General features: G+C 43.9%; 3 protein-coding genes and 1 long non-coding RNA gene across 5 annotated transcripts in view; 1 reads left to right on the top strand and 3 right to left on the bottom strand.

Annotated features, from left to right (window-relative positions):
- si:ch211-158d24.2 (multiple epidermal growth factor-like domains protein 9) overlaps positions 1–1,204 on the bottom strand; it is a 45,362-nt gene extending 44,158 nt beyond the window's left edge. Inside the window, exon 1 of the mRNA XM_062543979.1 lies at positions 597–1,204. Within this exon, the coding sequence (XP_062399963.1) occupies positions 597–1,098 (502 nt within the window). The 5' untranslated portion in view covers positions 1,099–1,204. The remainder of the gene's footprint in view (positions 1–596) is intronic.
- A 1,606-nt stretch (positions 1,205–2,810) lies between these two features.
- On the top strand, positions 2,811–34,495 carry golga1 (golgin A1). Of its 2 annotated transcripts, XM_062542689.1 has the most exons (24): positions 2,811–2,997; positions 3,984–4,264; positions 5,971–6,061; positions 8,088–8,162; positions 9,316–9,413; positions 9,494–9,526; positions 9,923–10,051; positions 13,293–13,462; positions 14,385–14,496; positions 14,714–14,809; positions 15,537–15,662; positions 16,000–16,095; positions 16,290–16,385; positions 17,077–17,172; positions 20,539–20,691; positions 21,322–21,417; positions 28,318–28,407; positions 29,241–29,343; positions 29,737–29,876; positions 30,462–30,620; positions 30,749–30,808; positions 30,934–31,200; positions 31,373–31,459; positions 32,308–34,495. In XM_062542689.1, the coding sequence occupies exons 2-24, from the start codon at positions 4,136–4,138 to the stop codon at positions 32,386–32,388; spliced, it is 2,583 nt and encodes an 860-aa protein (XP_062398673.1). In that variant the 5' UTR covers positions 2,811–2,997; positions 3,984–4,135; the 3' UTR covers positions 32,389–34,495. The 2 variants fall into 2 exon arrangements, with proteins under 2 accessions (XP_062398673.1, XP_062398674.1); XM_062542690.1 differs by lacking the exon at positions 9,494–9,526.
- A 1,172-nt stretch (positions 34,496–35,667) lies between these two features.
- LOC134089532 (actin-related protein 2/3 complex subunit 5-like protein) lies at positions 35,668–40,118 on the bottom strand. The gene is made up of 4 exons (XM_062543978.1): positions 39,719–40,118; positions 38,004–38,076; positions 37,176–37,352; positions 35,668–36,596 (listed from the first exon to the last, which is right to left on the bottom strand). The coding sequence occupies exons 1-4, from the start codon at positions 39,856–39,858 to the stop codon at positions 36,534–36,536; spliced, it is 453 nt and encodes a 150-aa protein (XP_062399962.1). The 5' UTR covers positions 39,859–40,118; the 3' UTR covers positions 35,668–36,533.
- A 13,573-nt stretch (positions 40,119–53,691) lies between these two features.
- Positions 53,692–57,217, bottom strand: LOC134089531 (uncharacterized). Its single transcript, XR_009940069.1, has 5 exons — positions 56,906–57,217; positions 55,881–55,943; positions 55,518–55,663; positions 54,920–55,006; positions 53,692–53,809 (listed from the first exon to the last, which is right to left on the bottom strand). It is a non-coding gene; the product is annotated as an uncharacterized LOC134089531 (long non-coding RNA).
- Positions 57,218–63,514: the final 6,297 nt, after the last annotated feature.

Below are 63,514 nucleotides of genomic sequence, written 5' to 3'. Positions count from 1 at the left end.
AATGAACATCGTCATAAAACACTCTCCAAGCAAGAACATCTCCATTCTCCACTACTCCAAAAGGCTTTAAGGAGAGCAGAGGTGGCCAAATAGATGTCTCATAGCCTTCTCAGTTCAAAATGTCATGGGCCACAGAAGTGTACATGTGGATATATGACTGGAAATGGATATTATGCTCTGGCCTATTATCCCACTGGTTGTCTGGTTTTCTCAGGGAGATGATCCAAATTTCACACAGCATTAATGAATAGAGCTAAGTAGCCTATCCCATGCCAACGGAGACAATGTGAGGGGATGCTAGAGTACGTCAGCGTTAAGTCAAATTTGCCATCAATCCATAGCAGATTGAATGATCAACGAATCGACCGATCAGCCCTGCCAATAACAGCGTAGTTATATCCATATTACAAGAGGATGTTGAACAGCGTCACAATACCAAAGGCGTCTGGAAACAAAGGCACATGGTGAAACAGACATCCAAATTAAACATTTAGGCACTACATATAGGTGTGGTTGAATGACAGGTGTGGTTTCGTTTGTCTACAGTAGAAATGCCGTTTTTGTTGACAGTGGAGACCTGAGACAACGGCACTCACCTTGAGAAATTTCCGATGCAGGTAGAAGTGGAGACCTGTCACTGTTTTCCTGCGACTTCTGCAGTGTTTTTGACTGTGGTGCAAGAGAGGGCACCGAGTCAGCTGATCTCCGGTCAGATATTTGTCGGTCAAAGACGGCAGGTAGATCAGCTACCGTCGAGGTAACTGAGACTGATGGGGTGGTGGGGTCTGTGGTTGGGGGCTCAACGGTAGTAACTGTTGTCCTGGCGACATGTGACGACGATGAATCAGTAGATAATATGGTAGGGGCTGGGGTGAGCCCAGAAAATCTAAAACGTCCTGAATTCGCATCAGATAGATAGTTCCGATCGCTAAGGTTCAGTCGCCCCAAAACGGTGTCGGAGACTTCACGATTATTTCGTGTGATAGAGAACGCATCGTTGGAAATTATGCGTGGTGCCGCCTCAGATAACCCGATACATACAAATAAGATGAATGGAAACGTCGGAGATGTAAACATAATTAAGGGAAACCACCACATGTTAGTATCAGCTCTCCATGAAGTAAACTCCGTCCTTCGATGTTCCAATCCACTATCTTATTTTAAACCAGATGTTATTCAGGCATAGTCCTTCAGTGATGCAGCCTACTCCACCATGTCTGCGCCGACAGCCTCTTTTCTGAATGGACAAGAAGCTACTGCAAGGTGTTTGGTCCAATTCCATCTCCCGTAAGAAGAGCACTGGCTAGAATGACATTGCCCGTAACCAATTGAAATGGTGGGAGGGCTCAACGCACTTGCATGTGTGTAGATTTTCTCTTCGCATTTAGTGCGCGCTGTCAGATAATTGGTTAACATGAAGGACTCTGCATGACACAAAGCATCAGTCTCCAGTGCGCATTATTTTTGGTGAGGCTACGCAATGTAACATTATCATATGCCGAAAAACCTGAGAAATACCACTTAATGATAGAAAAAGTAAAAAAATAAAATAATAAAAGATACATACCATGATATTAACGTGTTCACTGAACTGAAAGTCATAGACGTCTATTTCAGGTCATCATGATGGGAAGATAAATTGTATAACCAAGACAAGCTCATTGCACCAAATCGGTTTGGTGAATTAAAACACGCACTCGTGTGGCAAGACGTGGGACTGCACCATCAGAAGACAAAGCTGGTCAACGTTTGACATAATTTTCCTTGAGATAGAGGATTGCCTATGGGGTTACCCATGCCAAGCTAATAGTCGTGCGCAATAGGCTTATGAGTGTCTTAGAGTCAAGCTACGTGTTAGCTGGAAAATCCCAAAATCATTCACTATTTGGTAATCGACTAGCCTAATATAAAATGTGTCGTCCCTGAGCACACACAGAAGATGTGTCAAAATGACACATCTCTTCTTAGAGTGTATGAATGGAACATTTTGTGAATAAGGGGAGACAGTCTGCTGACGAGCTGGCAACTATAATTACAAGATGATAAGAGAAGATAATACAAGATTATAACAGGTATCCATATGAAGAATTCATTCATATCTGTAGCGAATGCATATCTTAAACTGTATTTTGTTGTCTTTGTACCCTCGCCTAGGCCTGCACAATGCCAATAACGTTGAATTTAATTGGATTACGCACCAACTGTGGAACTGTCAAAATGTTAGTAAACTGAATGTCCATACAACGGTTATTATGTGTATTGTATTGAATATCGTTCCGTGCTGGTAGGTTACAAAAATAATGGAAGGCAATTCAATTTGCTTGAACAGAGCGATAGGCCAAAATAAGACAAGGCGTATAGGCCTATCATTTATTTTTTATTTTTTATTTTTTTATTTTTTGCAAGCCTATAGCCTACTTCATATAATAATTGGCTACGATACAGTAATATAGCATCTTTCAAGAAAATGTAAGCAGAGCTTTAAGAAGCGCTTTACATAAATCAATGTAGTGCTTTAATAACTACTTTAGGCTACAATATTTTTTTCCATGTCCACTATGTTGTAGACCTATGTTTGATAAAACTGAAAATAGTGTTTAGGCAAATTTGCTTTTTGTTATAATATGCCTTAAAAACAGATTACTTTCAGTTTAAAATGTCTTGATATGAGGAGGTTCTTTAAGCTCTGAACTGCAATTTTACTCATGTAGATGGATACAAAGTTGCACTTCTCATATTCACACGCGTCAGGTGAAAAGGCTTCCGGATACGCTGATGTTTGTGCAACGTCATCAGTCATGTGTGGACAGGGAGATTACGTGGTGCTGAAGTTAGGTCGCTAGCTGACTAGCTGGAAAGCTAATTCGCTGTAAACATTTCAAAGTGGAGCTATCCAGTGGCAGTTTGGAGTCTCATTTCAGAGGAATTTGTTGACACCGAACATGGATGATAATAGAATGGATAGCGACGTTCTGACAGTGTGTTGTGGGTCAAATGGTAAGTGATGGCTAAATGGTCGTTCGATGAAGGTAGCCTACCCAAGCTATCATACCTAGCTTGAATTGTTAACGTAATTTCCAGCTGCTTGATACTGTGAATGCTCAATTGGATGTTTGGTTACGACCATATGCTGCCACATAAGCGAAACATGACTATCTTCCTCGTCGATAATTTGAAGAGGATTTTTGGTGCTAATTTCAGATACGATCAGCTGATGTCCTGTTTGCCAATTGTTATGTAGGTTGCTAGCTTGCGGGCTAACATTTTGTCAGTGTAGCTATTACTGCTAGCCAGGTAACATTAGCTGTCTTCTTGTCATGTCTTCAGATCAAACAGTCACTTATGTTTCACCTCGGGTTAGAACGGATGGTGCAAGCTAAAGAAGTAAACAAAGTCACACAGAGTAAGCTTGTCAGTTGTGTCTTAACGATGTTATTACCTCTTCATCACCGTAGGTAATCACACACACCACTCATTATCGGCTATTATAAAAGCTCGAGACGCATTGTTGATATAGACTTGTTTGTCATTATATGCTTATCGGCTAGTCACCGTGATGCTAAAGTGATGTGTTCGTGGCTACGAGAGATTTCATATCGTCAGTGCTAGCTAAATATAATATGATATTATTTATCATAACGCTCCTAATGCCATTTGAATGGTTACTGGAATGACTTAAGGCAGGGACATGAGTTTGTAATTTCATAGCCTTAGAATAATCCAAGGTGTCCGATTTGACAACTGTCATCTGTCTTAAAAGCTTTTTTACTTGATATGGTCATCGTAAAGTAAGTCGTTTAGAGACCCCCTTCTCCCTCTGCCATTCATCGTTAAACATTGATTTGTGTTGGTAATACACTCACAATCAGCTACCTCTTATCCAGATAAAGCAGCCTAAGCTTTGATACCACCTAGAAGCAGAATTCCTGGCTATCAAATTAGGCTTTTCACGAAACCTATCGGGTCAATGTGTTATTTTGCAGCTCAATAATACACTGGACGAAGATGAATCAACCGTTTGCTGTGAGTAAAGTCTGCCCTGAAGGACTCGGGAGCCCGAAGGTACATTAATGTCAGAGGATTAGACACTGACACTTCAATATATCAACCCACCAAGAGGAATTACCCCGAAGAGATGTTCGCTAAACTCAAGAAGAAGATAGCCGAGGAGGCGGCCACAGCCCCGAGGACAGGTGGCAGGATTCCTCGCTCTATGAGCAAAGAGTCCATAACTTCTGTGGGAGCAGACTCCGGCGATGACTTTGTGAGTTTGCTTCTTTGCTGTTTCTCTGCTGGATACTGTGGATATAGGCCTTTCCCCAGTATAGGACCCATGTCCATAACTCTCTCTTTGTTTCACTCTTTGTTCTTGGTCTTTGTAATGTTCAGGTCATGTTACTAGTTCTCATAGGCTTGCTTCTTTCATATCTTTTTTTCCAAGTTTTTAATCTGATTTCAATCTTAAAGCGAGATTCAACTTTTCTCTATTTTAGCTGATTAAGCATGGCTGCGGTCTTGTTGTCAGTTCTGCTTTCAGTCTTGCAAGAACGATCAATTAGTATACCCTGTATTATGTCATATGTAAGATTTGCTCAGCTTGGATGGTTGTTGAAAAGAGATCATATTTATTGGAGGCATGTTATCTATGTCATCATCCTGTTCAGACCAATATGAGAATGGAAGGAGTGGTCATGAAACCTGTGTAACCAGAACCTCCCAACTCCCTCTGTTTGAGGCACACATGAAGAAAGGCACACCTCACCCACATGGCAGTCACATGCTGCTCATTGTAAGGTGTTAAGAAACATGTATCCACATATATTGGCATACACACATGCACTATCAAACACGTAGAGACAATTTAGTGAAATGCAGTCCCTTTAGAATTATGCTTGTATTAAAATATCAGTGACATTTAACATAACATGCACAGACTTGACATTGTCATTCAGTGCCATTCACTTACTCAAGCAGAAGATGCAGACATTCAAGACCCCCTCTAACACACACACACACACACACACACACACACACACATTTTCACTTTCACAAAGACCTATTTGTGATGCCACAAAGTGAAAGAAAGATAATTTTTGTCAGGTTCTGACTTAAACCAAGCAGAGATGAATGTCTGTTTCAGTACAGCCAGACAAACACAGACACACAAGCTGCTTTGATCTACAGGTTTCAGATTTCGCTCTGGGCTATCTTGAATTATTTAAGATGTTGATCAGATGGAGACTCAGACCAGCAGTGCTGTACTTGGTTTGCAATCAGGCACAGATTAAGACACATCAAACCAAAACAGCTTTACAGCTCCTTATAGGAGTTGGGCATGATGGACTTTAATCTCAGTTTTTGATGGACTCCTTAAAAATGAAATATCTCTGTTAATGCCAAATAGGTTGCACAGTATCAGACCAAAACAAACATGATCTCTCTATTGTAGAACTTAATTAGTCTGGTATACTTAAAAGTTAGACTACTTTTTTGTATTATATTGTTTGGGGCTTTTTATGCCTTGAATGAAAGGAGAGAATGACAGGAAGTGAATGGGAGATAGAGTAGGGATGGGTTCGGGAAAAGACCACAGGGCGGTAATCGAACCCAGGTTGTAGTGTACGGTGCAGGTGCCCCAGCCAGTTGCGCCACAGCTGGGGCTGGGGCCAACCACTTTGAACTGTGTTTGAATCGGTCCTTTTAGTAGCAACAATCTGCCTGTCTGTCTCTCTCTCTCTCCCAGTCTCTCTGACCAGGGCTCAAAATTAGCATCAGCCACCAGCCAAATGCTGGTCAATTTTGAAGTTGGCTGGTAGATTTCAGACAGAAAATAGGTATTTCCTTTTGAATGGCTGGTGAATTTCACCAGTTTATCTGTCTCTGGCTGGTAAATATTCACATTTCAAAAAGTTCATTTTGACCCCTGTCTCTGACCCTCTGTGTGTCTCTGCTCTCACGCATTTCCTCCAGGCCTCTGATGGCAGCAGCTCCAGAGACGACCTTCCATCACAGATCTTACGCAAGAATTATCACATTCGCAAGCTGGAAGCCAAACTTGCAGGTAATGCATAATCATGTTAAACACAGATGTAGGTTAAAATGCACGCACGCACATACACACACACACACACACACACACACACACACACACACACACATACACACACACCCACACACACCCACACACCCACATGCGTGCGTGTGCTCACTCAGTCACGCGACCAAACGTGACTGAGTGAGCACAGGGTTGATCAGTCTCACAGCATATGAAATCGTAGAAAAGGCAAGACAAAGAAAAATGTTTAATGGCCTATGCAGATTGCTCAATTTCAGCCCTATTTCGTAGCCGACAAATTTCCAGTGACACCAAAGGAGGAACACGTCTTGTAATGTGAAATATTCAACAACATGGTATTTATCTTGTGCGATGTTCCACGACTCCACCACCAAAAGTCTAGCACGTCTGAATTTTTGGGTAGTCTCCTGTGACTCCCGTGTTGACACTGACATTATGACGACACAATATACAATTATGACTACAATAGATAGGCTACATGATCTTGTAATGAGGCCAATCTTCTGACCAAGACTACAAGAATTTGTGGTTCTCTAATCGCCTAGCCTGACACGTTCAATCATAAAAGACCATCGTGGAGGACAATTCTTTTTTTATTATTGTGTTCTGCATAGGCCATAAGGCCAGTGCTGCTCTAGTTCCTCTTGATGACTATGAGGTTTCCTACAATGCCACAAATAACCCGCTCACACATTCCGGCCGAAAATCTTTATTCTCCGGAGTCCTGCATGATGTGGTTTGTTTTGGCAGTCTCCACTTCTCTTCTGAGAATATCTACTTCCTGGGGTGTTTTTAAGCTCGAGCTCCTCTACATAAACCTGACTCAGCATAGTCCATATGTCCACAAGCACGGTTTGGTTTAAGGAGCATTCTTTAAGCTCGTCCCACTCATACCCTGAAACCCCTAAAGTCTGGAATGTGATATAAGCCATAACTTTTCACAGCACCACTGGAGTCAGCGATGTATCACCATGTATTAACATCTTTTTTTTTCTTTTCTTTTTTTTTATTTTTTTTAAAAAAAGGATGTTAATACTACAGGCAAACATGATTTTATTCAATTCTGTCAGTTTATACTGTGAATAAATGCTCCAGTTTCACTATTCTAGAAATGCAATATACACTAATCCAGCGCGAACTTTATGGGCGCTGCCATCTTGAATATCGCCATTACTGCGTGCCTGCGAGTGTGACGAGTGACACTTGTCTGTGCTTTTCAATGAAAGCATCCTGTCAGAGAATGTCTAACGAGAGGACTGGTAATGGATGAAAATGTCAGGTGAAAGGGAACATTGGATCAATGATGTCAGACTGTACCAAAACTTACCAATGAAGGTAATTTATTAACAACATAAGGTATTAAAACGTGTATTAATGACAGCTAACTTCTGCAACAGCCGCCTATGGAACCAACGGGCTAATTTCTTAGCAGCCAGGCACGCAGTAATGGCGGTTTTGTGTTACTTCCGTGTTTCGCTGGATTAGTGTATAACACAAGTAAGAGCATAATGTATGAGTAAGCTATATGATGGTATTGCGCTGACAGCATCATTGCATCTGAGAGGTTCTGACAAGATTGCATTGTTGTATGTTTGAGAGGTTTTGCTGGGGGTCATCCATCAGGTCAATGAAAAGTTACAGGGTGCTCGGTGGTCTTTCATTTTGCAAAGCCATTGTTTTCCCTTCATTATTTATCTGCTCAATCACGTTTATCCTTTTGTTTTCTCCTCCTGTGTTTGTTCCCCTGCCCTGTCCTCTTTTGCACCCCCATCCTCCTGCTATCCCCCTGTGTGCGTGCGTGCGCGTGTGTGTGTGTGTGTGTGTGTGTGTGTGTGTGTGTGTGTGTGTGTGTGTGTGTGTGTGTGTGTGTGTGTGTGTGTGTGTGTGTGTGTGTGTGCGTGTGTGTGCGTGCGTGTGCACATGCTTATGTGTCTGTTTGTGAATGTGTGTGTGTGTGTGTGTGTGTGTGTGTATGTGTATGTGTGTCCACCCCCTTCCCTCCCATCCATAGACTATGCAGAGCAGCTTCGGCTGTTGCAGAAGACCAAGGACAAGCTTGAGAATGCATTAGAAAACCACCAGGATTGTACGTACCTCCCATCCTCCTCCTCCTCCTCCTCCTTACCTGTTTGTCTGCTATCCATATTTTTTACCCTGCCTACCCAGTCCACCGCCCCAACAACTTCCTATAGAGGCCACTGAATCCCCCAGTCACTCAGGGACGGAGACTGAGAGGTAGAGAGTGTGAAAGAGAGAGAGAGAGAGAGAAAGCTTCATTGTAGCCGAGTCCATTCATGCATTCACTGAGCAGTGAGATGAAGACCTGCTATGACTCCCCAACCCCCTTCCTCAGGCCAGTTCACAGTTCATCTAGCAAAACGAGGAAATGAGACAAAGTAGTGGACTCGTAAAGTGTAGTACAAGGTACAAGGGAGGGAGCTCTCTGAACGCTAACATGCTTTTTGTCATACTGCAACAATAGAGAGAGAGTGGCCTCTGTTTCTTTACTGACATTCATGAACGCTGCTCTCTGCTTGTTAATGTGTTGAAACAAAGTTATAAAGTAGTCAGCATTCTTTGTGCCGGGAGCTAAAAATGGCACACATGTTTTAACCCTTTAAGGTCCCATGCAACCATACCCAGTGTTCTAAAATGGAATCAAGCATATGTATTTAAACGTTTTTAAACATATTGGTCTCATCTCAGTGGATGCATGTTTACTAGCATAAGGGATTTTCTTTCCACTCTCACTCTCTACTTAAGATATTTCAGTGAACCCTGATGATGTTGTCTTGGTTGAACTCTTTTGTGGTAGTTCTGAAAATATGTGTTTGCTGGATATCCCTGAAATGATCTTAGATAATTAGCTTTGCTAGCTCACAGTAGATGTGACGGAAGCTGTGAAGATGTGTGTCGTTGAGTTTTTGCTCTGGACACATCACAGAAGTGAAATGAAACTAGATATTGTCCTCTATAACTAGCCTACTGATGTAGAACCCTTACATGTTTCTCTCTGTGCTTGGAGTCCATCCTTTAGGGAACTAGGCATTTGAGGAAGCCAGCTGTAGCATTGCGTGTTTGGTCCAAGAGCACTTTCAGTTAAATTCAAAACGGTTGCTTCCTGACTAAATGAAAATGTTTGATGGGACTCCAACTCCACAGCTGTTAGGTTTCATGATGGGGCCCCAAAGTCAAAACCTATTAGATTCCAACTGGCCCGTCTCCTTTTGTCTACACAGCCTCTATGAGGAAACTGCAGGACCAGAATGAGTCATATCAGTCTAGCAGAGCCAAGATGGCCGAAGGCATGGCTCTGGCCCTGGAGAAGAAGGACCAGGTGAGTCGAGTGTGCATTGTGAGGTCTTCGAATGGCATTCTGGGAGACGTAGTCCATTCACTTAGGCTTTTTTCTTGTAGGAGTGGATGGAAAAGATGGCAGTGCTAGACCAGGTAAGTGTTGTTGTCTGTCTGCCATGGGGAGGCTAATGGGTAGTGGATAATGAACAGCACAATAATCTTAATTCAAATCTTAATTCAGATTTGGTGTGAACGGTGATGGAGCAGAGTAATCCTCATAAAGAAAGCACATCAAATTAAAACATTATTTTGTGTAGTGGGGACAGATATGGCGACAGGACAGGATGAGGGATAGATGGGAAATTCTTTGAGCCTCACCCTCTGCTTTCTATGTGTTTTTTTCCCTCTCTCTCCTTTCTTTCCTCCTTTCTTTCTCCATCTTTCTATCTATTGGCATTCTCTTTCTCTCACTCTCTGTCTTTGTCTCTGTCTTTCTCTTTCTCTCTCTCTCTTCCTCTCTCTCTCCCTCTCGGCTGACTCCCGTTGCAGGAGAAGGCGACCCTGTCTGCGCGTCTGGCGGAGATGACCGAGCAGAGCCTGAACCTGTTCCAGAAGAGGGACGATCTGGACGAGCTGGAGGGCTTCCAGCAGCAGGAGCTGGCCAAAGTCAAACACATGGTACGATGGTGCTACAGCAGTGGCCAGCCCAGCATGGACCAGACTAGCCCCACAGGCTCACATGGCTCTCCCCTGCAGATCGAGAAGGGGACGGACTGCGCACTGTATACAGGCTCCAAAAAATACTTTATTTATTCTTAAAAGGCAACGTTTCGATCTCAACAGATACAGTGTGCAGACCGTCACCTTCTCTCTGACACGTTTGTCTGGCACCTGTTACAACATACTTTGGATGTGCGCCCCCGTCCCTACAAATATGTCTCCCCTACAGATCGCCAGCCTGTCACATGTGCTGACCACAGAGCGCATAGAGCCTCTATGCAGCATTTGTAGTGCTGTGTACATGGAAGTTACAGCATGTAACTGCAGTCTTTTACTGCTAAAGTCTCGTGCTTTGTGTGGTCTGCATGTCAAGTCAGGTGGACATCAGCCGCACGACAGTGTTTTATGCAAGTTAAAAGAAACAAATCCATATTAATACCATATTATTAACTGCCCCTGTGTATTAACCTCATACCTGAAGAAACAAAAGTCAATGTATAAGCCACGGCTAATAGTTGAGAAATGACGGCGTCACTGCCAGACACTCGGTCGGCCTGAGTGTCCCTGAGATGATCAAACCCAGTCACCTTTACCTTTTTAAAGGGCACACTGTTGCGCATGCACACACAGTAAACGTGGAAGAAAATGCAGGTAGTTCCTTGAAGAACCTGTTTCAGAAGGCAACAGCATATCCACAGAGCATGCTTTGTAGACTACTCTCTCTGTCATGCCCAAATAAGCACTGTGCCGGGAACTCGGGGCAGAATTCCCTTTCGGCTTTCGGCCTGATGTAAGTGGTTTCGTCTGGGGATTTCCCTCTGTGTCATGTGGGTCCCAGAGAACCAACACTTTAATTGCATACTCATTACAGTGACAGCAGTCAGCGTGTGGCATGCGTTATGTGTCAGGCACGACTGGTATGCCCCTATCTGTCTAAAGGAAGGAGATGGAAGGTGGTGATATTGAAAGCAAGGCTTTGAGCAATATCGCTGGGCAGTATCACTGATCGATGTTTAGGGACTTTCCTGCTGATGCAGGGCAGCACAATTGTGTCTGGTGAATCACTTCGTCGTGGTCATCTAATCAGAACCTTTGGAGCCTGACGTGTTCTTATTGGCCACAAACTTGGCCCATGTATCACACAAGGACTCTGATGAAGATGTTGCTACATCGAAACGTTAGTCAGTGATGTTTTTGCGGGACGTAGAATTTAAAGAAGACGTCTGAGTTGCACCGGTGTCCCTCTCCCTCCCTTTGCCCGTGTATGGTCAGCTTGAGACTAGCGCTGGCTCTGGTGTTGGTGTTGGCGGGTCCTCAGTGGGGTAGACAGGGGCCAGTAGTGTGTTTGGGGAGCAGGTGGTGTGTCTGGCCAACACATAACAGCACAGCAGGAATGGATGCCCAAGCGCTAGAAGGCAAGGCACATTTATTTTTTATGTAGTGCATTTCATACATGGGAGTAATTCAACGTGCTTTACATAAACAAAAGCAAAGAGTAATCGTAAAAATTGCCCTACAGCAAGTTGCGGTTGGCATTTCTTTGTTTCAGCTTGTGCAGAGTGTTTAAGCCGAGTTGTTGATGTCTTGTTCTGTCTATACGGCTACTGTGTGAGTGCTCAGCAGAGAATCGGCTGCAGGTCGGCAGAAGAATAATGTTGGGTGATTGAGAGAAAGGTGAAGATCTTGGCCCCAAGCCAACTGAGTTCTGTGCCACTTGGTCTGAAATATTCTCTGTGAATCCAGAAAAGGTCAAAATTGTCAATAAAGTTCATCCCACCTGAAAAGTATGTTTTTGCAAGCCAGGTGGTTAAACTGAATAGTCTGGTTAAAAACAAATTAATGAAAATTTGCATTCCAAGCTCATGTAGGGCAGAAAATACTTTTTCCTATTTGCCTTTTTGAGACGAGTATGTGGAAGGGTAGACATTTGATGGATGTTGGGATGTTGTCTTTAGGTGTTTTTGCATCCAGCTTTGAAGTACAGGGTGTGTTTCCCCTCCCAGACGGTAGTCTAGTCTTTGTCCCAGACACACTCAGGGTCTCCTGTGCTGCCCGCCTGCGTCCTTTACTGTCAGAGGCTGCAAGCTCTTTCTCGCTCTCTTTGTGTCTCTTTTGCTCTCTCTCTCTCTCTCTCTCTCTCTCTCTCTCTCTCTCTCTCTCTCTCTCTCTCTCTCTCTCTCTCTCTCTCTTTTGCTCTCTCTCTCTCTCCCTCTCTCTCCCCTCCCTGCCCCTTTCTCTCACGAAGCTGGTGCATCTGAGATCACATAGCTCTTATCATCTATTATTTATCTGTCTCGATTCTCTTTGTCTCTCTTTCTTTGTGTGTCTTATCTCTCCTCTCTCTCTCTCTCTCTCTCCCCTTCTCTCTCTCTCTCTCTCTCTCTCTCGCTCTCTCTCTCTCTCTCTCTCTCTCTCTCTCTCTCTCTCTCTCTCTCTCTCTCTCTCTCTCTCACGCACACATACACACACACGCACACACACACACACACATGCAGACTCTCAGTCTCTCTTATCTGATCTGTAGGACATACGTTCTTTCCCTTTCCTCTGTGTAGTTTACTCAAGCCTCTCTATTTCTCTATAACCCCCCAGTCCCCCACATCACACACACACACACACACACACACACACACACACACACACACACACACACACACACATGCAGACTGTCAGTCTCTCTTATCTGATCTGTAGGACATTCGTTCTTTCCCTTTCCTCTGTGTAGTTTACTCAAGCCTCTCTATTTCTCTATAACCCCCCCAGTCCCCCACATCACACACACACACACACACACACACACACACACACACACACACACACCCTTTATCATCAGATCTCCATGAACACACCCTCTTATTCCTCTCTTTCCGTTAACATCCCTGTTAAGTGTTTAATGCCTCTATCTTCCCTCTCTCTCTTTCTCAAATTCAAATTTAAAGGTGATTTATTAGCATGACCGAGTACAGTGTTGCCAAAGCTGGTGTTACAAATAACAGTAGTATCACAAAAGAAAGACAATAGAAATGCAGCAATGCGGGTATAAACTCTCTCTCTTTCTCTCTCCCACTCTCCCTTGTTCTCCCTATCTCTCTCAATCTCTCTCTCTCTCTCTCTCTCTCTCTCTCTCTCTCTCTCTCTCTCTCTCTCTCTCTCTCTCTCTCTCTCTCTCTCCATATCTCTCTTCATCCGTTTCCTGCAGTTGCTAAAGCGTGAGGAGCAGCTGGGCCAGCAGGAGCGGAAGTTCCAGCAGAAGGAAGCGGAGCTCCAGACGGCCAGGCAGGCCTTGGCCGAAGCCCAGGACAGGCTGGGCGAGCTGGGCCAGGAGAGCCAGGCGAGCGGCCGGCTCAACGCGGAGCTGAAGGCCGAGAGGTAGAGAGACAGGATGGTGCCCGTGAGCATATGGCCCACACGGTGAACGAACCGTGTGCTGGAGAGGGAATGGAAGTCCAGCAAGTCGTTGTCCTTGTAGCTTACTCGAACCACGTGCACGAGTCAGAATGTGGCGTAGCTCTCTGTCCACACTGACTCTTTTAAAACATGCTGTTCTATTGCATCATATTTCTTGTTTTAAAAAAAAGCAGAACAACACAAGCAACAGAAGGATTAAGATTGAGAAGGAAGAGATTAGAAACGGGGCATCCTGCAAAAGTTCTGCTCAAAATATCCAGCCGCGTGGCATTGCGCTGCACAGCCCTGTGTCGCATCGCATCATTCCAGTGTAATCAAACTGATTTTGTCACTATCGCTCATGTCACATGCAGTGAGGACAATCCAAGCACAAAAGGTGAGGTGCAGTGAACTACATAGTTGGCAGCAGGCCTGTCTCTTTTGTTTACTTACTGAAGCGTACTTACTGGAGTATACTTACTGAAGTGTGCTTACTGAAGCGTACTTACGCTATGTGTTTGGGTGTGCACTGCCGCCACTGCAGTAGGATAAATGTGCAAAGCTTACGTGCATACTTACTTTAAATATCACTTAAGAACCATGGCACGAGTGAGGGTGAGGTTAGTAAAGATATTGCCACCGCTGTGGCTCGCCTGTAGACATGTCACGTGAGACCGGATGCTGAAACTGAACATTCACCCGACTGCATTTACTCAATATTCTCACTCAATAGCTGTCAAATCTGTGATGTTCTGAAATGGAAATGAAAAGTGATTACTAGGGGTGAAATATCCCCACTCTGGAGTGCCTCTCGTCCAGTCACAAATGACCTAACCTGATATTGCCCTGTGTGTGGGTATACAGTATGTGTTCATTTTTGGTTTGTGTGTGTGTGTGTGTGTAGGGAAGAGCTGCTCCTGGTGCGAGAGGAGATGGAGCTAAAGATCTCTGAGCTGGAGAGCAAAGAGCAGCAGCTGCAGCAGCTCATCCAGCAAGTCTCTGAGGACTTCCAACAGGTGAGACGCACGCATGCACACACACACAAATATTATACTAGTTCATACTACAGTTCAGTTCAAATCAGCTACCAGAGAATTTGTTGTACTTACATATCTCTCTCTCTCTCTATCTCTCTGTCTCTCTCTCTCTCTCTCTCTCTCTCTCTCTCTCTCTCTCTCTCTCTCTCTCTCTCTCTCTCTCTCTCTCTCTCTCTCTCTCTCTCTCTCTCTCTAGTCTCAGCAGACTGCCCAGTCCTTGGAGAAGTCCCTGGCTGCCCTGCAGATGGAGCAGGATGAGCTGAAGCTGCAACACGAGCAGCACAAGCAGAAGGTGTGTGTGTGCGTGTGTGTGTGTGTGTGTGTGTGTCTGTCTGTCCACAGCAAGCCTACCATTAACCATTGCTTACTGTCACCAATCACCATCTATCACATAGAGTTAGAGATGAAATGAAATATTTCAGAAAGTACTGAAACATTGAACTGTTGAACATCCGCATTCAAAAGTTTAGAGGTCACCTTAAGTTCACCGGTTAAGGTTATAGTGGATTTTAGGTCCAGAAATTTCACACAAAAGCCGAACTTCCCTGACTTTTTGTGAGTACTACAGTATGATGTCCTATGAAACTATGACACTCTATGAAAAAGAGCACAGTGCACTTAGCTGCTTATGAAGATGAATTTCCCCTTGGGGATCAATAAAGTATCTATCTAACTATCTAAGACTGGTTCTCAAAGTGGGGTCCGGGGACCCCTTGGGGTCCGAGACCCATAGCCAAGGGGTCCGTGAAATAATTTGCTTGAAATTATAATGTTAACATTTTAAAAAGATGATGCTCTTTTCACCCATAAAACAAGCAAATTGTGTCTATTTGGTCCTACCCACATTAACTTGGGATAGTGGACCCGGCCACAACTTCAGAGAATACGAATGGTTAACTGTTACGGTTACAAGGGGGTCCTCGGAAAACGTTATCCCCTAAAAGGGGTCCTTGGAACCAAAAACATTGAGAACCCTTGATCTAAGATACGCTTCATGTGGCTCTCTTGCTGTGGTCCAGGCCCAGGTGGAGGAGGAGGAGAGGGAGCGCACGCTGGCGGGCCTGCAGGAGAAGGCCAGCTCTCTGGAGAGACGCCTGGAGAGCGACCTGTCTCAGGACGAGCACCTGCAGGAGCTGCTCAAAGAGGTGAGGGAGCACGTCTTGGACACACACTTGAATTTCCCCTCGGGGATCAATAAAGTATCTATCTATCTATCTATCTATCTATCTATCACACACACACACACACACACACACACACACACACACACACACACACACACACACATACACATGCATACACACACACACACACACACACACACACACACACACACACACACACACACACACACACACACACACACACATACACACACACATATATATATACACACATACACACATCCATAGGCACGCCGTGCTGAGCTGACGTTTGTTAATGTGTGTGTGTGTGTGTGTGTGTGTGTGTGGTGTGTGTCAGAAATCCGTGCTGGAGCAGAGGCTGGAAGAGGCACGGGCGGAGCTTCTACAGGAGAGGACCTCCCACTCCAGCACATTCAGCTCGCAGGAGGCCCAGGTAATGTATACACACACACAGACACACCCTTGCACACACATCCACGTGCACACACCTGCACTCGCCCATAGTAATGCTTGGGCCATGGCATTGTATGATTTGAATGACGTATTGAGGAGTACTCATAGTTTTGGTGATAAGAGTGTGATTGCTGGAGACGTGTTTTGATAGTAGAGCCGCCTCTGCCTCCTCAGATCTCCAGGTTGAACGGTAGCGTGGCCGAGCTGCAGACGCTTCTCCGACACAAGGACGACTCAAACAAAGCCTACCGGGAGAGGACAGACGCACAGGTGTGTGTGTGTGTGTGTGTGTGTGTGTGTGTGTGTGTGTGTGTGTGTGTGTGTGTGTGTGTGTGTGTGTGTGTGTGTGTGTGTGTGTGTGTGTGTGTGTGTGTGTGTGTGTGTGTGTGTGTGTGTGTGTGTGTGTGTGTGTGTGTGTGTGTGTGTGTGTGTGTGTGTGTGCGCGCTCTCGCGCGCTCTCTCCCTTTTGTCTCCATATTTGTGTGTGTTTTGGTGTCTCCATGTGTGTGTGACTCTGTCAGCACTGTGGGTGGCTGATCTTAAGGAATGTATGTGTCACCACCAGTGTGTGTTGGAGTGTTCTACAAATGATTCATTAAGAGTGCGTTGTATGTTTGTGATGCCGCTATCATAACCTTGATGCATGTGATTGGTGGGTGTGTGTGAGAGAGAGCGAGTGAGATGCATGTCTCATACAGCCTTGATGTGTGTCGTGTGTGTGTGTGTGTGTGTGTGTGTGTGTGTGTGTGTGTGTGTGTGTGTGTGTGTGTGTGTGTGTGTGTGTGTGTGTGTGTGTGTGTGTGTGTGTGTGTGTGTGTGTGTGTGTGTGTGTGTGTGTGTGTGTGTGTGTGTGTGTGTGTGTGTGTGTGTGTGTGTGTGTGTGTGTGTGTGTGTGTGTGTGTGTGTGTGGGAGTAAGTTTGATGTCTCACACAGCCCTACTTCTCTCCCGGTCTCCCTCAGATTGGGGCTCTGGAGCAGCAGGTAGAGGAGTTCACCCAGAAGCTGAAGAACGCTGAACAGCAGCTGGCCGACAGTGAAGCACACAAACACACTCTGGTAAGACATTAAGCACCAACCAAACACACACACACACTTGCACATGCGCACACACACACACACACACACACACACACAAACACACACACACACACACACACATAGTACTACCCCAACCCATCCTCCACAGCCTTGCACTGTACACCCCCCCTGCACCCCCCCCCCCCTTCCCCAATCACACCATCATACCACACACAGACATGGCAGTCAGTGTTTGCCTAAGAGACGTGGGTAAACATTACCTCTCTCTCACTGCTGTACTGGTGGTCTCGCTACTGAAAACCCTCTTGGCCGTGAACTGCAAAATACACAGAGATATGACTCTGACATTTCTGTATCTTAGCAAAGTAAACACTCTGGTGTGTTTGCACGTTTGCCAATGCACTGACTAAACATAATTTTTTTTACGAAGACACATCTGTATGAGAATGCGGCACCTTTTATCTCTCTCGCCAGAGTTCTACCTCAGATGTCATATTTCGATGTGCTTGATTAGACACCATGGGTGTGAATCCAGAGAAGGATTTCAAAACCGCAAGAAATTTCCCCCCCTCTGCCTTTTCTCTCTGATTGAAGTCACTCGATTGAAGTCATTTGCTCCGTTTCCTTCTCATTCCCCCAACACTTCACTCACTTCTCTTTCGTTCTCTCGACGACAGCCTCTGAAAAGTTCAGTGCTATGACAGTGATTGAACAAATTGAAGCTATGCCAAAAGAAAAGGAAAGCAAAAATGTGTTATCTGCTACTTTCAACCTTTGGCTTGTGGGGTAATCTTGTTAATCTCTCTTTATATAAAGCTTAATCATAAAGTCATTCTAAAGGCCAAGCAGTACTGGCTTTAATGATGAACTGAGTTTATGTGGCAACGTTAGCATTGACTTCTGACTGACCTGCACCCTGGACTAGTTAGGCATGCGTATTATTGTTGTGTTGTCATGACACCAAAATGATAACTTATTATGATGCGATATCATGCCATTAACAGTCAGGTGTCCTGAATACAGAATAGTTACAGCGCCCCCTACTAATGGCCTGTACGGACTACACGACTTTTTTGTCTTTCACGATTATCTTTTACGATTGACCATGTCAGACTAGGCGATCAGAGAACCATGCAGTGTCGTGGCCGCAAGAGTGGCCACATTACAAGATCACTTATCGTAGCCTTCTCGTCGTGTGTCGTCACAGTATCAGTGTCAACACGGGAGTCGTAGGAGATTACCCAAAAAATCTAACATGCTAGACTTTTGGTCGTAACGTCTTAGAATGTCGCAGACAATAAATCGCGGGTCGTTGAACATGTCAGATTACAAGACGCTTCCTCCTTCGAACGTCGTTCCCGACTTTGAATATTCGGACCCGACAATGGAAATTTGTCGGCCACGACACAATAGTGGCAAAATCGGGCTGAAATCGTGTAGTCTGCACAGGCCATAATGTATTACATTACAAATGCATCGGCACCTTATCATGAACTGCAGTGTAGGAATGCACACACATCTACAACTTCGACAGGTGCTGGATATGGACACAAACGTAGTCAAAAGAAACAATATCTGCACACTGTCTTGTATGCTCCCAGTTTAATGGCAGGGTACATTAAACTGGGAGCATACTGGACAATACAGTGTGTGGATATATTTTCTTTTGACTACCTTATCATGAACTACCATATGCTACATACCTCTCTGACTTCATGACGCAGCCAATGCAAAGCACTCCAGGTACAAGTAACGTGACACAGAGTGTAACTTTCATTTGACACCAAGATCATTCTAGAATCTAGATAAAGGGGTTCTTTCATAGTAAGAGTTTTGCTGTCCGTATTTGTTTTGGCTGATCGAAGGTCCTTTTTGGAATCTCCAAATGGACACTGAGTAAAATGCATGTGTATACTTACCCACTCAAATATGGGTCCCAAACAGTCATACTTCATCCTATGGGGATCTACTTTGAGATACAGATTCACACGATCTGGTAGTGGGCCTCAGTTGTGTTTCCAAGACAAAATGACCAAGAAAGTAGAATGTGGTCATTCCCAGAGATGTAATAACTAATAACCGCCTATAATTCTACCCTTTATTGTTAGCATTAGTTTATCAGTCTTGTTATCAGACCCATGGCCCTCTGTGGGCTTCTTTAGAGCTAGCCTCTAATCTCTGCCTGGAGCATACAGAACAGATTAGTGCTGGCCTTTAAGTGTAGAGCTCCATTAGCGCTAGGTGTTAGACACCAGCCCATATTTAAGTCTTGTTAGCATACCTGCCCTCTGGTGCCCCTTTCAGCAGGTGGGCTGGAGCAAATGCCTGTGGTTGGTCTTTCAGCATTAGCGTTAGCTACTGTCAGACCTAGATGGCCATATTTAACTGTAGAAGTCAGTTGTCGTTAGCTAGTATCAGACCCTTGGCCATGTTTAAATGTAGAGCTTAGTTAGCATTAGCATAGTGTCAGACCCTTGGCAATGTTAAAGTTAAGAACTCAAATAACATTAGTCAGTCAGTAAGTAAGTTAGTAAGTAAGTCTTAGCGCATTAGCTAGCATCAGTCCCTTGGCCATGTTTAAGTACAGAGCTGTGATCTTAGCCTGACGAGCCAGACCTACATACATCAAGATAGGGTCTGGGAATTCATCATAGGCAGGGCTCAATCGGAAGGGTGGGATGAACGATTGTCTTTCAAATTCCCTCTCCACGCAGTAGGATAGTGCTACAACCAATCATTCTTGTTTTCAAGTAGCAGGATTGGAATTCACGATTCTTAACGGTCGCGTTGTCATTATGTTAAGCCCGCCCACCGACTCTATACACGATGTGAATGGCCCGATAGGAGTGTAAAATGTCCAGCTCTCAAGTCAGCGCAGAGTTGCTTGACTACCCCTGCAGCAAATTGGATTTGCTCCTGCTAGGGGCGTCAAGATGTCTAGGCCAGGCCCCAGTCGTGGCGCGACTTGCTGGGGCACCTGCACCGCATGCCGGTGACCCGGGTTCGATTCCCGCTCCGTTGGTCCTTTCCGGATCCCACCCCATACTCTCTCTCCCACTCGCTTCCTGTCTCTCTACACTGTCCTGTCTAATTAAAGGCATAAAAGACCAAAAAAGATGTACTTTAAAATATATACAGTATATATATATAAAAAAGATGTCTAGGCTAGTGTGATGTAGCGTTAGCATCAGAGTGTGACCTTATTGTGTGTATTTATTGTTCTATTTTAAAGCCTCTAAGGCCATATAGCAGGCCATGGGGGGGAGGGGACCTACGATTTTTGCTCTTTGATATATGTAAATATACCTGAGATGCAACAATAAACTTGAACTTGAACTTGAACTTGAACTTGACCTTGACCTGAGTCCTGTGGTGCCCCTGCAGCAGGAGGGCTGGAGGGAGGAGCGGGAGCGGCTGCAGCAACAGGTGTCGTCCCAGAGGCAGAGGGGCCTGGACCGCTGCGCTCGCCTGGAGGAGCAGCTCGCCGGCCTCAACGCCGAGAGAGACGCCGAGCACGCGGCCGCAGAGCAGGCTAAGGTGCGCGAGGCAGACACAGGGAGTGTGTGTGTGTGTGTGTGTGTGTGTGTGTGTGTGTGTGTGTGTGTGTGTGTGTGTGTGTGTGTGTGTGTGTGTGTGTGTGTGTGTGTGTGTGTGTGTGTGTGTGTGTGTGTGTGTGTGTGTGTGTGTGTGTGTGTTTGGATACCACATTGTGTTCTCGTTCTGTTTGTTTTCAGTTTTGCTGGTTCAGGCCACACAGTTGAATTAGGAGCTGTTTGTTTAGAGTGCTTTGCTTGTCTTTTTTTTTTCTGTTCCTTCCCCTCTTCTCTCACACATGCTTGTTTTTTAAAAGGCTTTCTCTTTCATTTTGCATTCCCTCTCTCTTAATCTCTTTCTTTCTCTCTCTCCCTCTCCCTCGTGTTCTCCCTTTTGTGATCAGGTATTATACTTTCAGCAGCTGCATGAAACTGCATCTCATCCTCTGTATCCATGAAACATATATGAGGGAGTGTTGTCTTTTTCTCTCTGTGCTGTTCTTCTCTGTATCTTCTGCTTTCTCTCAGCCTTTCTCTGTGCTCTCTTAGCATTGTTATTGTCCCTCTCCCTCTCTCATCCCTTGTTTTCTTCCTCTCCTCTCCTCTCATCCCTCGTTTCCGGTGGCCCTTGTAGAGGGAGCTGGAGGAGCAGAAGGCAGAGCTGCAGAGGCAGCACCTGGAGGTGGAGAGCTCGCTACACGCACGCACGCAGGAACTCCAACAGGCCCGGGTAAAACACACATTCACACTTAAATTCACACACTTACACTTCATACACACTGTTACGGTCAGGCTAGGGAAAAAGCACATACTGATTGAAGGCTGCTCGAGCACCAGCTGATTGCTGGGCGGGGCAAGCGCGGAGTTTCAAAAAAATTGATTACAGGTGGACACCTGGAGGAAGCGGGAAGACGCCAGAGTGTCGCAACTGAAGAGAGACGCCGTTTTCGACCTGAGCGGACATTCGCCCTTTTGCAATACAGTTATTATTTCTATGTTGAACGTTGAGTCTGGCACCGGACATTCTTTTAACAAAACTGAACTAAACAACCGAACAACAGAGAGAGCTGGCCGCTCTCGGAGGAAGAGCAACACCTGTGCTGGCCCGGTTTGCACGCTCGCCCTCGGAGCTGGTAAGCTTGTCTCTTGTGGCCTTCAATAGTTGCATACAACATTACCCACACTATTGACATAGTCTCACGTCCACGTTAACACAGACACGCAGGGTAAGTTACACTGAAGGTTGGCTAGCTATTAGAATTCCCCCTAGACTTACGAGCGTAGTTTGTAATGTTTTAGATAAGCTGGCTAGTATATGCGGTTGCGTTTGGCATTCGCGTATCGGCGTTGTGGGTCGCTAGTTAACTCAACCCTCGGTTGTAACAAGTGGAGAGCTCGTCCGGGATTTAGTGTTTGTTCCCTGTAGTGTATTGTGGTAAGTAGTTCGGTTACGGAGTGTTTGTGTGCAGACGTGTTTTGTAAAGTTGTGTAAACAATTGTTTAGCGATTTCATAAGGGTTTTGTGTCGCTCTGCGAAAGTAACGCCGACGTTTATTTGCTCTCGCTTTGCAGTTTTCAAGTGTAAAGTGTTGGTGGTAGCCAACCAATTTGTGTAGCTTTATTTGCTCCTGTGGACTTTTCTGTTGTAGCCTATGGTCTGTGTACTAGGGTGCCTGTTTGAAGTAGGCTAGGCCTAGTTATTTTGTTTGCCAAGTCCTAAACTTGTATTTGAATGGTTTTGTAGCGCTGCCTTTAGCGCGATTGGTACAGTATAGGAGGTCTAACAGCCCTTTTGTTTGTTTAGGTCCAGTGTATGCTGGGAAATTTTGTGCATTGACCATTGCAAATATTTTCAGCTTTGGCAAGTAGAGTATTGCATTTTGAATGCTTTTTGGTTTAGCCTGTTCTGGCATTTGACTATTTTGAGTTAACTTTGTATCAGGCAAAATGACTGAATTTGCTGAAGAGTTCATGGAAGAAGAGGTGACTCGATGTCGGCTTGTGAAGCTCACTAAGACACAGATAGTGGAGCTGTTGGATTTCATGGAAATTGAATATGCAGAAGACATGAAGAAAATCTCACTTGTGGATAAATTAGCTTTGCAGCTTGGGTGTACAGATGAGCGCACTAAAGAAATACGCAGAGTGAAAGACAGGCAGTATGAAGAGGAACAGCGTGAGAAAAGAGAGCAGGATCTGCAGCTTGAATTACAGGTAGCTAACACAAAACTGGAACAGATAAAGAGAGAAAGTCAAGATAATCAGCGTCAGCGGGAACATCAGGGACGTTTTGATATCGGTAGGTGTTTGAAGATCATGCCACGGTTTTGTGTAGAGGCTCCAGAGATTTTTTTTGAGGCTTTTGAGCGTACTGCAACTGAGAGGTCTTGGCCTCAGTCTGAGTGGGTGACTTTGGTTCGAAGAGAATTTACAGGGAAGGCACAGGAAGCGTACGTTGCCCTTGGGTTTGCGGATAGTGGTGAATATGAGGCGGTTAAGAAAGCAGTCCTCAGAGCTTATGAACGGGTTCCTGAAGCTTATCGGCTGGAATTCCGCACTTTAAAGTTAAAGTCTGACCAGACATATGTCGATCTCGCTAGGCAGCAGGAGCTGGCGTTCGACAAGTGGCTGCGGGCTTGTGAGGTTCACACTTTTCAAGACCTGAGAAAATTGCTTCTCTTAGAGCAGTTTAAATCTAGTGTGCCTCGTCATATTGAAGTGCATTTGAATGAACAGCAAGTGACTGAGCCGAGGAAAGCTGCTGAAAAGGTTGATAATTATGTGTTGGTTCACCAAGATCCTTGGAAAGGCAGATCCTCAGTAATGGGCCGGAAGCAGGGATTTGAAAGTAAGAAAGAGGTGGATCCACCGAGTCAGATCAGAGCAGATCAGAGCAGCAGAGCTGGTCCTAAACCTTTTTCTAGTACCAAGCCTTTTCGTCAATCTAACCAGTCCAGTGAGATCATTTGCCACTACTGTAAGAAACCTGGTCATATGAAGTCTCGCTGTCGGCTGCTGGAGAGTAGAGGCCGTTATGATGATGCTCGACGGCCTATAGCCTGTGTGATGGCTGAGAATGGAGAAAGTCCTGTCTCTCACGAGCCACTGTCCCCAGTGAACACACCTATAGGAGTAACGTCTGAGGTGTATAAAAGCTTTGTCTCTCAGGGTGCGGTTGCGCCCTCTGAAGGAGAGCCTGAGGTACCAGTAAATGTATTAAGGGATACAGGGGCAGCTCAGTCTCTTTTGTTAGCTGGGCTAATGTCTTGGACGGATAAAACTTCCCTGAAAGCCTCTGTCCTCCTTAAAGGTCTGGGAGGTGAGTATGGTGCTGTCCCTCTGCATAGAGTGTTTCTGAAATCTAACCTTATTACTGGTTATGTTACTGTGGGTGTAGTACAGTCTTTGCCCATAGATGGCGTTGGTTTGCTCTTAGGCAACGACTTGGCTGGTAGTCAAGTCTGTCTTACTCCTGTTGTAAGTTTGGAGCCTTGTGAGTCGCCAGAGACCTTAGCTCTGGAACGAGAGTGTCCTGCGATTTTCCCAGCCTGTGTGGTCACACGCTCTCAGTCAAAGAGAACATTGAGCGCCACACCGACAGAAGTAGAATCTGTAGCTTTGTCTGATACCTTTCTTGCAACATTGGATGGTCTGCCTGATGCTCAGCAGTATAGCAGGGCAGCGCTTATTGCTGGTCAGAAGGCGGACCCTGTGTTAGCATCAATAAGAGAGAGTGCTGTTAGCTCAGAAGAAAGTAGAGATATGGCTGAGGGATTTTATGTGCGTGATGATGTGTTGATGCGAAAGTGGAGGCCGTCTGATCGTCCGGCCACTGAGGTCTGGAGTACTGTGGAGCAGGTTGTGTTGCCAGAGAGTTTCCGCCCTGAAGTTTTGCGTCTGGCCCATGAAACACCGTTGGCTGGCCATTTGGGCATTAGGAAAACCCAGGCAAAAATCCTCCGGCATTTCTACTGGCCTCGGTTACATCGCGATGTGGTGGCTGTCTGTAGGTCTTGTCATTCATGTCAGATGGTGGGGAAACCCAATCAGAAAATCCCCCTTGCACCTTTATGTCCTCTCCCTGTTGTTGATGAGCCTTTTTCTCGGGTCCTTATTGACTGTGTTGGGCCGTTGCCTAAGACGAAAAAAGGTAATCAGTATCTGTTAACAATCATGGATGTTACTACTCGCTTTCCTGAGGCTTTGCCTCTGAGAGATATTAAGGCAAAACCGGTTCTTGATGCTTTAATAGGTTTCTTCTCTCGTTTTGGCCTCCCAAGGCAAATTCAGTCTGACCGGGGCACCAATTTTGTGTCCAATGTGTTTCAGGAGGTAATGTGTGACCTAGGGATTGAGCAGATTACTTCTTCGGCGTACCATCCTCAGTCTCAGGGAGCCATTGAGCGGTACCATCAAACCTTGAAGACTGCAATTAAGACCTACTCTGTTCAACATCCTGGGGATTGGGATGTGGCTCTCCCGTTCTTGTTGTTTGCGCTCAGAGACGCTATGAATGAGTCTACCGGGTTTACCCCCTTTGAATTGGTTTTTGGTCATGATGTCAGGGGTCCATTGAAAATGATCAAAGAGCGACTGGTGAAGCAGTCTAGTGAGGGGACTGTTTTGCAGTACGTAGCCATGTTCCGTGACCGACTGTCATCTGCTTGTCAGGTGGCTCAAGAACATCTGAAAGGAGCTCAGGAGCGCATGAAAATGCATTATGACAAGAGGGCTGTAGAGCGAATTTTTAAGCCTGGAGACAGAGTCTTGATGCTTTTGCCCATGAGGGGAGACAGTTTGAGCACGCGTTTTTGTGGTCCTTACGTGATTGAGAAGAGAGTGGGAGACCGCAATTATGTCGTTGAAACTCCAGACCGGAGAACGAAGTCACGTCTGTGTCATGTGAACTTATTGAAGGCATATGTGGGGAGAGCAGATTCTGTTCCTGTAGCTTGTGTGTCTGCTAAAGATGAGCTGGATCATGGTGAAGATGGCGTTGAGGCTGTTGAACCTGTTGGGGTGCGCGTTAGCAATTCCGAGGCTCTGCGAGCATTTGATAAACATCTCGGTCACTTGAGTGAGAGTCAGCAAGCTGACCTAAGAGCTTTGGTGGGGGATTATCCGGAGTTGTTCCGTGATGTCCCTGGTCGCACAAATCTAGCAGTGCACGATGTAGACACTGGTGAGGCTCTGCCTATAAAGCAACACCCTTATAGGTTGGGTCCAGCCAAGCTAAAACAGGTGCAGGAAGAGCTTGAGTACATGACTAAGATTGGGGTGGTCCAGCCCAGTCATAGTGAATGGAGTTCGCCAGTGGTACTGGTCCCGAAAGCAGACGGTACAATGCGGTTCTGCATTGATTACCGGAAGGTAAATCAAGTCACAAAGACAGATGCTTTTCCCATCCCGCGTCTAGATGACTGTATTGACCGCATTGGTAGCGCCCAGTATGTGTCCAAGTTAGATCTTTTAAAGGGCTACTGGCAAGTGCCTCTAACACCTCGCGCCCAGCAGGTGTCAGCATTTGTCACTCCTCTCGGCCTCTATCAGTGCCAAGTACTCCCTTTTGGGATGAAGAATGCCCCAGCCACTTTCCAGAGGGCGATGAATACAGTTACAGCAGGGCTGACCAATGTGGTCACCTACATTGATGATCTGGTGGCATTCAGTGCCTCATGGGTTGAGCACATGGGACATCTGAGAGAACTGTTTGTGAGGTTACAGCAGGCCCAGTTGATTGTGAACTTGCCAAAGTGTGAGTTTGGCCAAGGTCAGGTGACCTACTTAGGACATCAGGTGGGTCAGGGCTTGGTGTGTCCTAGACAAGCCAAGATCCAGGCTATCTCGGATCTCCCTGTCCCAAGAACTCGCAGAGAGCTCATGAGAGTGCTTGGGATGTGTGGTTTTTATCGTAGGTTTGTCCCAAACTTTGCTGTGGTAACTGAACCTTTGACAAACTTACTTCGCAAGGATGTGAAGTTCAGGTGGTCTGACACTTGCCAGCTGGCATTTGATAGGGTTAAGGCTGTTCTGTCTTGTGAGCCAGTGTTGAGGGCACCCGACTTTGCCATCCCCTTTAAACTTGCAGTGGATGCGTGCGAGGTGGGAGTCGGTGCTGTTTTGCTGCAAGTAGATGATCAGGGTTTTGATAGACCTGTTGCATATTTCTCAAAGAAGCTCAATAAACATCAGCGGGCTTACTCTACAATTGAAAAGGAAGCGCTAGCATTGGTGCTAGCACTGCGCCACTTTGAGGTTTATGTCGCAAGTTCGGGTGGGGAGCTGTTGGTCCTGACAGACCACAACCCCCTGACCTTTGTAGCGAAGTTCAAGACTTCCAATGCTCGAGTCTTCCGGTGGAGTCTTGTGCTTCAACCCTACAGCCTAGTGGTTCAGCATATAGCTGGCAAGGATAACATCATTGCAGACACTTTATCACGTGCTTAGAAATACTGGAGAGATTATGACATAAGTGTGTCACTTTGTGTTAGGAAGATGACAGAAATAAGAATAATGGTTTTATGATGATGAACTGAAGAAAAAATATATTATGTATAGTCCATTAGATTTTCAATAGCCGGTGCCATGGTTAAAAAAAAAAAAAAAAAAAAAAGAAAAATATATAACTTGAAATGAGGTGGAAAAAAATATATATTATTAGTTTTTTTTTGTCTGATGGGGGAAGGAATGTTACGGTCAGGCTAGGGAAAAAGCACATACTGATTGAAGGCTGCTCGAGCACCAGCTGATTGCTGGGCGGGGCAAGCGCGGAGTTTCAAAAAAATTGATTACAGGTGGACACCTGGAGGAAGCGGGAAGACGCCAGAGTGTCGCAACTGAAGAGAGACGCCGTTTTCGACCTGAGCGGACATTCGCCCTTTTGCAATACAGTTATTATTTCTATGTTGAACGTTGAGTCTGGCACCGGACATTCTTTTAACAAAACTGAACTAAACAACCGAACAACAGAGAGAGCTGGCCGCTCTCGGAGGAAGAGCAACACCTGTGCTGGCCCGGTTTGCACGCTCGCCCTCGGAGCTGGTAAGCTTGTCTCTTGTGGCCTTCAATAGTTGCATACAACATTACCCACACTATTGACATAGTCTCACGTCCACGTTAACACAGACACGCAGGGTAAGTTACACTGAAGGTTGGCTAGCTATTAGAATTCCCCCTAGACTTACGAGCGTAGTTTGTAATGTTTTAGATAAGCTGGCTAGTATATGCGGTTGCGTTTGGCATTCGCGTATCGGCGTTGTGGGTCGCTAGTTAACTCAACCCTCGGTTGTAACAACACACACGGACATACACGAGAGATGGAACAGGCCGAGGTAAAACACACATACTCGCACTTAAATTCACACATAAACACACACTTACACCTTCACACACACGCGGACACACACACGCAAGAGATGGAACAGGACGGGGTAAAACATGCACACACAAGCTGAATCAAACTGGAAAGCACAAGAATAACATACACATCAATGTTTACTATCCGCTTGAGATAAATGTCTCACCTGTAACTGATCTAAAACTTAATATAGATATATATACCTACAACTCACAGCATTCATTTTGAGATGAACTCTAATATGTGTGTGTGTGTGTGTGTGTGTGTGCATAGGCGGACATGACCAGCCGTCAGACGGTGAGTGTGGAGATCGCCAAAGCGCTGGAGGACACTAGGAAACAGAAGGAAGAGCTGCAGCTCCAGGTACTAACACTCCCACACACACACACACACACACACACACACACACACACACACACACTCTCTCACATACTCCCACACACTGCTTCTGCAAATAGTTTGTGTGTTTAAGGTGCCATATGCTGCATAATGAGGGGTGTGCCCAGGCAGGAGTACTCTGAGTAAAATGCTTGCAGACCTGCTGCTTAGAGGAGATGTTCAGATGTGAGCAGATCTATTGTATGTAATGGAGCTTTTAGAAGGAGCTTTTCACCCTGTGCATTTCTTGGGCAGAGAGCCATGTAGCATTCCAGCCAAGCATCGCACTGCTTCAGGAGCACACAATGAATATGTAGTGGCGTAATGTGATGGGCTGCACCTGCTCGAGTTAGCTTGCACCTTATGCTCAGGTCAGCGTTTACTGTATGCAGATGTTTGGCTTTAGTGCACAGAATCCAAAACAGTAGATACAGGTGAACAACTCAAAAGAGGGAGACAGCACAAAGAGGCTGATGCTGAAAAAATTCAAAGCTAAAAAATGCCATGTGGTGTTGCTGGTGTTGGTGGTTTTGGTGGTGGTGGTGGTGCTGCTGTTTCTCTTGGGCTCCGCCTTTGGCTTCACCAGTGAGTCGTCATCCGCAGTGTTGTGCAGTTTGCTTATGTTGTTTGCACAGTAGAAGTGATGTTAACTGTTTGTCCCGTGTGTGTGTGTGTGTGTGTGTGTGTGTGTGTGTGTGTGTGTGTGTGTGTGTGTGTGTGTGTGTGTGTGTGTGTGTGTGTGTGTGTGTGTGTGTGTGTGTGTGTGTGTGTGTGTGTGTGTGTGTGTGTGTGTGTGTGTGTGTAACCTGCTGACGTAGGTGGGCGAGCTGACATCCTCTCAGCAAGCGCTACAGCAGGATCTCTCTCAGCTCTCTGAGCAGCTGGCTGCAAAGGAGGCAGAGATCCAAGGCCTTCAGGAAGGTAAAACAGCGCGAACACGCACACAATGTCCTCCTCAGCCACGTCACAGCAGGGCTGCCTTTTCACCGTGAGCTGTGCTCAAACACTCCACATTATATAATACACGCAAATACAGGCGTATGTCTTCTGTTTGGAAAGGAGGGGAGCGGAACAGCATTCTGTGTCTGTATATTTGCAATGGTGTTTGTATATGCGTTTGCGTTGCTAATGGTGTTGCTGTGTGTGTGTGTGTGTGTGTGTGTGTGTGTGTGTGTGTGTGTGTGTGTGTGTGTGTGTGTGTGTGTGTGTGTGTGTGTGTGTGTGTGTGTGTGTGTGTGTGTGTGTGTGTGTGTGTGTGTGTGTGTGTGTGTGTGTGTGTGTGTGTGTGTGTGTGTGTGTGTGTGTGTGTGTCAGCTGTGAATGTTGCCCATGCCGAGACGGCGCAGGTGCGTGAGGAGGTGGCGGAGAGGGACCAGGAACACGAGGCCCAGCTGGCAGCCCTCAGACAGGAAGTGATCTCACAGACGGAGCAGCTGGATTCCTGCCAATCAAGGGTGAGGGGCTGAGACCGGACAGTTTCCTGGAGGAATGAACATGCTACCTCTTGGGTTTTTAAGAGCCTCGTTGTGTTAATGCGCCATGGGAAAGAAACCGATTCCCTCTCTCACAGTTGTGGAAATGGAAGCAGGGAAGTTAAAGTCAAGTTCATAGCCAAGTGTCTGTGAAACAAACTCACAAAGCATATGATTTCAAAGCAGTTTCTGATCTCAGCATGTTGTTTCATCTGTGTGTTTCCTTTCATATGTGGAAACTAGTACATTGCCGGGTCAAAACAACCCTGTATTCCCTTTTGAGCTTGCTTGATCATAGCAATGCTTTCATTATGAAGAGGGTCCTCTTTTAGGATGTATTTCTAGAATTTTCAGATGATATCTATGTCAGTATGTTGTATTATCGTATACTATTAGTATAGTATTGTATTATACTATATATTTATGGTATGTATTAACAGTATGTGTAAGATGCAGGTTACTCCATGTGTGTATCTTTTGTAGGTGTTTTTCATGCTGTGTGATGGTCCTGAGGTGGTGCACTGACGCGGTCTTTGTGTTGTTGTTGTTGTTGTTGTTGTGGTGTAGGTGTCTGACCTGCAGGGGGAGCTGGAGAGCATGAGTGTGCAGCTGCAGGGCCCGGAGGCTGGGGAGGGGGAGCAGAACGGCACGGTTACCGTTGACGACCTGGACCAGCTGCAGAAGATCAACAAGGACCTGGAACAGCAGCTCGGTGATAAAAACAAGGTGTGTGTGTGTGTGTGTGTACAGATGAATTAGTCATGTCTTGAAGTAGCCTAATATTTGCTCTATAGCATTTGCTCTGTGCTCGCATGACCTTTGTCTCTATTGATGCGTCCTTGTCTGATCTCCAGACTATAAAACAACTACAGCAAAGACTGGCTGAACTGAAGAGGACCTTACAGAAAGAGCTTGTAAGTGATTTTCTATCCAAGTCAAACAGCACAGACTACAAACTACGGTATTTTCCATATCGTGACTTGACCTCATCCGCATGCAGACTCATGGAGACATCTTTTCCCTGCGTTTCCCTCTGTAGAAACTGAAGCCAGACTCTGAGACTGATGGGAGAGAGAGGGCCCTGGAGAGCCGAGGGGACAGGCAGGAGAGGCTGATGGACCGACCCAGCACAGAGGCCTCGGCCTCAGCCACGGCGCCTACTTTAGCCCCAGGCTTTGGCCCGGCCTCGGCGCCTGGACCCGGCACTACCGTGATCAACACCTCGGACCTGAACGACTCGCGGGAGATCAACTTTGAGTATCTCAAACACGTGGTGCTCAAGTTCATGTCCTGCAGAGAGGCAGAGGTGAGAGGAGACCATCACACACACACACAAGCAGCTTAAGTGCCCGATCAGACACCACCCTGTTTTTGCAGGGAGAGGAGAGGTTGTTTCGTTGTTTAAATAGTGTTGTACTCTAAGTAATATTCTCTCTCTCTCTCTCTGTGAACCCCTCCCCTTCTTTCTCCATCCATAGGCATTCCACCTTATTAGGGCTGTGTCAGTCCTCCTGCATTTCACTCCAGAGGAAGAGGACATGCTGAAACAAACACTTGAATATAAGGTGTGTGTGTGTGTGTGTGTGTGTGTGTGTGTGTGTGTGTGTGTGTGTGTCTGTGTGTCTGTGTGTCTGTGTGTCTGTGTGTCTGTGTGTCTGATCATAGCCATTTCTCTGCATCCAAAATGCTAAATCAATTGCAGAATCACCAGCCAAAGCAATCGATTGACCAAAAGAGAACGCCACACAGTGTTAGTGACACGCTCACATCATATTTCACTGGACGTTTCCATGCTGCTAGAGTTGTCTGAAAGAGAATTTGGAACCACACCAAAGAACTATGACCATCCACTCTCTCTGTAGCAGACCTAACAAATCAATGCACTGATAGTGAGTGTCTGAGTGGTCACGTCATGTTCTAATCCAGAGGTCATTAATAGTTGGACCGAGGTTGGGGTCTGGACCCCATCACCATCCTATCTGGACCCAGACTAAATTATGGAGAGTAGCACTGATTTAAAATACACATCTTCCATATACCAATAACAGCATTAAAAGCAAAAAGTAACTTGACAGACCGTGGCAATTAAGTGCCCGTGTGAAGCACCTCTATGAGACAAATCATTCACCTTCTATAATATATTTGTATTGCTTTCACATATACAAAGCAAAACAAATTACACACCAACAGTAATGCATAATGTGAAACGTAACTGAAAACAAAAAACACACAAAACAAAACAAAATTGGGGGTGGGGGGGGGAGTGAAAAAAGAAAGGAAATTGAAGGGAATGTATGTATATAAACATTAAGACTATCAATGGGAATTGTTTGGTGTTATTGATGGTATATATTTTGGATTTTGAATTGAATTTAAAATAGAAATAAAAATGGTTGTTGTTTTCCTGTCTCAGATGTCATGGTTTGGCTCCAAGCCCTCTCCCAAAGGCATCGTCCGGCCCTCAATCTCTGCGTCCGCCAACCACTGGAGCTGAGGTGGAATTATAGCAGCCAGGGGGACGATGGTTGGATGGACGGAAGGATGGATGGACGGATAGATGGATGGAAGGAAGGAGTGGACACAAACTTGGATGAAAACAAAGGAGGATGTGGTTTTCTTATGAAGTGTCCCTTCGCAGCTTTAACAAAGGCAACTACCCTGTGGGGTCTTCTGAGAACATCTTCAGTTCCTCTGAGAGACTGGAGAACCTGTCCTCCTGACATCTTCTGTTGGTCTTTTGATTTTGTTTTGTTTGCTTTTGTTTTTGTTTCTCAAAATTACCAACATCTATGAGAAGATGAGAGATCTGCCAGAACACTAAGCTTTCTCTGTATTCTATTATTTATTTTATTTCATTTCATTTGCAGTGATTTCAATGGAACTAAAAAGCAATCAGGTGTTATGCAGAAGCTCCCCATCTTAGTTTTGCCTTCATGTCACCACATTTTTTGTCTTCTGTCTTCCTTTCTTCCTTCCTTCCTTCCTTTCTCTGGCCTAACACGTCCCATTTGCTATGCGCTTTCTCCGCTCGCTTGGCTCCTGGATTTTCTGCATCTGGGGTGCAGAGTTGCCTTGAAGACTGCCTTTCTCAGGACCCTGGAGTTCGAAGGCGCACAATGGAACACATGGGATCTTAAAAAAAAAAAAAAACTCAACTTGGGCAGAGAAACATTTTGTTTTCCTCTTCAGCCAAGAGTGAGTGTCTAGCCTACCCTCGGAAAACTAACATCCTGTTTGGACCGAACTTTGTGTATCTGTACATAACAATACATTCCATATGACTATTTATATATGAATGGCTGTATATAAGCATCAGAGAGAATGATTTATAAATCACTAGATGTATATGGTTTCTTTTCTCCCACTTGTTCGCCTATGTCTGGTCTGTAAATGCAGTATTTTACATCATGTGTCTGTATAGAGGAGTGTGTGTGTGCGCGTGTGCCGACGAGTATGTATGCGTGTACGGTATGTCTTTTTTTGTCTGTATACAGGCTTTTTGGCTTGGGAATAGAATCTAAACATTAATTTTAATGGGCTGCAGTTTGCAACATGTGTGTTTGTGTATGAGTGTGCATGCCTTACATAGAGAGCACAGGGACGTGTGAAGGACCAGCACAGGGATGTGTGAAAGACCAGAGAGCAGCTCATAGCCCTATGAGGCCAGACGAGACTATGACAAAACCAACCAGACATCTGCCTTCATCGGATATGAGAGGGTTTGCTATATAACGCTATCACCCATTGGGTCGTACTATCTGTAGACGGACTGCTATGGCACATGGAGGTTGGATGATCATGACATTCAGATGGGTTAAAACTACCTCTCGTTTCACGTGTACGATGTCGTCAGTGCTGTTCTGTTTGTCGAGACTGTGCAAGTGTCGGTTCAGGAGAAAAGTCTGTTGTAACGGTTCTAAAGGTTTTATAAATGACTGGGAGAAAAGATCTGCTTTGTGTCTAACTGTCTCTGTTCAGTACTCCAGGTACCTCGTATATGTAGCGTATCGTGGAGATGGAGAGGTTATAAGACTGAAAGTAAAAACCAAGTATAACCAGTCATCTTTTCTTTCCAGTTGTCTTTTTCTGTAGAAGAGAAGTGTAAACAGGAAATCTGTGGTCTGTCATGACATAATGTCAATAACAAAGCACCTATGGTAAAGGAGATACCTTTTTAAAAGGCAAAACTGTAAACTGAACAACTGTTGTCTGTGGCAGCACTGGTCAAAATAATCAATGCTGTTTTTTGAAGAGAAAACTGGTTCCAACCAGCTGCACAAGTGTGAAATGAACGACTTGCTGAGAATGACTGCAATTTTTCAAAATAAAAAAGCTCATGGAGTCATGGATAGTTATCATCACGATTCCACTAAATCATCTTGGTTTATGACTGTGTGTTGTCCTCATATCAGATGCCACTACAAATGTCTGCAAACGTCCTTCTTGCTTCTTCTCTTTCCGTTTGTCTTCAACATGTGTGGGTGATGTGCTCAATCAGTAAGTAACGATGTTCGATGCAATTTCTTTGGTGCCCAGGGGCAGGTTTGTAGATATACCATCATCCTTTTGGGTTTAATTAAAGAGCTGTTTTGAATGCCTCATATGCTTTCTTCTGATCTATTCTTGTGGGAGTCTGATTAAGGTAATCCTGTGTTGAAGGAGCTTCATTTATATGTATGTCTTCATTTAGCACTTGACAGAGAGATTAGATTAGACCAGAGGTTCTCAACCCTCACACCGAGTAGCACTTCACAGAATAACTGACTCCCCAAGCACCACCATTATGACCAGCATTAAAATATAGTAGCGCAGGCCAATTTATATTTTACATTGTACATACTGTTTTGCATTGTTTTGTTTCATTTAGTTTTTTCAAGAAAGATAACAACTAGTTTAAATGTAACCATTTTTCATTATATATGTTTTTATATTATTTTAAATTATTATTTTGTCTCAATTAAATAAAACATCTTGGAGACTCCAAGAGTACCACAATATGAGTCCCCGTACCACAGTTTGAGAACCACTGGATTAGACTATTTACCATTAGACACTTTAAGTGGCTTACATGTATATTATATTACAAGGGCCACTGTCCTCGGAGGAACTTAAGGTGAAGTGCCTTGTTCAGGGGTAACGGTGGAAGCCGGGTATTGAACCCACCACTTTTCAGGCTACACATGCTAGCCCATCTCTTCAGCCAGCATGCTAACACTGCTCCAGATTCTGGACAGAAAGCCCACTTTTCCACTACGATCATGGATCCCCTAGAGCACCACTGACCACTGAATCAATTAATACATTGGTATTTGGTACTTATTTCTGATAGATCCATGCATCTAATATCTACTAAAGTTACCAACTAAACTGGTGCTCCATCCTACTGCAGAACCAGCCAGTATTTTCATTTGGTTGTTACTTGTACGTATTGCTATGACCAGGGGGGCTATTCCAAGTTCCACGTGGTTTATTGACACATCTGAGTATGTGGTAAACCTTCTAATCTACAACAATGTGGCATTGTTTTGCTCATCTATTAGGAGGTGTACTGCCTACTCGGAGTTAACTTACTCAGGTTCGCCAATAAACCATGTACTTGGAATACCCCCCAGAGGATCATTATACAAGATCACCACCTAATTTATGTTTGTCTTTTGGGCTTCTGTTGAGTTCCCACTTGGCACTACCAGTTTATGTGACACAGCATGCAATAGGGCCACTGGGACCAGATGATCAAAGAAACAAAGTTGGACAACTGAATGGAAACGACAGATGACAGTATCCATGAGATTTATTGCACCAGGCACTTCACAATATCTCCTCAGTGTGCCCAGTTCATCCCCCCATTCAAATCCAACTTAGTGTTACAGGGGGGAATAAATATCAACCACCTCGGAAGCTACTGCTCGCGTACTTAAGCCCACATCTCTCTCTCTTTCTCTCTCTCCACAGAGGTGATGTTTAGAGAGTGAAACAGGAGCACAGGACACTAGTGTTCCCTGAATCAGAGGCATCTTAGTGCAGAGTACATCCAGTCGGGTGGGTTACAGCGCCCCCCTGTGTTGGCCGAGGAAGCCGTGGCACATCGGAGGAGGTTGTCTGAGCTGGGTGTTCTCTTCCCAGCTTTCTGCCAGTCAACCAGTCTATTTTATTGTTATTATTAGTATTCTTTTTTTTTTTTGGTTTAATCTCTAATCACCAACATGAACGTAAAAGGCTGGGGATGCACCCACAGTTTGGTCATATAACTCAAGAGAGGTAATCGACTGTTCACATTAAATAAGACGACCAGAGACGTCACCCATCCCACCCCTCACGCCCTCCTGCACCCGTCAAACACACCCCACCCATCCCAACCACACCCTCCCTTCTTGCTTCCTCCCAACCCGTTTACATTTTTTTTTAGTTTAAAAAATATAGATATATCAGTAATCTGTTCGTGTCCCCAAAAAGTCTTGAGTGATGTGGGATGCACACCCACGGAACTCTTGAGCGGTTGGTCGTGTCGGAGACCGAAGACGAGGTGGAGCTGGGGGTGGTGGTGGGTGGGGGGCGGGGGGTAGGGGGGTGGATCTCCACGCAGATCTGATCACTACAGAAGATTGTGCAGATCTCCTGCTGAACAGGGGTGCCGTGGGTTCAGACTGTCTTTCTGGCAGTAAGAACGCGCATGATGCAGCCTACGCCTCCTACAGCAAATGCCTGAGGGAGAGAGAGAGAGAGGGAGAGAGAGAGAGAGAGAGAGGGGGGGGGGAGAGAGAGAGAGACAGATACACAGACCATGTTAAATGAGATGGAAACCAAAGACAAGAAACAGAGAAAGCTCAAACATGGGTTTACAATGAGTGTCTATGTGTGGTGGACTTTGACTACCAAAAGACACATTACACCACATTACACAAGACAAATTTCCACTTTTTGTGGACGATAAAGCTATTATTATTAATATTATGCACTCTTGTTATTATGCATGTTTTTATGCAAATAGCAACATGAACATGACATCATCTGCAGAGTGCTAGCTTCTCAGAGCTAGACGAATATTTCGACAATCGAATACCGGCGCACAACCATGGAAGAGATGAGGCTAAACCTTTGAGAGTGTAAAGCAATTAGTGCATTTTCCACATTTGTAAGCATCGGATTTGAAACAATCCAATACCATCTAAACACACGGGGCTCAAAGCAACAGAGCCCGTACACACTGTGAACATCAAAGATGACCGGTGAGGTTGCTTTGGTGCAGCTGGGTGGCTTGCTGGCTGTAAATCAAGGGCCTACCTTCTCGTGCCATTGCAGCAAGACAGCACTGCTGTTGTCTGAAGGCTTCTCAAAGCCCCTGTAGATGTACTTCATCAGCAGGTCGACGCCGTTCCTGTCCAGGGATTTCACAGCCGGCTCGATCTCACTGCTCTTGAATGAGGTCAGCACTTTCAACACCACTGTCTGAGCCCTCTCCTGAAGACAGAGAACGAGAGAGAGAGAAAAGGGATGGAGGGAGAAAAGGGATGGAGGGAGAAGGAAGAGAGAGAAAGATGGAGAGGGAATGCAGAGCAGAGCGACAAAGAGAATCACAATTTAGAAAAAGAGAGATAAAATAATTACATCGCTAATACATTACTGCAATACTTTCATTGATAACTTTGCAGCTTAATACAAATAAATATTTTGACATGGATTCCGACCAGTAACTAATACCACGCATTGTTTTGTTCTGTTCAATTTAGTGTCATGAAACATGCACAATACAGTGTCTTGTGACAGTGACATGACTCAAGTTTATAGCCCGAAACAGGTCAAGATCTTCAGGCTACTATCGGTCAAACCTCAGTAACTGAGCAACACAATCAGGGACAAGTTTTTTACTGCCCATGTTGGCATGTTAACTATTACTCAGCGAAAACAACAAAATATATCTTGGTTAGTATGTCTGCTACTGAACATTCAGATAAAATATAAAATATATGCACAGTTTACTCATTACTAAAGCGGTCTTGTAATGGCCGTATTGAAATATAATTGTCATTCAGAAAAAATGCTGCATGTCTGTACTGACATCAGATCATCTGTCAGCGCTAATTGGACAGGTTTATTGTTCCAGACTTTCACCTTGACTGCTGCATTCTTCGAGTTGATTGGTGGGTTCTTGAGTGCCATGTGAAAGGCTGTCATCATGTCGCCTGTGCATTACAGCTGGTTAAGGAATAAGCCACACAATCGCTACAGAACCAAACTCAGTGAAGAAAGAAGCAATGGGTTCATTTCAGGGAGGACAACAACAGGCCCACTAGTGCCCACTACTGACCAAGGGGTATTCCAAGTACGTGGTTTACTGTCAAACCTAAGTAAGTTAACCCAGAGTAAACGGTAAATATCCTACAACAACAGTCCAATGGCATTCAGAGAATAAAGCCATACAGCTCTTATATTAGGAGGTTTACTCTGAGTTAACTTGCCCAGGCTTGTCACTAAACCATGTACTTGGCATACCCCCCAGGAATACTCTAACAACCTACTTAACTGTATTCTTTTGTCTTGCCCTCAACCATGTCTTTCACAGACTTTTGACAACAAAGTGCCAACACCTACTGGATCGTTCAGTGGGTCACGTTCAGCTGGGACTTCCCAGTATATCTCAAAACAAACAAACTTAAAAGATAATCTCCTCAGTCAAACGGTCTAATGATGCCCTTTCTTCTCCTGACAACACAGGGCTACCGGCCATGTTTCAAAGGCAGCTTTGATCCTTTTGTTGACAGTCAAACAGGACATTTCCAGAAGATCTATCTGGCACCACGGACTCAGTGGTATCTAGTGTCACGTTTTCATATGAATATTCCTATTGTCCTTGGCAAGTCGTGCACTCATGGGCAACTTGTGTGGAATACTTAAGAGCCACAAGAGCCCATTCCCACTGCTGCCTGCCGGTGAATAACTGTGCACATCTATGGTGCATGAAAGCATAAGACAGGACAATCCGATGCCTGTGACTGTGTGTAATAACTGAACAAAGATCCATTCATAAAAGACAAAGACATGGTGGCGTCAAATTCAGCAGAGAACGGACCTGTGGCCTCGCGCTAAGTCGCGCCATTGTGTGCACAGTGAGGGAGTTTTATTTGACCATAAATAAGAGTCTGTTAACGTTTCAACCAGGTCCTACAGCAGGCGAATGGCGAAAGGCGGGATGGCCTCTATGATTTTTACTGCTGCAAAAGGGCGGAAGAAAGAAATCACGGGGATATAATTTAGACACACTCGTCAACGCCGAGCAGTCATGAGGTTGATTGAGAGGAAAGCTCGCAAATAGATCACCGTGATGACATGACTTCAGCCTCGCGGAATGCCGCCGGGGCATTCCATTACGCTCCGAACTGCAGGGAGAGGTCGAGTTCTGGCATGCCACAAACACCGGTTCAATTAGGCTGCTCAATGACTAACAGGAATGCGCATATATGTGTGGTTTATTGATTGCTTTTGGCGCCGTTTAAACGTGTCAGTTCATATATCTTCCACTTAACAGGCACTCCCCTGCATGGGAAAACTCAAGGTGGTAAAGAAAGAAATAGGTTGTTACCCCAAAAACCCTTAATGAATAGTGGAAACGTTGGGGTTACACACTACATTTGTCATGAGAGATTGTTTTATATTTTTTTCTCTTAAACTATGTAAAGGAAAACAACGTGCTTAATTCAAAACAACTTAGGTCAGGAAAATCGTAGGCTACACACTTCTCGATATGAACAGACATCTCTAAGCAGTCACCTATTTGCTGGCAGATATTACCTATTGCAGAAGCGAGCACACACATTCAGAAAGGATATTGCCTGATGAGGTTGTCCACTTCGGCGGCATCGGGTCCTTGTTGTTCAGCCGACTCCTCTTGATCATCCACAAATTTATTCTCGTCATATTCGTCTATGTCGACTCCCCTAAATCGGGACGATAGCGTGTTTTGGGCCATAAGGACAGTCGCGGGTATGGACGCGTATGCCTGTTGATTACGGATGAAAATGTGCCGTTGTCCGTTCAAACATGCAGCAGTCCAACCTCGGAAAAGATGTAAATCTGTCTTGCAATTTCACCATGCAGTGTCTGTAGCTAACGCTAAGCTTGAGAGCTATTGACACCTGCCATGTCGCTGAGAGGGTGCATCTGTTACCTCCCTCCAAATACAATCATCGCTGTGCATTCCTGCAGAGCGGACAAAATCTGACTGTAGCGGAAGCGGAACTGAATGGTGACATAATGTGGTACAATGTTTCCGTTTCCCGTTAGTTACATCGTTGGGGATCCTGCACTGTTATCGCAGTGGCTATTTTAATGTGCGGTTGTTGAAAATCACAACCAGACCCACAGTATGCAGCCTAATTTGGCCAGCTTCTGGGCCTCTTTGTAAAGCAATTTCACTCACCTTTTTTTCAACCAATGAACCAACTGCAAACCTATTATAATATAGGCATACCTTTCTACACAATGCGTAACCATGCGTCCTATGTAGGATGAATTCTGTTTGGCAAAATTGCACTTCTTATTTCAGCCATTTCAATTTTCATCTTAAATGTTTTTGCTTGATGGTAGGCCATAGGGTAGATCTGCAGAAGGTTTGTTTTCCCTTCTTCATGCACCAATAAGTGTCGTGGACTCAAACAGCCATATGACATACTGTACAGTATTTTCTAGATGCAAGTAAGCGAGATGCTCCTCGAATATTACGCGCACATAACGGTACGTTTTTCAGGAATCCTACAGAGGTCGCTACAGACAAGTGTAATAATCGAAACCAGTCCCCTCAACACGCACATAAACACACAACACACACCACTATCTAGATATGCTGATTTTATTATTTGAAATAATTAGCCGACAAAGTTCATATTTTACATATTTAATGGTTGTGTATATCCTACCTGTCATTTTTCCCCCCTGATTTGTCACAACAGGCAATCAACAAAAAAAAACTGAATCACCTGTGGAATTAGGAAATAGGCCTGCCATCGCCTGAAATGTTAATATTTTACACTGGTGCAGAAACAGTTTCCACACCACCTATGCGATAGTCTCCGCTATAAACAATGTTGGCTATATTCACATGTTTTAAAACGTGTATCTGTCTTCGCATTGTATAGTAAGTCTATGTGTATGAAGAGTCAAAGTAACAATAATTAAATATAAAGTAAATTACAAAGTAAAATGTCATGTAAGTCATATCACCAAGTATCAAATTTAAATAGCCTATATCAACGATTATTAAATGTAATCTAATTTAAAGTTTAAATCAATGTCATTTGAATTTTGAATTACATTAAACTTTAAATCAATTGAATAAGAAGTTGAATTAATTTGAAGTCATACATCACATTTACATTTGCCTGTTGTTCTCATTTTGAATAAGACTTAAAATTTCAGCCTCATGCAATTCCGTGCGCCACCATTTAATTCGAACGCCTTTACTTCAAACTTTGGACTTTGGTACTTCAAGGTTGTACTGTCACCTGTCAATCATGCTATGTCCCCCGCCCCCCGCCCATCCTCTGAATCGGAGTCGATTTATCAGTTCTTTAGTAATAGTTTCCCCCATAGACATAGAACGCTCTATGTCTATGGTTTCCCCCACTTAATCACCATCACTAGAGCCTTCGTCCTTCGTCTGACGCTGGGTTTCCACAGAGCATGTCACCATGCGAGATCTTCTACTGTCTTTGCGCGAAATACGCCTGCTAAAATTTCACCCAGGGGGTGTTGTCCAGTTGTCACACACCTAGCGTTTCGGCTCAGTGGTCAACAGGTTAGCTTAGTGGTTAGTGGTTAGCTTAGTGTTTAGTTAGCTAGACAGTCCACTGAGTCCAGTGCTTCAGGTTACATTCAGGGGTTTATTTAGCCCAAGTATGTTCAAGTGGCATACACACAAAAATCCGTTTGAATGTTTTCATGTTGACAACAATTCATAATCTACAGAAACACCACAGTTCATATCAGCGTGCTAACTATCTAGTCGCCTAGCTTGCTATGTGTTTTCAATTGGTTATAATGGGTCAACAAGCTAACAAGCTAACAAGCTAACCTTCAATGATAGTGTGTCCTGAACACATTTGTTTAGCATATAAACAATAAACCGTATCAAAATAAGCCATTAAAAGTGGTCAAGAAACCTTTATTCACATTTAATATTTCCAGTTACGACCCCCGATTGATTCGTTTTTTTTGTTACTCCCACCTCTGTGTACAGTGTAGCCTACAACGTGGTGATAATTTCGCCCGGAGTGAGTGAGTCTTACAAAAGACCTGATAAATCAACTCAGATTCAGTGGATGGGCGGGGGGCGGGGGACATAGCATGATTGACAGGTGACAGTACAACCTTGAAGTACCAAAGTCCAAAGTTTGAAGTAAAGGCGTTCGAATTAAATGGTGGCGCACGGAATTGCATGAGGCTGAAATTTTAAGTCTCATTCAAAATGAGAACAACAGGGAAATGTAAATGTGATGTATGACTTCAAATTAATTCAACTTCTTATTCAATTGATTTAAAGTTTAATGTAATTCAAAATTCAAATGACATTGATTTAAACTTTAAATTAGATTACATTTAATAATCGTTGATATATTTAAATTTGATACTTGGTGATATGACTTACATGACATTTTACTTTGTAATTTACTTTATATTTAATTATTGTTACTTTGACCCTTCATATATGTGCACTCCCCCGTCCCGTTTTTTAAATGACCTGCGGCATAATTCGCCGTTTCCCTACAGGGACATAACCTTCAGTGTTTCCCTGACATTCCCTCGACTGTTGAAGCAGTTCGGTCTCTGTGACTCGGGACCCCCTGCCTGTCAGTGCATCCGGTAGATCAAATAAATTAAATAACCTGCTGCTTGTCTTTTGTAGCAGAGAGCTTTGATTAGATCTCACAATATTGCACCATATGGCCGGCGGGGGTAATCCGTCTGTGTGAAGTGCACTGGTGTGTTTACCCACTTTATCGATGGCCAGCCAACAGCCTCGACGCGTTTCTGTGTCTCGTTGCTCAGAGAGCAACACAAATATTTGCTCTCAGCGTCCTGGGAGTTAGTTACCATTTTCTTGATCCTGCGGGAAGTGATTCAAGACCATGAGCGTTTAAGTCTGCCCTATAGGTAGGTAGCTTAATTAAGTGGAATATCTGTGACTTTTTTTTTTTTTTTTAAAGGGAAGAAGACTTCCATTTTTTTCTCAGCAGTTTATGTCTATCAAAACGACTCATGAGCAACTTTTGAGTCTGAGTAGAGGAACTACTGCTGTGATGGCCATAAGGCCTGGAGTGTTAACACTGAGCTGTGCATTATGGGATGTGCTTGCTTGTGTGTGTGTGTGTGTGTGTGTGTGTGTGTGTGTGTGTGTGTGTGTGTGTGTGTTTCTCTGTCTGTCTGTCTGTCTGTCATAGTGATGTGTGATATGACAGTCAGTGTGAGTTCCTCCACCTGCTGTTGTGAGCTTGCATGACACACACACTCTTGACCTCCCAGGGCCCCTGTGGCCCCCACACTAACGTCTTAGTGGTTTTTGTTTTGGGAACAACTGTATCCACCCCAGCGCCCCTCACACCCAGCGGGGGTTCGGCTGGAATCCCTTCCCTCCGTGAACACTGGAATCTGGATGTAGAAAGCGTAGTGCTTGGACCCCATGGTGTGTCTCTGGTGGTCCACAGAGCAGCGTTACTGGTGAGTCTAGGAGGTTTCGCTGTAGGCCAGACCGCTTGTTTGACTCCACAGGCTCTCACCCGATGGCCGGACCAAGTGGCGTAGAACGAGGGCATGATACACGTTGATGTGCGTGTGCTGCTCTCGGTTTGGGGGTACACTAGAGAGGAAGTGGGGAGGTGGGCACGCTCATTATCCCCCTGAAGTGTGTGTTTTTGATCAGCGTGGAGGTGGGGCCTTGTGGAAAAGCCCCTGGCTCTGGCCTCTGTGGTTTTGCCCCTCTCTCTCATTCTTGTTTTGTGCCCCCACACATACCTGAGTTTATTTGCGATGGAGGAGACATTTTGTCTCTCAGCGATGTCTCCTCTGAGTCTGTGATTTTCTTCCACAGCCCTCTGCTTTTTGGTCACCATTGCCTCCCACTGTCTGTTATCCTCGTTGAGCATGGTTTCACCATCATATTTTTCATTGGTCATCATCATCAACTCTTCTTCTAAGGGTCCTTGTGACTGCTCATCCTCTGCTGACCTGTCGACCTCTGGCGCTCTGTCATCCTCGTGTCCGTCTCCTCGTTTCTGGTCATCCGCATTGGCTGTTCGCTCATCCCCGTCAAAACTGGCCTCTGGTGTACTTTCCGCTGGGACATCTGTTGGCTTCTGTTCACTGTCGTCCGTGCTTCTTTGCAGTTCAGGACTGCCAAAGCCTCCCACCGGCCGGGTGTGTGAACCCTGGTGACGTTCCTCCTCTGGTTCCTGTGTTTGATTTCTAGTTGCCATGTCACAAGTGGTGTTGCATTCTGGGTCATCCTCCGCATGCCATATCTTCTGTAGTTGGCTGCTGACTGTGCCCTCTTCATAATCGAGATTTCCTGGATCATTTGTCGGTGCAATCGTAATATTGTCCTCCTTAGTTGTGTGCCCTGAGTTGACGTGAGTCTTTGTCTCTGTGGAAATGTTCCGCTGTGTCTCGGTTGGTGTGTCATCCTCGTCGGATTTATCAACTCTTTCATGTCGTGGCTGCCTGGCTGCGAAGTCTGCTACACCGTTTGTTTCGGCTTCAGTCTGCGGACACCTGTTATGACAAGAGTAGCGGTTACTGCTAAAACTGGTCCGCAGAGCAGACATTGCTTTACAGCACTGGAGTACCACCGTAAAACCACACAGGAACATCCCCCATAAAGTTGGCATGTTTATTAGTGGCATAATAAATAGTTATAGGCTGGGATACTGAAATATCTGTATGTGAGAAGGCATGAGGTCTATGGGAATCTCATAATATTGGTCCCGTAAAAAAGTGCAGAATGTCCTCTGGCAAAAATCCCTCCCTCCGATCACCTCTTACGCCACCCTGGAGAGCCATGTTCAGGATTGAGTTGGGCCGTAGAACCAATGAGAGAGAGAGAGAAATTAGAAATGGAGAAAGATGAGAAGAGAGAGAAAATATGGAAGTTTGGAGCCAGGGGACGACAGTAATGAAAATGTCAGATATCTCCAGATCAACATGAAGCCGTAGGGCAGCTGTATGGCAACAATAAAACATAAAACATCGTCCACTGTAACTAAATACTAACACGCACATTGCTCATACGTTCTTTCCGCAAATGATCAGACTAACACGCTCAACACCTTAGTCTAAACTCAACTGGATGCTAAATCCTCCTGAGCGTCTAAATAAACTGTATAAAAAATAGCACTCACAGTTCTTTTCAAAAAAGGTTTGGGTGGGGCGATTTATTTATTTATTTATTTTTTTTAAATAACTGTGAATGTTGTCCTTCATTCGCAAAGTTTATATGTTATTTGCACAAACCGTCACAGAGAGAACATTCATATCCCCCTCGGTTCAGATGTCGGGCCGCTTTTTCTCATCTCTCAGTATGTATTGTATGACATGACATTTTGTGCATGTGCAGTCCAGATTTCCTCCGCAGACAATGCAGCAAATCAACCAAAAATAATGCAAACATAAATGCAACTGACATGCGGTATCAGAAACGGGGCCAAAATGGAGTCAAAAGGCAGATGCTGTGCTGAACATATGAAAGCATTGGGCTGCAGTTTGCTCCTATTTGAACTGACCTTAGAATATACCCCTGCTGTAAAAATGTAAAATGTATTTATCTGTGATTCAGATTGAACCCCACAAAATCCCACATAATAAATAATATATAAAGTAGACATTTAACATCACCATTACTGGCAACAAAACAAGTACAGAGCTCAAGGTACAAACTCTGGACATTTACAAGGAAAGCACACTTCCTGCACTTGCAAGTTAGCTACCATCATTCTCAATGCCAGCAGGTCTCAGTGCTGGTTGAGTGGTCAGATCTATTCCCAGAGGGGGGTGTCACCACACTAACAGGCTGCCCAGCCCAGCTGCCCTCTGCTGGGAGCAGAGCCACCTGGAGGCCACCCGATCCTCCCTCTGGAGCTCTCCTGCAGCATGGCTCTTGTTGCTGTGCCGTAATGCACTTCCTCTCTCTCTCTCTCTCTGTCAGTACCTGCAGCTGGTCCAGCTCTCTCTCTCTCTCTCTCTCTCTCTCTCTCTCTCTCTCTCTCTCTCTCTCTCTCTCTCTCTCTCTCTCTCTCTCTCTCTCTCTCTCTCTCTCTCTCTCTCTCTCTCTCTCTCTCTCTCTCTCTCTCTCTCTCTCTCTCTCCAAGGAATGTGTTCTAAGCTCAGATCACCCATTGAGATGAGGTCTTACTTAGATACTAGAAATTATTATAATTATTATTAAAATGATTAAATTGTTACTTGTGTTTGTTTACACTCAATAGGTGTCCCAGCTGTTGTGAGTGTGCTCTATACTACAGCTTGATAGTTGTTTCTCAATTATGAGTCGCTTTGGATAAAAGTATCTGTCTTTTACCATTAATAAATATGTTTACATGGTTATACAGTATGCACATGTAATATGTAATCGAACATAATAAATATACATTTGTAAGTCAAATCTGGGCAAATCTGCAACAGACCAGGACCAGGACCAAGGAGTCTGCTAGGAGTCTGACCTAGTGGTGTTAGAGAGTGTTAGTGGGATAAGGTTGTGCCCTATGAGTTCATGGTCTATTTCAATCCATCTGAGCCATGACTGATGCTGGTTCATGTTCTGGTGATGGATCAGTCAGGCTTGTTCCTCGTTCTGTGACTGACATCATAATGGATCATACCTTATTTCAGTGACCTCATATACCCCACATTTGCAATCCATCTACATCTGTAGCTAGAAAACAACCCCACCCATTAAGAAGAAAAACACCACCATCCGACACACACACACACACACACACACACACATACACACAAAATCCCCATGTCTACCCAGCAGCTGCCATGATGACAGCCATCAGACTCCCGTGAAAACAGGTCCCCCTCCGTCTCCTACCTTTCCTCCGTGAGTTGCTCCCCCTCAGCAGGCTGCTCATGTCCGTCCTCAGGGGTGTTTGGGCAGGGGAGGTAGAGGTGCAGTGATGGGGGCCGGCGAGCCTGGTCGTCTCCGGGCTCCAGCACCTGCTGTCCGTCCACAGTCCTGGCGACACCTCTCAGCACAGGCCCGGTCCAGATCGCCCGGCACCTGGGAGGTTCTCCACAGACACACAGAAGCGTGCATAAGGGGTGACGTACAGTAAGGGTGCAACCAGACAGGATGCGCTTTGCCACTTAATTTGTAAAATGTGAGGTACACTATGTTTATGTAAAAACACGAATGACATTGGCCGCTTTTCCGCTTTGAGTTTGAACTTTTTCTCAAAGTGCCTCTGCAAAAACGTGAGGCGCACCTCACTTCAAAAAACAAGATCTGTCTTATCGTGGCCTAAAGCCACTGTTATGGTGGTTGGTTTGTTAGTTTGGTGGTTTGTTGGTCGGTTGATTGTTTTGCTGGGAGTTAGCAGTATTGTTCTGGTTTGTAGTGGAATTGGCAGTAAAACTATTGACTGACTCAAGCATCTCTTCATCAATAACACTCAACAAACTGTATCGTAAGGTGATGTTCCATCGGTGACGCGCCGTCTCTTTTAATGCCACTTTTTTAACCTCTGTGGCACTGTATGAGGTGCAATGCAAGTTAATGGAAGAGTGTTGGTGCTTTCAACACAACTTGAATCCTGCATAATTCTACACATACTGTAGCCCCTTTAACGTTCACAAGGTCACGAGGTCAGGGATGAGTGATCCATATGCAAACATCTACATTCCCAAATATCAGTGAAGCCATTAACAAAGGTAAGTAGTGATAAAATATGTTTTTTCAATGTTTCAATAATTATTTTTCTTAAAAAAAAAAAAATGCAGCCTTGACATAATGGTCCCTTTAAAAAACTATTTAAGAATAATCAAAATAATTTTAAAACAGTTTTTGACTGCTGTTGCACCAAAAGCTGCGGCTCTCCCTCGCCGATACATTGTTGACGTTTAAAGGTCTTTACTGTGGTAATTCAGGGGCCTCTTCTGGATCAGTAATTGCCTTAGATAAATGTTTATTTTGAAGGGTAGGGGATCGGCTAAGTGCAAGCGTGGCGAGGCCTCGCTGGATCCCACGCTCTGCTCTGATCAAAGTGCCCTCTGAAGTGGTCAGCATGTAAAATAAACACTGCGGTTAGTCGCACAGTGAGACGGTGATGCCATATTACCTCCAGATGCTGCGCACATCTGAGAATGCCACGAACTACAAATCCCACAATGCACCTGCTTTTGTACCCACTAAGAACAAAACCTGCAGATACCTACCAATGCGTGTAGGACATGCAGATGCGTATTTGTAGAAATGGGTGTGCATATACAAAATATATGCACTCAGGTGTCAGACAAAACGTGTGTGAGAAACAGAGAGATGGTCTGCACTATATAAATTCCATAAAATACTTAATTTACTCTAAAAAGGCAACGTTTCGATCCAAACAGATCTTCAAGATTGGAGTGGACACGCAGATGCAGAAATTGCTAAATCTCATTAAAGCTGACATTCCCATGCACAAGGCCTCGGCACTGTTAAGGTAATCAAGTCTCTCATAAACTCACAGGAGCAACTATGAACATGTTTGCTCTGCCAGCCTCCAGTAAACGGAAGGAAAGGTGGCGTCAAACCGGTGTTAAAAGCACTTGAAGCACTTTGTGCTCCTTTCTGTTCCCTTTTACAGAAACGTGCTGATGACTTTGTGCCATTCACATCAACAGCATATTGATTTAAATGCAACAACTCAAGGAGAATGCAACTACTCAAGAGCACTTAGGCCTCCAGAACTTGCCCTTTGTTTGTTATTCTCAGGAGTAAATCACAATCAGGAAATTCCATGTTGAAACGTTTTTACGTTCTTTATGCCCCTGAAATCACGCCACCGTCTTTCCAAAAAGGAGACGGTAAACACCAAAATCAAAAGGGCAGAAACTCTCTTTTAAATAGTTTCAGAAATGGTTGTAAGTGCCTGGGGCTGGCCACCATATGCCAGAGAGCTGCATGGAGCATCTGCCAGACCGTTCACTTTTAAAGGCCTGATGGAGTGGGAAGAGAGATGGTACACAAAGGTTAAGTGGGCCGGGGAAGGTCATGCTGTTAACAACAGAGTCAGTGTCTGGAACAGGCTGGGACTCAATGCCAGGCAATGTCTGCTGCATGGGGCATTCATCTATGTGGTCTTTGTGATCGTTCACTTTAAGACAGCAAGCAATTTTCTAGTTTCTTTGAGCTCTGTAAGATATACTAAAGTTTGGAAAAACAGTCTGGAGTGAGAGAGAGAGAGAGAGAGAGAGAGAGAGAGAGAGAGAGAGAGAGAGAGAGAGAGGAGGAAAAGAAAGAAAGAAGTTAAGAAAGAGAGAAAGAGCTTCTTTCTTCTGGACACGGAAATCCACATATACACAATAGTGAACTACAAAAGCACTGTAGAATATGTGACATGATCAAACCCTGAATGTGTATGAATCCGTAGTACAGATCTAGTTTAGAGGTGACCGATGGTATAGAGAGTGAATAAACGGTCACATATCTGCGTTTACCTGGTGTGGTGGTTGCTGGTCCGTCTGACGTTAGCCCAGAGTTGCCATCTGGGGGTGCAGTGTTGGGCCTGCTGGGCTCCACCCTCCAACCCCCAGCTCTGCCTGTGCTCCCAAGAGGCCTCCCCCTCCCCCTCCCCATCCTCCTCTCCATGCAGCTCTGAGGCCTCTCACGTGTGTCGCCGCTTCTCTGATTGACATGTGGTCCTTCTCTGAGTTCCTCTGGTCTTCTGCCTCTGTTGCTGTGCGATGGGTCATTCTCCTGCCCCTGTCCGGGTTCCTCTGGTCTGTGGCCTGTGTTGCTATGGGAGGGGTCATTCTCCTGTCCCTGTCTGGGTTCCTGTGGCCTGTGGCCTCTGTTGCTGTGTGATGGCTCATTCTCCTGTCCTTCTCTGTCATGGTGTGTGGGGTTCTCTCCTCTCTGTCTCTCTCCCCAAGAACGCGGAGGTATTTCTCTCAGAGGCAGTTCTCTCTTCCTCATACCTCTCTGTGATCCCCCTGTCACTGAGGTGCTGTCAACACTCCGTGATCTCCCACTCACCTCTCCTCTTCCCCACCGGCCATACCCAAGACCTCCCCTCTCCTCTCTCCTCTTCACTTCACTCGCTGATCCAGCTCTCTCCTCTCTTCTCCTCCCTACACCATCATATGATCCCTCTATCCTCCCTCCCATTCTCCTCAAGCCACTCTGATCTCTCCTGACCTCCTCCTCCTCCTTCTCTTCCTCTTCCTCTCTTCCCCTCACCTCCCTCTGTGATCCCCCTCTCCACTCCTTTGCCCCCCAGGCGGCTCTCAGAGGCTGCGCTCTCTCTCTCTCCTCTCCTCTCCCTCCATCGCAGCTCTGAGACCGAGGCCTCCACCTCTCCTCCCTCCGAGGGGACCCCTGCCAGCCACCACGGGGCCTCTGGACCAGGACACACTGGACCCCGCGAGCTGTGGAGCACAAGAGCACAGGCCAGGGCCTCACTTACGCAGTAATGGCTGCAAATTCAATTTTACTACACAGTATACCATGGGAAGCATTAAAGGTTATGAAAACATGCACAGATTTCTTCTGAAGATCATAGGAAGTACACTATTTTGCATGCGACAAGCGAAACTGATGCAGAGGTTGGCAAGGCATGTAGATCAAATCACATAATCATAACGCTGGTCCACATACCAAGCAGCGCTTGAGGTTCTACACTGAACCAATTTAGTTATGGCCACTTCAGTTCAGACTGTTGTCTCCAAAAGTCATTTCATGTATAGTAAGAACAGTATGCCACATGAGTTAGGCTGTTGTAGATGAATTAGCCTCTAAACTAGAGAGGACATCATTTATATTATTGAATCATTTGGTGTTGTTTTGAAGTTGCCTTTTTTGTTTGCTTTATCGTCAAAAATACAAATGTTAAAATGAGATCTGACTTTTGATTGGTGATGATCTGCTTTGGTGAAGCTTTAACAGTAGTGGATGTCTGGTACCTATAAGCGGTGTGTTTGTACTGTTGGAAGTGCACAGGTCCATGGAAGCATGGAGTGATCCTCGCCGGAGCGTTGCCTTTCCATTAGTAGTTTTGCTTGGGAAAGCTGAGCCGTGGATATGGATATGCTTCCCCACAGAGAGCGGAAGAGAGCTCCTTATCCTGTTTGGGGTTGTGGAAGTGGGCCTTTGGAATCCTGATGTAAACCATTCCATGGAACTAGAGGTGATTTCCAAACCTGTGTTTTTGAAAACAGTCGTCGTTCTCATTCAGTGATTACAGCTGATTGTTCTTAACCACTGCATCAAACAGACCCCTCAGTCTTAGGCCATGTCCACATGTTTACAAAAAAAAAAAAATGCAGTATATTTTTATCTGTTTTGGCCTTTGTCCAGGCGGATACTCTGTTTTCGGTTACCAAAAGCAGTTATTTTTAAAAAACTCTGGTCAGAGAGGAGATTTGCACTCTGAGACACAATCAGTTTCAGTGTTTGCCTGTGTATTTGGATTGAAACATGATGTGATCTTGACATCCTTCAATGGCTGTTTTTGTATTGAAATTATTTTACAAATACTGAGGACAAATCTCAAAGGTTTTTTGAAAAATACTCGGCTATACAGTACGTGTGGATATGGCCTTAAACTGCCAGCGTATAGGATGTAAACACAAAGCACATCTGCTCTTGATATGTCATAACCCATCCATGACTGACCACTCTCCTCAACGCACGTGGAGATGATGAACACACGTGGCGCCTGACTCTTACTCTGAAACTCTGGAGGTGAACGCGGACGGATTTATCATTCCTGATAGAGGCCGACACACCAGCTGTGTTCAGCATGGCCTTACATGGGAACTGGCAGGAACTATAGGGCCTGCTATTGTGCATGAGGGATGAGGCTTCAGGTCACACAACTACATGTGTTATGTATGCATAGGAAATCTCTGAGATGAAATGCAATCTATGGGACGGTGTTTGAAGTCTGCTTCTCTTACTAGAGCCGGTGATGTAAGAGTTTTATATAGAACAGAACATACATGGAGGTTTGATGGTACATGCAATCAGTGCAATCAGTTACTTCAACATCAGTCCATGCAGCGGTCCAACTTGTACGTTTATTTTTCTTTCACTTCTTGGGCAAGCTCATCTTGGAGCCAAAGACATTTAACAATTAAACTCAGTTTGAATATTCTCTCTAAAAATAACATAGTTTTAACCATGACCCACCACAACTTGGAGCTGTAATTCATGCTGAGCTCAATGTTGATAGAGATGCTACTTGTGGATATCAGCCATTTTACATGGTAACTGCATCCATAAGGAGTCCAGTGGTAAAATGTGAACGTGCTTTTTCATCTTTGTAAACACACTCTTGATCACGCATTCCATGAACTCTCTGCCCTCTGCAGTCCCGAAATTAGCCCACTTTTTAATCATCGTCTTTTACATAAATAACACCAGACACATTGAGGGATACGCTGCCAGTTTGGTTCCAAATCAAAAAGAACCATAAAGATATCTCTGCCGTGCATAGCACTTAGTGGCTGCAATCCAACACACAATCTGGCCAGCAGATAGCATGTGATCAAGGTAATGTGCATGGGTTAAGACTCCCCTGCCACTGTAAAACCCAACTTGTTGTTTCAACTTACATTACATAAATATGTATGTGTCCCTGCAAGACAATGGAGTTCGCTCAAATAAATCTTGCTATTTGATGCAACTCAACCCAGGTAAAAAAAAAAACTATTGAAAATATACTTTTTCAGAGTGTAATAAGTACAGTGTGTACTTTTTTCGTCAAATCCAAGTATATTTAAGTATATTAAAGTATGTATTAAGTTCATCGTAATACAAACCTCACTATACTTCCAAGTGTGTAGGGTATGCTAAATTGGAACAACTATTTACACACTTCAAGTGCACTGAAGTACACTAATTAAAATGAGCAATTAAGCATACTTACAGTACAATTACATTGTATGACCATTCTAATAGAAGTACACTTAAAAAATAATTGGAGCTCAACTTACAGTTGAGTTTAAGTACATTTTGTACATACTGTTATCATACTAAGTATTACTATAAAGTATGTTAATTTAGTATGCCTCTTTAATATTTCAAGTGATCTACAAATGCACTTCCGTACTATATTTAGTGCATTTAAAGTGTCCCACTATGACAATGATAACATATTTCAAGTGAAGTTCAATTACAAGCTAAACATCATAGACACATACTTTCAGTGCAATATTATTATATTTTATTGTAGAAAAGAACTGTCTTTGAAGTATATTTTATCTGTACTTTAATTCCCATATTGTTATACTTTGGCATACATGTCGATATTACACTTTAAGTGTATTACATTACAGTGCATTACAACAGATTACAAATCTCATTTCAGAAAGGGAACTTTATTACAATAAAATTACAAAAATACATAATTCAAGCAAAGGATATATAATGCTAATAACACAATAACAGGAACATAACTACACATCACCATTCACATTTATTGAATATTACAACACGCAAATGCAGCAAAGTCCCTGAATTTGCATGAATTGGTGAACGTGCAAGATCACAAAATCATGGAGGGCCTGCACAATGCTAATGAGGGATCGGTTCAAGGTACTTCTGCATAGTACCATGTCTTCACTGCAAGTCTCACTGCTAGTGCGTGGTGAGTCGCTTTGGCTGGAGGAAATAGATGAATCTGCCATGTTGTTTATGACTGCTTTCAGTGATGACACCAGTCCTGGCAGCTCTAAAACAAGGATGCAATATAAAAAGGGTCAGTATCACATTATGATACAAAGAATAAGTATCACATTGTGTCAGAAAATAGAGCATATACAGCGAGAAGTATTGGAACCCATGCTAAAGTTGACTAAAAAAATTAGGAAATATCCAACCTTTAAGGACACCAATTGTCTTTGTGAGTGAAATGTATAGCAAATAAATAAATGTTCTTCCTTAAAATACAGGGGTCATAAGTATTTGCTCCCATATGTTAAATTCCCATAGAGGCAGGAAGATTTCTATCTTTAAAAGCCACTTATTTCATGGATCCAGTATACTAGGCATCCTGATAAAGTATCCTCAGCCTTTGGAATTAAAATAGCCCCACATCACATACCCTTCACCATACCTAGAGACTGGTATGATGGTTTTTTTTTTTCAGTTAGCCTATTAGCCGGGTTGGCATTGAGCCCAATGAGCATCAAACCAGCTAATAACTGAAAAAAAAAGGTCAGGTGAGGTCAGGACTGTGTGCAGGCCAGTCAAGTTCATACACACCAAACTATATCATTCACGTCTTTATGGACCTTGCTTTGCACACTGATGCAGTCATGTTGGAACAGTAAGAGATTTTGGACAATTCCATGCTCCCAACTTTGTGGGAACAGTTTTGGGAATTGCCCCTTTCTGTTCCAACATGACTGTGCACCAGTGCACAACGCTAGGTCCGCAAAGACATGGATGACAGAGTTTAGTGTTAACTGGCCTGCACAGTCCTGACCTCAACCCAATAGAACACCTTTGGGATGAATTAGAGCAGAGACTGAGAGCCACCTCGTCCAACATCAATGTACAACCTCACAAATGCGCTTCTGGATGAATGGTCAAAAAAGCTATAGCTGCAAAGGGTGGACCAACATCATATTAAACTCTATGAATTAAGAATGGGATGTCTATTGACATCACTATACTTTTGGCAATATAGTGTACGCCGATGCAAGCTCTATAGTGCTTCATCAATGAAAAATACTGTCCGTCTCCACGACTTCTTTGATGCATTTTCATGCAGTAAGAGAGTCTGAGGTCCATTTTCACCGAATTTACACTGTTTTTTGGGATATTCATTTACACTTACCAGGTATTCCTTTGAGTTTCTCAGGGCCTTCAAGTACACAACAAGTGCTTGCAGGTGGCAAACTCTCAACGAGCCAATGATGGGATTCTGCAAAACAGGGAAATATAATAATAACACTACTTTACTTACACTTACAAATTAAGCATCTTAATGTTTACTACGCCTTTACCGTGCAATCCCCCAATGTTAACTTGGAGATTTGGGTATTGGGATGCAATGCCTGTTTACTGCTCCATGGATAGAGGAGTTTCAAAAGACTCTCAATACATTGGAAATGCATTATAAGATGTATGTAATGCTCATGACTTAGAGAGAGGTGGGGCATGTGACAAGGTGTGTTTACGTAATCACATGTAGAGGTTCATATAATGCATTTCCAATGTATTGAGAGATTTTTTGGAACACATTGATCTTCAATGCAAATCTATTCATGGGGTAGAAACAGGTAGTGCAACCCAAAAATGTAAATGTTAACATTCAAATTCGTCATATCAGCATGGTCAAAAATGTTTCATTGACAGGTGCATGTTACGGTCCTGTAGCTCATGGCCTAATATTGGTTTTCAAAGTGGGAGGCACAAAACAACTTCTCACTAACCCGATCAATGGCAGCCATGATCTCCTTAATCTTATGTCTTGTTTCTCCTCCCTTCCTATGGCACTCAGCAGACAGCCTGGAGCAGATGTCAAGTTCTGGCATAAACTTGGACTTCAGTTGCACAATGCGTGTGAAATTCTGCACATCTTGAACCATACGAGGGTAGAGGGGACAGAAAGAATGTACAAAACAACCCAGCATTTGTAGAAAGAATTACAATTAGCATACAGAAAACATTGATCTAAGTATGATATCTGCTTCAGTGACTATGAAGAGCATTCCATGCTTATAATAAACAGGGACAATGATAATAATTATGCACATAGGTATGGGTGTCTACCGCAAAAGTAACCATGAGCTAACCTGTAATGCTTCTGTAAGAGAGACCTCAATGACGCTGATGTCTTGCACTCTGCACTCCCACGTCTGTGGAGAAAGTATATCAAACTCAACAAATTTACACCATGCAAAACTATAATAATATCAGATTACTGAAATCTTTTAGAATTTGAATTAAAAGTTGGGAAGAAAACATTTAATTACATCGAGGCTTGTTTGTGATTAACAAATCACTCAAACATTTAGAGTAGGCAGCCTCTACCATGATCATGAAAAACTTACTTGCTTTACTCGTTTAATATAGAAGTCGAATGAGAGCAAGTAGCCTACAATAATGCTGATCACATCATACAAAAATAATGATAAGTCTAACGTTTGTGTAACTTGTCCTTCAAAGATAGTCTGCACGTGATAAACGTTACAGAGAGACTAGGCAAGATGGTGTGGTTTGCTACACGGACATTCAAATAATTCAAATGTTTGTGGACGAACTTTAGTGTCTGTAACAACGCAAATTGTTCATGACACATAAGGACAATTTGGTAACACAGACTGGCCTGCACCTACGTTTAAACATTAAACTTTTCAGATAATAATCTAACTATTAGTATTCTAAGCCTAACACATAAACATAGGCTGGGTTTGTGCGGGGCTAGCTAGCGGCTATCTTATGTTAGCCGTTAACTGCTAGCTGCATGAAACAGCAAACACATGAAGTCGTCCTGACCTGGTCACATCCATGAACATTCAATTGTGTTTTATGAAACAAACCCATCAAGGCATAACCACCCCTATTTTCGGCAGGGAGTAAAACTGACCTGGGAAACATGATACAATTCTAACGTTAGCCTGGGATGATTAGCTGTTAGCTACTTAGCCGCCCACATGAGATCTGCTGAACCTCATGTGGGCGGCTAAGTAGCTAGCAGCTAATCATCTCAGGCTAACGTTAGAATTGTATCATGTTTCCCAGGTTTGTTGTCATGCTAAACTCCCTAAAATTACACCGAACTCAAAATAAGAACACTGTGTGTTTAGCAAATACATACCTTACAATCCACGAGTGAGGGAGAAGAGGCAGACCTGCCACAGCCAGAGACCCTCGTTTGTGCGTTTTGAAATAATGCTTCTACGGCGACCATAGAGTGACATATTTCCTCCAAACACGAATGCATTTCGTATAACTGACTCCTTTTCACCTAGAAACCTAATTTTATTGTGTAAATCCTACGAAAAAGGATTCATTAAGATGAGCAATAGTGAGATTTCATTTTTTTGAGAGTGAGTACTGCCAAGTACTGAGATTCTGATACTGAATTGACATGTAAATACAATATCTGTAAAAATAATTAGGCTACTGTTCTTAAAGTGACTTTTCTGTCAATCAAGTGTTTATTAATACATGGTGGTGATAGTGTAGACTTATGTATTCCCTCACCAAGATGTGGAGCCAAATGAAAAAAATATAATTTGTACAAAATAAACTTCGTCCACACTGCAACATTTAATCACATTACTCTTTCAGAAATCAGCCTAACAATGTAAAAACACTTTCCATTGGTAGACTACAGTAAATTGATACATTACCACCAATTAGTTGAAATCAAATGTACACTTTCAAAAAGTATACTAACTCTGTATTACAAATAAGTGCACTTACTTAAAGTGCATTAAATTATCACTATATATTTTTTATATTTTAACTTATTTTGTGAAAGTATTCTGATATACCACTAAAAATGCACTTATTTTAGAGTGTACTGTACAAAGTGTACAGAAGTAACACTTCTAATAAAGTGAGATGATAGTACACTGTAAAAAAGTATGCTAACAGTTTATTTGCAGAAATGACACTTTCCATAAGTACACTAAATTGCCACTCAAATTTATGTCAAATTTAATACACTTAAAACATTGGTACTTCTATCAAATTTAAAATACACTAACAACAAAGTACACTTTCAAAAAGTGCAATCAAAAGACAATTTGATTATTGTGAAATTAGTATACTTTCTTTTTGGACTCAGAAGTTGAACTTAATTACACATATTTTTAAGTATACTTTATAAAGTATACATTAAACTCACTTCAAATAAAGCACAGAAACGAAGAAGCATACTTGCTTTATACTTCATGTACTTTAACCATATTACTAATACACTTAAGTACACTACTTTTTTACCTGGGAACTTTAGTTTACGTAACTTGATAGGTTTAGTTGACATAGCTTGATACTGAGGAGACCATTATTAAAATACCATGGTCATTTTAGTGAGTAGAAATACTATTGACTATTTACTCAATTAGCATTCATCTGCCCCCTTGGTGGTGTCACAAAGTTGGGCACTCATTGCACTTGCATTATGCGTCTGCAGGGGTGCTGCTGGAGAATTTGGGTCCCAAAATAATAGTAGTATGATCGGGGAAGGCTCAATGGTGTTATTGGGAGGGTCTCTGAGGCCCCCCATCAGTGCTGGGCCCTTAGAATTGTACTACCCCCCTTCCCATATATTACAGTTATCAGTTGGACTAATAGTTTTAAAAATAAGCTTAATCACAATATTTTCACTGTAGATCTAGAGTTGTGTACATTTGTTCATTGATCCTGCCTTCAATACAATACATACAGTACTTGACCCTTAACTGTCAGAGTTTGTGGCTTATGAAGGGTTATACCCTATGCACAGGATTAAGATGCTGTGGATGGTCATCTGCTTAATGGTTTGTGGCACCAATAAACAATTATATGAAAACTAACATGACAACAACAGTATAGCCTTTAGTGTCACTGTCACTTAGTTTTATTTTATTTCAAGATTAAATCGTAGTAAGGCTTTATATGCGATATCTTTAATTATGTTGACTGGGGCAGTTGCATTCTGGGAACCAAACATCTTCTACACATGGCGACAGTCTGCACAGACATGGTGTGGGTGGGTGTGTGTGTGTGTGTGTGTGTGTGTGTGTGTGTGTCTGTGTGTGTGTGTGTGTTTGTGCGTGTGTGTGTGTGTGTGTGTGTGCGTGCGGGTGCGTGCGTGCATGAGTGAGTCCGTGCGTGCGTGTGTGTGTGATAATGTCTGACAGAGAGATATTCACATGTTCTGTCTGGGTTACATTAGTGGGGGTTGGGCAGAAAGAAATGATGGTGGCAGAGGTACAAATGTATACGTCTATGAACATGTTTGTTCATGTACAGTATGTGTGTGTGTGTGTGTGTGTGTGTGTGTGTGTGTGTGCTTGTATGCGTGTGTGTGTGTGTGTGTGTGTGTGTGTGTGTGTGTGTGTACAGTATGTGCTTTTGTGTGTGTGTGTGTGTGTGTGTGTGTGTGTGTGTGTGTGTGTGTGTGTGTGTGTGAGACTATGCCTATATGCAGGCCATGCTGGTGCAGCCGTAGTGAAGGGTTAAGTGTGGAGGACAGTGAGTGACTAGTGCCGTGGTATCAGAGAATGTCAGGTTGTGTGTGTGTGTCTGTGTGTGTGTCTGTGTGTGTGTGTGTGTGTGTGTGTGTGTCTCTGTGCCTGTGTGTGTATATGTGCATATATATGTGTGTGTATGGACAGCTCCAGGTCTGCGTTCACCTTGTGCCCCAATATTGCTTCAACGGGCAGGTTTAACTTTCCCACAACATAGATAACTGAATAAACATATATGTCCTGGAAAAAACACCTTATGTGATCGGTGTCCCTGAGCTTAAGTCTAGCCCATAAATGACTAGAACTCTTATGCAATCACTAAGGTATAAAAAGAGGGTGTTCACAGACACAGAGTCTCAGACACAACTGTACAACTACCACCAGTAGTAATATCTGTTGCAGCTATTGTACTGTTCCAGTATCACTACTTACTGCTGCGTGTGACAGAGAGTGCTGGTGAACATGAGGGCCGTCATGCCACTGCTGGTGCTGCTGTTCTCCATGTGTGGAGCTCAGACTCAGAGCACCCAGACTGAAGTTCAGACAGAGAGCCAGAGCACTGGGGCTGCTGCTGCTGCGGTCACTACCCTGGACATGTCTGCTGAGCTCAAGGAACTCAAAGGCATCATGGTGGAGCAGAGAGTGCAGCTAACTGTCACCCAGAATGACCTGCTGAACACCCAAATACTGCTGCACAAAATGGACGACGAACTGAGTAAAATGGAGACTGAGAATAATGCTCTTAACATAGAGATGGCCGTGCTGAAGACCAGACTGGCTGCTAGCGAAACTGAAGTGGTGAATCTGAGGAAGGAAACTGCAGCACAGACTGAGAGACTGACAGCCACTGAGACTGACTTGGAGCACTTGAAGAACGAAGACAATGCAGCACAACACACAGACCTGGCCATTATGAAGACTGAGGTGATGAACCTGAAGTTGGAAAATGCTGCACAAGAGTCAAGACTGACGGCCAGTGAGACTGCGGTGGAGAACCTGACGATGAAAACTGCAGTAGAGCTGACAATATTGAAGGCCAGACTGTCTGCCAGTGAGACTGAGGTGGAGGACATGAGGATGGAAACTGCAGCGCAAGAGAACCGACTGTCTGCCAGTGAGACTGAGGTGGAGGACCTGAAGATGGAAACTGCAGCACAAGAGATCAGACTGTCCGCCAGTGAGACTGAGGTGGAGAAGCTGAAGATGGAAACTGCAGCACAAGAGGCAGAGCTGAACACTACGAGGACTGAAGTGGAGGACCTGATCAAGGAAAATGCAGCACAAGAGACAGAGATGGTCAATCTGAAGATGGAAACTGCAGCACAAGAGGCAGAGCTGACAACAGTGAAGACCAGGCTGGCAGCTACTGAGACTGAAGTAGTAAATCTGGAGAAAGAGATCACAGGGCAACCCAAGGTGGCATTCTCAACAGCTCTGGGTTCAGGATACAGAGAGTCTGGGTCTGCTGAACTGGACTTGGTCTTCACTAAAATCATCACCAATGTTGGACAGGCCTACAGCAGCTCAACAGGCTTCTTCACAGCTCCAGTCAAGGGAGTCTACTACTTCAGATTCACTGTCTCGGATAACCTAAAAACAAGCTATATGTATATCAAGATGTATAAGAATGCAGAGCGGATCATTGGTTTACGGGAGTATGATACTGATGGACAGGTTTCCTATCTGTCCAGTGGTGCTACTCTGCAGCTGGAGGTGGGAGATGTAGTTAACATGCGACTCCCTGGAGGCTACAGGCTCTATGATAATGATGATAACTACAGCATCTTTAGTGGCTTCCTGCTCTTTACTCTCTAAATTGAATACTGCTCAACTTGATGCAGATGGTGACAAATCATAAATAAAGTACAAATAATTATGAGCAAATTAACCCTGTTGTTCTGTTGTTCTTACTGGGTGATATAATAGCACACATTACTGTAAGCATTAGTAAAGCAATGACATATGCATAGTATACTGCAGTCCGAGTGGACTAAGGAGTCAAGTATAACATAAGGACAGGTCAAGTCACATGGTATAGGGAAGGCACCCCATGCAGAAAAATCAATGGAAAAAATATATTCACATATACAGTATGCAGCTGCATCAAGCAGATGTTTAAATAGATGGCAACAATATTGAATACAGTATGTACTGTATGTATATGTGGAACCCAGCACTATCTTACATTTATTTAATTATGTGTATTTGACAGGGACATATACTTGAGCAAGATTATAGCCACAAGGCTAATTCACATCTCTAGCTCCTGCATAAAAAAATATATATCTTGACATTATGTAGCCTATAGGCTTATTACAGCAAGTATTATGGAAAGATCTGACTGTTAAAGCGCTATGAGTAGGCTTTACCAAAAAAGTGTGTGTACAATAAGCTTTAAATTTACATTTGTTTTGATTACATTGTTGAAGTTGAGATTTACACTAAATCATTTATTTGACTGCTACTGTATAAACAAAATGCTCATATTAAATGCTTGCAGAACAAATGCTATGGCACTTTCAAATATGGCAGAACATTTACAATAAAAATGTGCTATACTTTTTAATTCATTATTGAGTTTAGCGTGTAATAATGCAATTAATCATGATTAATCAGGGAAATCATGTGATTAATCGCGATTAAACATTTGCCCAGCCCTAGTTTTTATCCTTTACAACATTAGGAAGATCAGACCTTATTTGACACAAGATTTCACGCAGCTTCTTGTACAGATTATGGTTATCTTCAAGCTGGACTATTATACACTGTTACCTGGCCTGCTTGTGTATTAAGATTGTTACAGTTGATTCAGAATGATACTGAATACTTAAACTGTGTAGTTCTCTATGTCTCTCCTGTGGATGAGTTAGTTGTGTTGTCTCATTTAAAAATGTTAGGCTGTCTGTGTGGACTGCATCACATTTTAACCTCACCATCATAGATCTTTTCAGTGTTCAGTGAGGATCTAATTGATTGTGCATTTTTTAAGTCTAAGAGGGCCTATACGGGGAGCAAAGGGAGTCCCTGGAACCATAAAGGGTTAAGGCCATAAGGGGTGAGTTTATTATATTTGTATGTCTTTCTCTCCAACTCACTTTGTATTTCTCTGCAAGATTTTTCCAACTGGCTTTCTTTAGCATCTGTGGTTGTCACTAATATTTTGCATATTCTATTTTTATGTTCTGTCTTATCCATAGGCCACCCAGAAGAGATTCAGGCACTCTCTCAGGATTGCTGGGCCAGGCAATTAATGCCAAAATGACAACTGTGATTTCAGTACAGAAACACATTTTCTAAAATAAATTCAATAAAAGAAAACAGAAGTGTTATGTTTTTCTTGCTCTTTATAATGATACTATGATTAGTTTTAAGTCAATACAATAGTGAAAACATAAATGTAGAAAGTATGAAACCATAGTAGAATATGAAATATTTAAACAATATATTAGAATATATGTGAGAAATATAGGTCTGAAATATATAGGTCATGTGATCATAATTTTCATCAAGGGTCATGTGATCACTTTTCTTAGTGCAATATATCTAATTATACAACAGCTACTGTAGGTCCGGTCGAACAATTTAGCAATATCTGATTGGACGAGACGCGTTCTATCAGATCATCACTGGTGACTCTTCATAGCTAATAAATAATCACTCCGCCAATGTATCCAGAGAAGTTTGATTCTTCGCTTTGATTTAACCAGAGACGGCATTCCATGTTCTTTGATTTAGCAGTTGCATAGCAACCACACACATTCTGAGCTAGGCCTACTTCGCATAGTGGAGGAACTGGGCTAAAAAAAAAACCAACAACAACAAAGGCAAATAATAAATTATCCTTCCTAAAAATGCACTCTGGTATCTTTTTTTGTTGGCAATGGAACTGTTCCAGCCTTCGGCTTCGTGCCTATGGCGAACCACAGCCGTGGCGATATAGGCCAACAACACCACTCCCACTCGTGCCATAATGCTTAGCCTAAATATATTTGATTATATGCAGAAAATATAAGAAAGTGGCCAATATTGAATATTTACTTACAGTATAAGTTGACATAAATTGATAAATATATGTAAATATATGTTATTTTTCTGTACTGTTTGTAAAAAAAAAAATACTTGAAAAGACCTGGAGAGGGAGAGACAAATACACATACACACACGCACACACGCACGCACGCACGCACACACACACACACACACACACACACACACACACACAATATCACACACACACTGTGTGT

The sequence above is a fragment of the Sardina pilchardus genome, chromosome 8, assembly GCF_963854185.1.
Source record: "Sardina pilchardus chromosome 8, fSarPil1.1, whole genome shotgun sequence".
NCBI classification, from domain to species: Eukaryota; Metazoa; Chordata; class Actinopteri; order Clupeiformes; family Clupeidae; genus Sardina; species Sardina pilchardus.
This window is presented reverse-complemented; position numbering and strand designations above follow the sequence as displayed.

Excerpts from the sequence above, each read along its gene's own strand:
- golga1 (XM_062542689.1), top strand. The coding sequence starts at position 4,136 with ATGTTCGCTAAACTCAAGAAGAAGATAGCCGAGGAGGCGGCCACAGCC. Across the intron at positions 4,265-5,970 it reads CAGACTCCGGCGATGACTTT|GCCTCTGATGGCAGCAGCTC; the intron begins GTGAGTTTGCTT and ends CATTTCCTCCAG. Across the intron at positions 9,527-9,922 it reads AGATGGCAGTGCTAGACCAG|GAGAAGGCGACCCTGTCTGC; the intron begins GTAAGTGTTGTT and ends CTCCCGTTGCAG.
- LOC134089532 (XM_062543978.1), bottom strand. The coding sequence starts at position 39,858 with ATGGCCCAAAACACGCTATCGTCCCGATTTAGGGGAGTCGACATAGAC. Across the intron at positions 38,077-39,718 it reads GTGGACAACCTCATCAGGCA|AGGCGACATGATGACAGCCT; the intron begins ATATCCTTTCTG and ends GCTGTAATGCAC. Across the intron at positions 37,353-38,003 it reads CGAAGAATGCAGCAGTCAAG|GAGAGGGCTCAGACAGTGGT; the intron begins GTGAAAGTCTGG and ends CTCTGTCTTCAG.